General features: G+C 47.9%; 2 protein-coding genes and 1 pseudogene across 7 annotated transcripts; 1 reads left to right on the forward strand and 2 right to left on the reverse strand.

Moving 5' to 3' along the window:
* Nucleotides 1-3,366: 3,366 nt before the first annotated feature.
* Nucleotides 3,367-30,132, reverse strand: LOC101036137 (lysine-rich nucleolar protein 1-like; annotated as a pseudogene).
* Nucleotides 30,133-37,831: 7,699 nt separating this feature from the next.
* Nucleotides 37,832-42,301, forward strand: SMPD1 (sphingomyelin phosphodiesterase 1). 2 transcript variants are annotated; one of them, XM_003919763.4, is made up of 6 exons: nt 37,832-38,345; nt 38,826-39,598; nt 40,346-40,517; nt 40,749-40,825; nt 41,024-41,169; nt 41,326-42,301. In XM_003919763.4, the coding sequence occupies exons 1-6, from the start codon at nt 38,040-38,042 to the stop codon at nt 41,733-41,735; spliced, it is 1,884 nt and encodes a 627-aa protein (XP_003919812.1). In that variant the 5' UTR covers nt 37,832-38,039; the 3' UTR covers nt 41,736-42,301. The 2 variants fall into 2 exon arrangements, with proteins under 2 accessions (XP_003919812.1, XP_039326470.1); XM_039470536.2 differs by lacking the exon at nt 37,832-38,345 and having other exon boundaries at nt 39,375-39,638.
* A 435-nt stretch (nt 42,302-42,736) lies between these two features.
* APBB1 (amyloid beta precursor protein binding family B member 1) lies at nt 42,737-68,334 on the reverse strand. Of its 5 annotated transcripts, none has more exons than XM_039470540.2 (14): nt 68,204-68,334; nt 59,612-60,346; nt 52,012-52,187; nt 51,853-51,909; nt 51,684-51,769; nt 51,510-51,573; nt 50,940-51,089; nt 50,466-50,593; nt 49,962-50,076; nt 49,733-49,817; nt 49,346-49,429; nt 43,713-43,828; nt 43,400-43,576; nt 42,737-43,314 (listed from the first exon to the last, which is right to left on the reverse strand). In XM_039470540.2, exons 2-14 carry the CDS (start codon nt 60,330-60,332, stop codon nt 43,147-43,149), a joined length of 2,127 nt encoding a protein of 708 aa, XP_039326474.1. In that variant the 5' UTR covers nt 60,333-60,346; nt 68,204-68,334; the 3' UTR covers nt 42,737-43,146. The 5 variants fall into 5 exon arrangements, with proteins under 5 accessions (XP_039326474.1, XP_039326472.1, XP_074257128.1 ...); XM_039470538.2 differs by having other exon boundaries at nt 52,012-52,202; XM_074401027.1 differs by lacking the exons at nt 59,612-60,346; nt 68,204-68,334 and adding an exon at nt 53,766-54,095.
* Nucleotides 68,335-70,704: the final 2,370 nt, after the last annotated feature.

Here is a 70,704-nt window from a genome sequence, read left to right on the forward strand (position 1 = left end):
GCTGATCTCATTAAATTATGGTCCCATTAAGAGTTTGTCACTGTTAATTGGCAATTTGCGTATTTGGCAGTGGCGGTAGCGAAATATGACACGGCCAAAAAAATTCTGTTATGAGCCAAAACCTAGTTAACATCCCTAATCTCACTGCCAATTTATTCATGAATCCATTGGGCTGAAACTGGGACGTTTAGAAAAGAAGACTTGATTGATGTACCAGATGCAGCCTTTGGTCCCAGCCCACATCTTCTTGGCTTCTCTCTTTCTCCAGCCAGTTAATCAGGAAGCAGGATGGCAACTAGTTTCCTGTAGAGGGAATCTGTCAGCAGTTTCACTCAGCTTCACTTTTTGCCTAGGGTACACTCCTGCACACAGAAAATGTGAGGCTGCTAATACCGAAGAGGCAACCCTTGACTAAGGAAGGGTGGGGCCAGGAGACACACAAATGCAGGCCAGGCATGGTGGCTGTGCCTATAATCCTAGGACCTTGGGAGGCTGAGGTGGGAGGGTCACTTAAGCCTGATAATTCAGAATTACAGTGTGCTATGGTCACTGCTTTATTGCCTAGGCGACAGAGCAGGAGGACCTTTCTCTAAAAATAAAATAAAATAAAATAAATGCAAGGAACATCTTACACTTGCTCTCAGAAGATCCATCAGATAGAGCTCAGTTACTCGCAAAAGTAGTCAACTCAAATATATGCCTTGCATTAGCTCTTCCCAGTCTGACAAAGTCATCAGACACCAACCAGAAATCAGTGTAAACCTATCCCAAGGAAATGTGTTATTCCAGGCAGTATAAAAGTTGGGTTTCCCTTCCTCTGCCCATTTCTGTCTGGTGGCTGTATCCTATGCAGAGCTATCTGCACATCAGGATTGAGTCTTCTCTTCTGTCAACACGGCCTGGATGGAAATTGAGGGAGGGTAGCATGAGTTCTCATTCATTTTAATGGCTGCATAATAGTTCATATTAAGGAATATGTAATCACATTTTATGTAGCCAATTCATGGTATTTTTGTTGCCACAACAAAGCTGCAATGAATGCCCCTTAAGTAGTCCCTCCATCACCTCAAAATCTTAGATAATCCAGTGAAAGAAATTGATGTTAAGCCAGTAATTATGAAAATATGTAATTGTCATTGTGATGTATGCTACGAAAGAAAAGCACTAAATGCTGTGATAGTACATTATACATAGACCTAACCTCATGCACTTGAGGGTAAGTCATAAAAAACCACCCTGAGGAAACAACATTTAAGACTGGAAAGACAAGTAGAAGTGAATCAGGCCAGTGGGTGGGAGGGAGGTGCAGATGAGGCAGAAGGAGCCAGCATGTGTGAAGGTGTCAGGTGGAATGCGCATCAGCAGGGCAGCACATACACAAGCGCACACAGGCAAGGAAGATTAGCCCTTTGGGGCGTTGTCAGGGGTGCAGCACATATGTAAGTGCACACAGGCAGAAAGCTTAGCCGTTTCGGGAGGTGCCAGCAGTCCTGCCTGCCTGACTTTTAGAATGAGGTGGGGAAAGGTTGATGCAACTGTGAAGTAGAGGGCCATAGAGGGCCACTGGAGGATTTTAAGGAAGGATTTCCTAAATCTCACTCTGGGCAGTGACCTGGAGAGAGATAAGGCTTAACATAGGAAAACCAGGCAGGGGACAGAACTAGCTGTGTGGCCTTAGACAAATCACGTAGCCTCTCTGAGCTCCAGTTGCCTCATCTGAAATTAGGGATAATAATTCCTACCTTAGAAAGTGCTGCTATGATTATTGAGATGAAGTATTACTAATGTTCAATGTTTAGTAAACATTAACATTTACTATTTTTCTACATTCCTTGCTCTCCCGTACTTTTCACATCTACTTTGACACAAAATCCTACTCATCCCTCAGATCCGTTTTCTTTTCCCTAACGCCCTTCTTTATTTAACGCTCATAAATGCTAACTTGGTTGCCTAGATGGGTTTCTGCCTGCAGTCTGTCCCTCCTCTAATTACAACTTGGCTACCAAAGTAATTAAACTGAAACTGAAATATTTCCTATGCCTGTTTCTTCTGATTCTTCATCTGTTTAAGGACCATGACCAAAGCCCTAAATATAGGTACAAGATTCTTAATGATCTTCCTCCATATCTATACATCATTTGTCCTCCTTACCATCCTCCCAGTCACCCCTATACTCTTCCCTATTTCCTGGATGTTTTGGACCACACACCCCAGGCTCTCTCACATACCCCACATCCTTACTCACACCTTTGCTCCTGCACCAGATGCCTTCCCTCATTTGTGCCTCACAAATAAAATCCCTGTTCATGCTTTGAGACCCTGAGTCAATGTCAGCTCTTCCTCCTCATATGTTCACAACCTCCTCAAGTTATATACTTAGACCTTCCCTGGGCCCCCGAAGCATCGTGCATGTCTTTATTTTACAGTCCTTATCACATTTATTGTAATTTATTTATATTAATTTTCACCTCTCACACGAGGGGCTTTTAAAAATATCGACCTTGCTGAATCCGCCTTGTATCCTCAGTACCTAGCTCAAATTCTATCATCTATTGAATGTATATTTGCTGGAAAAAAAAAATGTATGAATGAATCCAACATAAAAAGTCAGTGTATTTGGAACTAGTTGGTCTGTGATAACAGGACTTGGCCTCTAGGTGGCCGGTGCGTAGGGGATCTAAGCCATCAGGTCTGGTTCTCCCTTGACTCCAAGGAATCTGGTCAGAGAGGCAACTAATTTCCTCTCTCTCACTTCTCACCTGCTTGCACCTGGGCCCCATCTTGGGCCCTAAGCCAGCTGCCCCCTCCACATGTGAGGTTGCAGTGCCATCTACTGGTATGTATAAGACCTGCAGATCAGGCCGAGGAAGAGAGAGGAAGAATTAAGGACCACTGTGGTTTAATCCTGCATGGAATCTCAGCCAACAGAGCCTACACTGGGCAGTTTGTCCCACCTATGTGAGCCCACACTCACTAGGAGAAGCCCATCATTCATACTTCCCGTTGACTGAACACCCTCAGTCACGTCTCAGTGTCCAGAGCCCTTTCTTCAACCCTCTCAGAGCCAGGGCCCCCACCCTCAGTTTCATCAGGAGCTGGTGACCCTAATTCATTGACACAAGTGTCCTCCATGGCTCGCTCAGCAATAGAGCCTCTCACTCAGAAACCACTGATCACCCATAAGAATTAGTGACATGGCCAAGCATGGTGGCTCACGCTTGTAATCCAAGCACTTTGGAGGCCAAGGCGGGCTAATCACCTGAGGTCTGTAGTTCAAGACCAGCCTGACCAACATGCTGAAACCCTGTCTTAAAAAAAAAAAAAAAAAAAAAAAAAAAAAAAGAATTTGTGACAGGACCCTCTCCTTCAGGCTTTGGTGACCAATGCCTCCACCCAGGCCCTTAGTAAGTAGGGCCCAGACTCAGACCCCTCAGTGATCAGGAACTTTTCTGTGGGTCCCCAATGACCAGAGCATCTTGTTTAGGCTCTTCGTGGACCAGAGCCCACCCTCACCCTAGTCAGTAAGTGGGAACTCTCACTGAGACAGCTCAGCAACGGTGCCCCAGCTCAGGCCCTCAGTGAGCAGGGGTCTCCTTCACAGGCCTCCCAGGGACCCTTGCTCAGCCCCCTCAGTAACCAGGGTCCTCACTGAGCCCATCAATGATCAGGGTCCTTCCTCACTCTGCTTCTCCATGAGCTGGGGACTCTCATTCAGATTTCTCTAGTTTTCATTCAAGTTTCATTAACAGGGACGCTCCCTCAGACCCCTCATCAGAGAGGGATTCTTCAATAGGCTGATAAGAAAGAGTTATGGCATTTACGAAGGCAGAAACAACAAAACAGGAAAAAAAAATTTTTAACAATTCAATATTTGCACAAAAGCATCAATGTAACCATCATGGGATACATTTTATCAACTCTCTTTGTACTTATTTTATGGCTTATACTATTTTATTTTGAATAACATGTAGAAACCAACCATAATCTTTAATGTGTTCAGACCTTTAACAGTCTTGATCAGCCCCATTCCTCAGGGACCCTGACCACCACTCAGAGCTCCATGACCAAAAGTCTTTAATTAGGGTCTAGTGAGCGTAACAAGAACTGGGCAGGTCCCTTCAGGCCACCCAACTGCCTTCTGCTTCCCTCTGCTCCCCCGAGAAGCTGTTGGAGGCTCTTATTTCCAGGGTTCTGCCTTCCGCTTCATCCCTGAGCCCTTTGTCCAGAGAGGAGCCACAGCTGCACCCAGGTCTCAAGAAGAGGTGTGGGCCCTGCTGGACTAATTGGTGCAATCCCAGAGTTGTCCCCCAAAAGGCAGGCTTTGGCCACCTCAGCCCCAGCCCCTGTACATCAGGGGTGATTAGCAATAACCCTCCAAAATGTTTCTGCCACACACTAATCCACATGAAGCGTGTAACGTAAACAAACCAGCTTCCACTTTTACCCCAAATCCTCTGGGAACGCAGTACAGGATCTGAAGTAAATACAAATTACAGGAAAACTTGGTCGGCCAGATATAGGAAATTGTGATTCACCATTCCTCTTCCTGTCTCCCCCTCCCCTACTCCTGGTCATTTTTTCTTCTTTGTTTTAACTCATGCTGGGCTCCCTGCCCTTGACTGAGCTGCCCATGGAGTTCCTTTAAACATTAACCACTGTTCTTGTTTGCCAACTGCCCCTAAGGCCTGGTTTTTTTCTCTACAAACATAACCTTTAGCATTAGGGCCTTTTTTCAGAAAAAACAAAATCATTCCGTTTATCAAAAGCATAACAAGTCAGCCATTCAGTCAATGCCTTCATTCATTCATTCATTCTTACCACACATCTTTATTGAGCCTGCTGCGTATTGAGCCTTGAAAGCTGTTGGGGAAACAACAGCATATAAAATAGAATTCATGTCCTTGTAGAACTCGCCCCCAATTAGGAGACACAGTTGTTAGACAAACTATATGATTATTTATTTAATAGAAAATGTGATACATGTGGCCGGGCGCAGTGGCTCATGCCTATAATCCCAGCACTTTGGGAGACCAAGGCAGGTGGATTATAATTTGAAACCAGCCTGGCCAACATGATGAAACCCCGTCTCTACTAAAAATACAACAATTAGTCTGATGTGGTGATGTGCACCTGTAGTCCCAGCTACTCAGGAGGCTGAGGCAAGAGAATCACTTCAACCTGGGAGGCAGAGGTTGCAGTGAGCTCAGATCGTGTCACTGCACTCCAGCCTGAGTGACAAAGTAAAAAGAAAGAAAGAAAGAAGGAAGGAAAGAGAGAAGGAAGGAAGGAAGGAAAAAGAAAGAGAAAGAAAGAAAGAGAGAGAAAGAGAAAGAGAGAAAATGTGATACATGTTACAAAGGAGATGGACTTCATATTCATCTAGGGCTGTGACTGCATGCTCTGGGTACTATAAAGTAAGTGGAAAAGGCATAAATCTACTGTAAAAGATTCAAAATCAACATGGAGAGCCAACCCAGAGCTCCTGCTAGGGAGGGGAGAGCTAGAAAAACCTCTCACTCTCCAGTTCTTGAGAACATCTCAAGGACTCTTGAGGACTGGAAAAGACAAAAGTGTTGGGTAAAGACATCCAGAAAACAGGGCCAACGTGCCAGGGCTGACATACTGGACTGGCACAAACAGGTCAAACAAGAAGGCAAACTGTGTTTAGAAAATGTTGCAGAGTGCTGCTAATGGGCTGGCCACAGATTGGAAGACAGGAAAGGCAGAATTTCTTCGAGTCAGAGCAAAGAGCATACAAGCTTCACAGCAAAATGGGTTTGTTAACTCATTTATTCAATCATTACCTCTTGATTAATGTCAGGCACCATGCTGGATGGACACTAAAGATACCGTAACTAACAGAAAAGTTTATTTGTGAAAACAGACATGTGAACAGATTCACAATAAGCCCCAATAACTGCTATCAAAATATATGCATGAGGCTTAACAGTGACACACTACTAGGTTACTCCTATAATAATGCCCCCTCACTAACGGGGGAGGAGGGAGTGGCATCACAGCCAGCCCTCGGGAATGGCTTCTCCAAAACCTGTGCTACACGCACCAGCAGCGGTGGGAAGATTGCTGACACACCAATTGTCATGTCATTTTCAAGTCATCGCATTGCTTTGAAATGTAATAGTTATTTTTGCCATTGACTTTGATTTCCTGCCAAAATTCTTCCAGGGTTTAGATAAAATTGGGTTTGACCTTTGAGAGTGTGTATGAATATGGATGTCATCCATTGCGTGTGGGTGGTGGAGAAAAGATTGAGAATGGCCGCCGTGCACGGCTGAGGATGAGTCACAATCTTTAGACCAGAAAGGGAGCTGAGTGGGAGGCCTGGCAGGAGATATGAATTGGGACTTTTGGCCCTGAGGCAATAATGATGTCAGGACATCTCTCCAATGTGGCCTTCCAGTGAGATGCCCTGATCAAGCCAGGCCTGGAAGCTAGTGGAGTGGTCCCAGAAAGCCCAGTGGCAGGGTCTCTTTATCGTGTGATCCAAATGCTGTGCTTTGGAAATTTGACGTAGGTGAGCTATTTATATTTTATATTTTCTTCCTCTCTGTTCTTCAGAAAAACTTTCATAACATGCCATTTATATCTGTACTTTCTTCAATGAATATGTATTGCTTATTTAATTTTTTAAAGATATGGATTCAAAGCGATACAGTATAAAGACAAGATCCTAAAATGAAAATATCAGTTCAAGCTGTGTTCAGAGGAATCAAAGTTTTGTTCATATTTTGAGGAAAGCTGTAAAAAAGAAACAGACCAACTCCAATTAGGAGTTGGAGGCAACGGTGAGCAAGCAGTTGGCTTTGAAGTCAGAAAACTCTCAGCCTGCTGGGGAAAGGGGTAGAGATAGGAATGGGAAGTTCAAGGCCCTTGCCCTGCTCCCCCTGCCACAGGATCCTCCTTCCAGAACTCCGCTCTGCCAGACTTCCCTAAGTTCCACAGAGCTATGCTTCCATGAGTAAAGTTGTTTCCATTACTAACAGATTATGGTGGCCCAAGAGACATTTAGAACCCAGCTCTAGGCCTCAGAAGCTCTGCAAAGTCAGAGGGGATGCAGGAGAGGCCAGTGGGCAGGGAATGCCAAACAAATGTGAGCATCTCTTCCCTCCATCTCTTTAAAGTCTATCTTCAAGAACAAGCCCACACTCTACCTCCCCTGCAAAATCCTGCCTCTTTGACTACCTCTGACCTCTCCTTCCTGAAGTTCTTTAATTATGAAGATTAAGCACCATTTTTTGTCTTTCTTCTTTTGGAAGCCATCTGATCACGCATTTTGCCTGCCTATCCGTTCCTCAGTGTATTCTTTTAAAATCAGTTTACAGGAGTTCTTGATGCAACTGACTGCAAATATTTCCCTAGTTTGTTTGCCTTTTTAATTTTGCTTAACTTTTTTTTTTACATGTTAAAGTTTAAAATACATCTAGAGCCAAGTCAGTTAATCTTTTCCTTTGTGCTCACTTCTACTGCTTCTAAGATGGAAACATTACTTCTTTCCAGAGATTTGATAAATATTTTAGCATTCTTGGAAATTTTTTTTAAAAGCTCTTTAGTTCATCTGGAAAGTACTTGGTATACAATGTGAGAAGAGGATCTAGACCGATCTGATGCTAACCAGTTTTTCTAGAACTTTGTGTTGAATACATTTCTTGGCCGGGGGCAGTGGCTCAGGCTTGGCGGCCCAACAGTTTGGGAGGCCGAGGTGGGTGGATCACCAGGAATTTGAGAACAGCCTGGCCAACATAGTGAAAACCCATCTCTACTAAAAAACAAAAATTAAAAAAAAATTAGCTGGGCATGTTGGCAGACACCTGTAATCCCAGCTACTCCAGAAGCTGAGGCAAGAGAATCACTTGAACCCAGGAGGCAGAGGTTGCAGGGAGCTAAGGTCATGCCATGACACTCCAGCCTGGGCAACAAGAGCAAAATTCCATCTCAAAAGAAAAATGTATTCCTTTCCCAATGACTTTTTTTTTTTTTTTGACAGGGTCTTGCTTTGTCACCCAGGGTAGAGAGCAGTGGTGAGGCTGGGCGCACTGGCTCACGCTCGTAATCTCAGCACTTTGGGAGGCTGAGGTGGGCAGATCACAAGGGCAGGAGTTCAAGACCAGCCTGGCCAACACAGTGAAATCCTGTCTCTACTAAAAATATATACATTAGCTGGGCATGGTGGCAAGCACCTATAATCTCAGCTACTCAGGAAGCTGAGGGACTGAGGTGGAAGAATCACTTGAACCCAGGATTTGGAGGTTGCAGTGAGCCAAGATCCCACCACTGTGCTCCAGCCTGGGCAACAGAGCCTCAAAAATAAAATAAACAGCCGGGCGCGGTGGCTCATGCCTGTAATCTCAGCACTTTGGGAGGCCAAGGCGGGTGGATCACAAGGTCAAGAGATCGAGACCATCCTGGTCAACATGGTGAAACCCCATCTCTACTAAAAATACAAAAAATCAGCTGGGCATGTTGGCACGTGCCTGTAATCCCAGTTATTCAGGAGGCTGAGGCAGGAGAATTGCCTGAACCCAGGAGGCGGAGGTTTCGGTGAGCCGAGATCGCGCCATTGCACTTCAGCCTGGGTAACAAGAGCAAAACTCTGTCTAAAAAATAATAATAAAATAAAATAAATAAATGAATAAATATTTTATTTTTACAAACTGGGTTCATATTTTGTGTCTTTTAAATTTTTGGTTTTCTATCACACCAGTTAGAATGGCGATCATTAAAAAATCTGGAGACAACAGATGCTGGAGAGGATGTGGAGAAATAGGAACACTCTTACACAGTTGGTGGGAGTGTAAATTAGTTCAACCATTGTGAAAGACAGTGTGGTGATTCTTCAAGAATCTAGAAATAGAAATTCCATTTGACCCAGCAATCCACTATTGGGTATATACCCAAAGAACTATAAATCGTTCTACTATGTAGACACATGCACGCCTATGTTCATTGCAGCCCTGGGTACAATAGCAAAGATCTGGAACCAACCCAAATGCACATCAATGGTAGACTAGACAAAGAAAATGTGGCACATATACACCATGGAATACTACACAGCCATAAAAAATGATGAGTTAGTGTCCTTTGTAGGAACTTGGATGAATCTGGAAACCATCATTCTCAGCAAACTGACCCAAGAACAGAAAGCCAAGCACCATACGTTCTCACTCATAGGTGGGTGTTGAACAACAAGAACACGTGGACTCAGGGAGAGGAGCATCACACTCAGTTGTGGGGTGTAGGGGAGAGATAACGTGGGATGGGGAGGGAGGGGAGGGTGGGGAGGGATAACATGGGGAGAAATGTCAGATATAGTACGCACCAAAAGTAAAATAAATTTTTTAAAAAATTTTTGGTTTTCTAGTAATTTAGTTGCATTTTCCAAGTGTCAGTCTGCAATGGATACGAAAAAATAAAATTGGTCTTGTCACCACAGATAGTTTGAAAAGCACTTGCTTTGTACACTCTGTATCCCCCATGGAAATTGTGTCACCATAATTGCTATGAATTCTGATTATGAATCCTCGTTGATGATGGCCAGACCCACAGGTGTGAGTTTTGGAACTAGTTGCTGCATATTGTGGATAAAGTCACAGCCCAGGGGCCCTGTCTCACCTCCAATACAGGGACATTTCAGGACTCTGTTGTGTACTCAATACCGTCATATCCCAGGGCCCTGTCACATCCCAGCTGTTGCACACCAGATACTGTCACAGCCCAGGGCCAAGCAAGGGCTACGACAAGCCCCTAGGAAGTGCCTGTATATGAAGACTGACAGGACAGGCCCTGGGTTGTTCTGTACATGGAGGTTCCTGGGACGTGCCATTATTTGAAGGATGCCAGAGCCCTGCTCTGTGACTATATCTGGGGTATGACAAGGCCCTGGACCGTGACATGGTTCTGAAATATGGACTGGCTGGCCCTATGAAAGAGGTATTGAATTATGGGCTGTGACAAGTTCTGGCTTTGCCAGGGTACAGACTCTTAATTCCTTCTGGAATAGAGAGTGCTGGGAAATGAAAGCGTAATGTTCAGGGTACATCCTAGTTTGTCTTGGATCTGTGGTGGGACAGGGACAGCTGCATCAGTCTGGGGGTGAAAGTGTATCTGTGTATGTTGGGCCACATTTCCAGTAAAGTTTGCTCTGAGCTCCAGAGCTATTGACCAAGCCCGTCCTGCCTTCTGAGGTATGGAAGACACTAGGCCTCCTGACTCACAGCACAGCATTCTCTGCTTCCTGGGGGTCTGCCATGGGCCATCACCCCAGAGAGTTCGATCAAGGTCTGTCTTGATCAAACACAAGATCTGTCTTGATCAAAAACAAGGTCTGTCTTGATCAAACACATCCCCTCCCAAATTTTTGCAACTCCCAAAGCTGCTGGAGGCGGCACCTGAGCCTGTCTGTACCAGGCTTCTTCACCCCAAGGACTGCCTGCCGGCCGCCCACTTTTCATGATGCGTGGCCACAGTGCCATCTGCTGGCTATTCTGAACAATGCTGGTCAGGTCGGGAGGGCACAGGAGCATGCTGGGCTGACAGGCAGGTCAGGAATAACAGAGGTGGCCTTTCCCTTAAGCCCCCAATGCCAGAGCCCCTCATTCAGACTTCAGTCACCAGAGCTGTCTGCTCAAGTCCTGTAGTGACTTCGGCCTCCAGGTCAGTCTCCTCAGGAATCAGGGCCCCTCATGCAGCCCCCAGTCCCACTCCCAGTGACCAGAGCCTCAGTGATCAGGGCCCCTAGGTCATGACCCCAGAGACCAGGAACTCTTTCTAAGGCTCTTTAGTGACCAGAACCCCTCATTCAAGCTCCACGGTGGTGAGGACACCTCACTTAGGTTTGGCTTCACGATCAGTTCATTCAATGACCAGGACTTATAGCTCTTGACCCCCAAAGACCAGGGCCTCTGAGTCAGGCCCCCACAAAAAGGGCCCTTCGGTGACCTAGAGCCCCCTCCTTTAGGACCCTCTGTGCCTAGGTAACTAAAGACCATTATTCAGTGGACATAAGGAGTGGTGTTTGGGGGGGCCTTTGATCCCCAAGAGCTGGGCAGGTCCCATCTGTTTCCTCCGTTTGTCTTCCCCCTCCCACTGGTCCCCAGAGAGGCCTCTGGTCACTGGGGCGTTTCATTTCGTTTTGCCTGTGCTCCTGGGTCCTTGCTTCAGACATGGCCACAGCTGTGCCCAGGTCTCATAACAAAGGTGATCTCTGTTGGGTTAATTAATCCCATCTCAGGAACTCTGGCTCAAGAAGACTAGATTCTATAGCATGGCAGCCCACCTGGACCTCGCATCTGCTGACCCGATAACACCAGATCACACACCCCTGTGCCGTCTCACTACCTCCCATAGGCAGGGCTCCCATCACACCTATCTCAGGCCATATTACCCAAAGGCCAAATGCTTCCAGTTCCAGCATCCCACCGGTCCCCAGCACCTGTCCCAGATACCAAGTGCGGCTCTTCTCATTTTCCTTTTCTTCCAGATCCCAGCCCAATCCAGGTCCTACCCTTCTCGGCCCCCATCCCACTTGGGTTCGTTTACTTATTCAAACACACATCAAATGAGTATCTACATATTAGAATTCTAGTAGGGGTATGGGGTCAGTGTACAGGGACAGCAGCATAGAAAAGGCATTTTGGCTGAGATTCAAAGGATGAATAGGAGTTTGCCAAAGGGTCAAAGTACTGGAAGTTATTTGAGGAAGAAGAAACTGCATATACCAATGTATAGAGGTCCCTGGTCACCCATGTGGTTGGAGCACTAAGTGAAAAGTAGGGAGGGAGGGAGGGAGAGAGGGAGGGAGAAAAGAGACTTGAACAGGGAAGCAGAGAACAGACGGAAAATCTTGTAGCTAAGCTAAGAAGTATGAACGTTTTCCTCCTGGATGGAAAAACGCAGAACTTGAAGTAGTAAGTTATAATTTTAAAAAATAAAAAAATAAAAATAAACCTTTTTCTAATTAGAAAGATTAGGTTAGTCCTATAATTCCAGCACTTTGGGCAGAGAGGCAGCCCCCTCTACCCCACCAACCCCAGCTCCTCCGGCTCCTCCCTTTGTACACAGAATGCATGCTTACTGCTGTTCCTAGAAAGCACTCAAACATTTCCCCTTTATGGCCTTCACACTGGCTCTTCCCTCTCGCTGGGATCCTCTTCCCCCCAGATCTTTATCCCATGGCTTACCCCTTCACATCATGTATATCTCTGCTCAATGGATCGTCTCTGACCACAGATTTGAAAATAGCCCCCTACCTTCCTTCTGTATTGATTAGGGCCTACTAGGAAAACAGGAGCCACACTGTGCATTGTGATAAGATAAAGTTTAACACAAAGAACTGGCTAATGAATGATTGAAAAGGCAGAGACTCCAACCAGGAGAGTGAGGTGACCCAGAGATTAGCAACAGCAGGAAGTTGCTACCACTCCTAGGTTGGAAGGACAAAGAGAAGAGATTTTCCCCAGGAACAAGGCCAATGTGTAGAAGGTAGATCCCTGGCAGGCCTATTCAACAATGGAGGCTTAAATGAGATGCAGTCACAGCAGAGGCAGAGGAAAAGGTGGTGAAAAATCCTGGCAGTCTGCTTGATTCCGACTGCCAATCTCCTGCCAGTTAAAGTCCACCAGCTAGCAGAAGCCTGAGAAATGCATCCTGCAGAGATCAGCTCCCCAGTAATTCAGAGCCAAGCAGAAGGAGGTCTGGAAGAAAACCTGAACAGTGGGTCCTCACCCCATCCTTACCCAGCTTCATTTTTCTTTAGATCACTTATCCCTACTTTTATTCAATTCTATTTTGTTCTCTAATATGCTCTGTTTAGTTCTTTTCTGTTCTCTTGTTTCTATTCTACTCTCTTCTATTCTATTTTACTGTTTCTATTCATTTGTTCTCTTCTCTTCTATTCTTTACTTGTTTACTATCTCTTCCACTAGGAATGAACTGCACAGAAGTAGAGAGACTGTTCACCACTGTAACCCAAGTACTTAGAACAGTGGTTGGCATATTATGGGTGCCAAATAAATATTTGTTGAGTGAATGAATGAATAAATCTGCTTACTGTTAAGACTGAAGGGGGCAGGAAACATATCTACTGTATTCATTATTATATGCTCAGTGTCTACCACAATACCTGGTCGGAATATGTGTTAGCTTCCTAGAGTTGCTGTAACAAATTACCACAAACTTGGTGGCATAAGGCAACTGAAATTTATTCTCATAGTTCCAGAGGCCAGAGGTTTGAAGTCAAGATGTTGGCAGGGCCACACTCCCTTTGAAGGCTTGAAGGGAAAATGCTTTGTTGCTTTTTTGGTTCCATGGCATTCCTTGGCTTGTGGCTGCATACCTGCAATCTCTGCCTCTGTCTTCAGTGGTCTTCTCTTGCATGTGTTTCTTTTTTTTTTTTTTCCAAGACGGGGTTACACCATGTTGGTCAGGCTGGTCTTGAACTCCCGAACTCAGGTGATCTGCCCACCTTGGCCTCCAAAGTGCTTGGATTACAGGCATGAGCCACCACGCCCAGCCAGCCTGTGTTTCTTATAAGGACACTTGCCATTGGATTTAGGGCCCATCAGATAATCAGGGATCCTGAGATTACACCTTTTAAGTTCTCTGATCAGTCTCAGCAGTGGCCTTCAAAGCCCTCATAACTCAGTCTCTCGTTGCCTCTCTGACTTCGGCTCCCCCACTCCACTCTCGCCACTGTCGTTTTCTTGCTCTTCCTCAGCACTGCCCAGATGTGCTCACACCACAGGACCTCGCACATGCTGTTCCTTCTGGCTAGAATATTTTCTCCCAGATATCCGCAAAGCTTACTTTCTCATCTCCTTCAAGTCTTTGCTCAAATATAGTCTTTCTTTTTTTTTAGCTAGAGTCTTGCTCTGTCCCCCAGGCTGGAGTGCAGTGGTGCAATCTCTGCTCACTGCAACCTCTGCCTCCCAGGAGGCTGAGGCAGGAGAATCGCTTGAACCCAGGAGGCACAGGTTGCAGTGAGCCTAGATCGAGCCACTGTACTCCAGCCTGGGCAACAAGAGTGAAATTTATTCTCAAAAAAAAAAAAAAAAAAAAAAAAAAAAAGCGAATCCCTGCATTCCAGTATGGCCCTTAGACCTTTCAAACAGGGCTTCTGCCCAGCGCCACCTCTGAGCGGATCCCTCCTCCTCTGCAGTGACTTCTGCAAAATTCTCTAAGTCTTTAGTGCTTGGAACCACCTGGGGCCAGCAGGGCTTCCCAGTAGGACACCTCAATTCTGAATGAAGATACATGTGAGCCGCAATTTCCACTTCTTTGCTTCAGAAGAAGAAAGCACAGTCAGCCGAACACTGTGGCTCATGCCTGTAATCCTAGTGCTTTGGGAGGTTGAGGTGGGTGAATTGACTGAGCTCAGGAGTTCAAGACCAGCCTGGGCAGCATGACAAAACCCCATCTCTACTAAAAATTCAAAAATTAGTAGGATGTGGTAGTGCAGGCTCGTAGTCCCAGCTACTTGGAAGGCTGAGGCGAGAGAACGACTTGGACCTGGAAGGTGGAGGTTCCTGTGAGCTGAGATCACGCCACTGCACTCCAGCCTCGGCAACGGAGCAAGACCCTGTCTCCGAAAAACAGAAGAAAGCACAGGATTTTTCTCTTGGCGCATAGAAGGTCTTTCTAGGTATGACACAGCACATAACCCATAAAAGGAAAGGTCAAGATTTTGACAATATAAAATAAAAATTCCACATTACAAAAATTCCACCTTTCAAAGCAAAATGCAAAAGGCAGATAATCCAATGGTAAAAAAATTAAAACTCTTATTAGTGACGAAGGCTAATTTATCTCGTTCAAAGAAAAACTTCAGCCAAATTAGATTTAACTGAGTTTAAATGAGCAATGAACAATTCACAAATCAGGCAGCCCCCAGAATCCCAGAAGATTCAGAGACTCCAGGAGTTCCTCATGGTCAGAAAAAATTTATAGACAAAAAATAATTAAAGTCACACACAAAAATCGGAAGTGAGATACAGAAACAACCAGATTGCCTTAAACTGAACACAGTTTAAACACTCAGCCGTCCATGAGTGACTGAAGTATGGCTGCTGGGATTGGCCCAGACTCAGCTATTGTAGCAGGTGCATAGTCTTAAATTGAGGTTTTCAATCTTGTCTGTCTATTAAGCTAGGTTATGATTTGTCTACCAGGACTCAAATATACAAGTACGGAGTTCTTCTCTCAGGCCATATTTAGTTTGCTTTAACAATCTAAAAGCTAAGACTGAGGTGTCGGAGAAGCCAAGAGGAGGGTTTTAAAGACGATGAGAACAATTAAATGCATCCCATTCTGCTGACAGATCAAGAAGAGAGATGCTGAGAGGGGCCCCTTAGATATGTTTATGTGGATGCCACAAGGTGCCTTAGCCATTTTAGTAGATCGGTGGTGGTCAGAATGCAAGGAAATGGGAATCACATGTGCAGGACGTTCTTTTGAGATACTCCCTTTTAAACAGAGCAGAGAAGCAGCCACAGTGAAGGATACTGAATTAGGTCTAGAAAGAAACTTTGTTTTATGTTGATTTGCCTCATTTTGACTTTTTTTTTTTTTTTTTTTTTTTTTTTTTTTTTTAAGACAGAGTTTCACTCTTGTTACCCAGGCTGGAGTGCAATGGCGCGATCTCGGCTCACCGCAACCTCCGCCTCCTGGGTTCAGGCAATTCTCCTGCCTCAGCCTCCTGAGTAGCTGGGATTACAGGCACGCACCACCATGCCCAGCTAATGTTTTGCATTTTTAGTAGAGACGGGGTTTCACCATGTTGACCAGGATGGTCTCGATCTCTTGACCTTGTGATCCACCCGCCTCGGCCTCCCAAAGTGTTGGGATTACAGGCTTGAGCCACCGCACCCGGCCATTTTGACTTTTAAAGATAGAATCTTGATTGGATTTTCAAATGGAGCAAGAGAGGTTGAAAATGACAGGAAGAAAGAGTGTGGCTAAGACTGTCTTTTTCCTCTAACAGCCATTTTCCCATCTTCTATGGTCTGTGAATTTCAGCAGAATAAATGATCTCCTAGAACAAAAATGACATTTCTCCAACTCCCTTGCAGTTCCATAGAATAATGTGTCCAAGGTCTAGCCACGGAAATAAAGGCAAAAATGTCATATGCAACTTCTAGGAAGTGTCCTTAAAGGGAAGAGCTCTGTTCTTCTTCCTGCTGGCAAGAGTGTAGACGTGATGGCTGGAGTATGAGCCACAAGGTGAACGCCACATTTTGAGGACGATGGGCAAGATCAAAGCAGCCTGGTTTCCGGTGATCATATTGTTGTCATACACGTCCTGGATGGGCTGTGTCTATGTGAGGGAGGAATAAATGTTGACCTTGTTTAAAGCTGCTGTTATTTTCAGTTTTTTGTCACTGATAACATAACTTAGTATTAACTAGGAGAAGGCCAGGCAAAGTGGCTCAGGCCTGTAATCCCAGCACTTTGTGAGACCAAGACAGGTGGACACATGAGGTCAGGAGTTCGAGACCAGCCTGGCCAACATGGTGAAACCCTATCTCGTCTCTACTAAAAATACAAAAATTAGCCAGGTGTGGCAGTGTGCACCTATAGTCCCAGCTACTTGGGAGGCTGAGGGAGAATTGCTTGAGCCCGGGAGGCAGAGGTTTCAGTGAACCAAGATTGCACCACTGTACTCCAGCCTGGGTGGCAGAGCAAGACTCCATCTCAAAAAAATTGACTAGGAGAAGGGGAATAACTAATATAATCAGATCCCTGATGGATCGAGCAATGTAAAAGTATCAGCCCTTTTTAAAAGGGATACTTGGTCTACTGGGAACCGGGCTCAATTACTTGCTAGCTGTGTGATCTTAGGCAAGCTATATAACTTCTCTGCACCTGTGTTTCCTCATCTGTAAAATAGGGGAAGGATGGATGCACACAGTATGGAGCTATGGTATTTAATACAGCTGTTAGGATATAACAGAAGGGCAAAGGGAGAGGATGGCTACAGATGCAAGCGGGTTTTTAATTTGTTGTAACAAAGACAAGGGAATGTTTGGGTGACTTCTAAATTATCTATAAAAGAGACGGCAAAATCAATAAGTGAGAGTGGGTGGTATGGGGCAGAGGATGCAGAGATACGAAAAGTTCTGCAAAGTTATGAAAAAGTTTTTGTAGAAAAAGAGCAAGCTGACTAGAGAAACATGGGAAATTGTCAGGCAGCACTGAGGAACCATGTGAGTCTGGGGATCATGAGCTTATCATTATATCACTTTTTCTAGCTATAGAATTTGCTGTAACAATTTCAGCTACTCTGGTTCAGAAGAAAAAAAAATAGAAGTGATTGGAATCATTTGAGACTGGAGCTCAGCCAGATGAAAATGACAGAGGAGAGGGGAATACAGGAGCATATCTGCAAAGGAATACTATAATGTTAGATTATAAAGTATTATTTTAAATGGACAGGAATCCAGGAGCGGGTGAATAAACAGAGAGAAAAGGGAAGATGGATTGGATGCATTGATGAAGTCAGAGAGCTACTGCACAGGGGGCAGTGCCCATCCACCACACCATCCACCACACCATCCACCACACCACCCATGCGCTCATGAGCACGCAAATGTGCATACACAACCACACATATTGGTTTCCCAGTTTAATTTCTGTTTGGAAGCTGAAAAATATCCCCCCAAGGATTAGCTTCTTCAGAGAATAGAGATGGTTAAAAAAAAAAAAAATCATGAAACTCTAGGTCTCAGGACCAGATTTCATCCTTGTTCAGCCTACCCAAGTAGGGGGCTGAAACACCTCCTTCCACATTACACTTCCCTTCCTGTTTTTCTAAGATCTGACTGGTTCAGTGGAACTTACAAGGATCCTGAGTTATTTTAAGTCAATGTCCACATGGGACAGTGTGGTTGGAGTGTGAATGCCTCAGGACACAGAGAGGTGACCTTCATCCTGTATAAGACGTAGGCAGCTGTGGATGGAGAGCCTCCTCCCAGGAACAACTAGATCATCTGTCCACACTGGTGACATGGGGTGCTCATGTGACTGTCAACAGGAGATCTGCAGGGGACAGCTTCTGTGTGGCTTCTTCATGCTGGATGATGGGGTGAGGCAGGCTGCTCAGACATCTAGAAGCCGGCCCTGCCACCACAGTCACTCCCAGTCTAATCCTCTCGCTCCAGACCTCCAACCCGCCTCATCGCCAGCAGCTCCTTGCTATCAGAAGGCTCCAGATCCTAGTTTCTCCAGGACAAGGGTGGGGATTTAAATTACCTGTCTATCCTCGTTCTGTGCCCAGCTATTGAAATGACATAAACACTACGCTTTGATCCTCTTACCTTTTTAATCCCAAAATCTTGTTTGGAAATAAACATACACCCAGATACACACATGCGTATATACGCAGCACACACCCACAAACATTAGCCCTTTCCGTCTACTACATCCCTACTACTAGAACCAAATTTCCCTTGAGATAATGTGAGTATTTTCCCCTGTCTGGAGCAGGGATTGGCAAACTTTCCTGCAAAGAGCCAGATCACAGACAATTTAGGCTTTGAGGATCACACTATCACAGTTCCAATTACTCTACTCTGCCACTGTGGTGTAAAAGCAGCCATGGACAATACATAAATGTGAGTGTGGCTATATTCCCATAAAACTTTTATTTTTGGACACCAAAATTTGAATTTCATATAATTTTCTTTTTTCTTCCTACTATTCTTTCTTACAACTGTAGGTGGTATTTAATATCAGTTGTAGCATACATTTAATTTGGAAATATAAGAATGTCTTAAAATTTAGGAAATACATTATAAACAATCCAAATTGGATGCTGATGTTATTTAAAATGTTGGCTATTATTTTTTAATAGTTGCAATTATTACTTTTTTTTTTTTTCTTTTTGAGAGGGAGTCTTGCTCTGTCTCCCAGGCTGGAGGACAGTGGCACAATCTTGGATTCAAGCAATTCTCAGCCTCCTGAGTAGCTGGGATTACAGGCACCCACCATCATGCCCAGCTGATTTTTGTATTTTTGTAGAGATGGGGTTTCACCAGTTGGCCAGGCTGGTCTTGAACTCCTGACCTCAGGTGATCCGCCCGCCTTGGCCTCCTAAAGTGTTGGGATTATAGGCGTGAGTCACTGTGCCCCACTTCATCCAGCCTAATTTGTTATTTTTTTAAAAAAATAGGTAACAGAGTCTCATAATGTTACCCAAGCTGGTCTAGAATTCCTGAGCTCCAGTGATCCTCCCACCTCAGTCTCCCAAGTAGCTGGGACCACAGGTGTGCACCACCACACCCAGCTAATTTTTAAATTTTTTTTTTAGTTTATTTTTTATTTAAAAAAAATTTTTTTTTATTTCAGTAGGCTTTGGGAGAATATGTGGTATTGGTTACATGAATAAGTTCTTTAGTGGTGATTTCTGAGATTTTGGCGCACCCATCACCCGAACAGTGTACACTGTACACAGCGTAGTCTTTTACCCCTTGCCCTCCCCCGACCTTTCCTCCTAGTCCCCAAAGTCCAATGTATCATTCTTATGCCTTTGCGTCCTCAGAGCATATGTTGTTTGGTTTTCCATTCCTGAAGTCTCACTTAGAATAATAGTCTCCAATTTCACGCAGGTTGCTGCGAATGTCGTTATTTAATTCCTTTTTATGGCTGAGTAGTATTCCATGGTGTCTGTATGTGTGTGTGTGTGTATACGTGTGTGTGTGTGTGTGTGTGTGTGTGTGTGTGTGTGTGTGTACAGAGCACATTTTCTTCATTTTCTTTCTTTTTTTTTTTGAGACGGAGTTTCACTCTTGTTACCCAGGCTGGAGTGCAATGGCGCGATCTCGGCTCACCGCAACCTCCGCCTCCTGGGTTCAGGCAATTCTCCTGCCTCAGCCTCCCGAGTAGCTGGGATTACAGGCACGCACCACCATGCCCAGCTAATTTTTTGTATTTTTAGTAGAGACGGGGTTTCACCATGTTGACCAGGATGGTCTCGATCTCTCGACCTCGTGATCCACCCGCCTCGGCCTCCCAAAGGGCTAGGATTACAGGCTTGAGCCACCGTGCCCGGCGTACAGAGCACATTTTCTTTATCCACTTGTTGATTGATAGCCATTTTGGGCTGGTTTCATATTTTTGCAATTGCAAATTGTGCTGCTATAAACATGGGTGTGCAAGTATCTTTTTCATATAATGACTTATTTTCCTCTGGGTAGATACCTAGGAGTGGGGTTGCTGGATCAAACAACAGATCTATTTTTAGTTCTTTATGAAATCTCCACACTGTTTTCCATGGTGGTTGTACTAGTTTACATTCCCACCAGTAGTATAAAAGGTGAGAATTTTTATATTCCCACTTTTCACCACATCCACGCCAACATTTATTATTTTTTAATTTTTTTATTATGGCCATTCTTACAGGAGTGAGGTACCACATTGTGGTTTTTATTTGCATTTTCCTGATAATTAGCAACACTGAGCATTTTTCCATATGCTTGTTGGCCATTTGTATATGTTCTTTTGAGAATTGTCTATTCATGTCCTTAGTCCACTTTTTGGTAACACTGTTAGTCTATTTCTTGCTGATTTGAGTTATATATATATATATATATATATATATATAATTTATTATTATTTTTTTAATAAATATGGGGTTTCACCATGTTGGTCAGGCTGGGTTTTTTTTTTTTTTTTTTTTTTTTTTTGAGACGGAGTTTCACTTTTGTTACCCATGCTGGAGTGCAATGGTGCGATCTCGGCTCACCACAACCTCTGCCTCCTGGGTTCAGGCAATTCTCCTGGCTCAACCTCCTGAGTAGCTGGGATTACAGGCATGCACCACCATGCCCAGCTAATGTTTTGTATTTTTAGTAGAGACGGGGCTTCACCATGTTGACCAGGATGGTCTCAATCTCTTGACCCAGGCTGGTCTTGAACTCCCGACCTCAGGTGATCTGCCCACCTTGGCCTCCAAAGTGCTTGGATTACAGGCGTGAGCCACCATGCCTGGCCTGTCTGAGTTCTTTGTAGATTCTGAATATTAGTCCTTTGTCCAATATATAGATTGTGAAGATGTTCTCTTTACTTTGGATATGTAGTCCATGAGTACTGCATAGTTTGGAGTGAAATAAACCGTATGAGCTGCCACTATCTTGCCCATCTCTATGCTTTTGGAAACTTCATGGAAGTGGAATCATGCAATATTTGTCTTGTGACTGAATTATTTCACTTAGCATGATATGCTTCAGTTTCATCTACATTGCACATATCACAGAATTTCCTTCTTTTTTAAAGCTCAGTAACACTCCATTGTATGTATATACCATATTTTAAAAATTTTTGACTTTTGTGGGTACATAATAGGTGTATATATTTATGGGGTACATGAGCTATTTGCATACAGGCATATAATGCATAATAATCACATCAGGGCAAGTTGGGTATCTATCATCTTAAGCATTTATCCTTTGTGTCACAAGCAATCCAATTATACTCTTATTTTAAGAGTATAATTTAAGAGTATTCATTCTTTCTAACTGTTTTTTGTACCCATTATCCATCCCGCTTTCCCGCTTTACCCCTCTCCCCCTCTGCACCCTTCCCCTACTGCCCTTCCCGGCCTCTGGTAACCATCCTACTATTCTCCATCTCCATTAGTTCAATTGTTTTAATTTTTAGCTCCCACAAATAAGTGAGAACATGTGAAGTTTGTCTTTCTATGCCTTATTTCAACCTAACATAATGACCTTCAGATCCACCTATGTTGTTGCAAATGAAAGAGTCTCACTCATTTTATGGCCAAGTAGTACTCCATTTTGTATATGCACCTCATTTTTCACCCGCTCATCTGTTGTTGAACATTTATGTTGTTTCCACATCTTGGCTATTGTGAATAATGTTTCAATGAACATGGATGTGCTAATACCTTCTTGAGACCCTGTTTTAATACTTTTGGATAAATATTCAGAAATGGGATTGCTGGATCACATGGTAGTATTATTTTATTTATTTATTTATTTTTGAGACAGAGTCTCACTCCATCGCCCAGGCTGGAGTGCAATGGGGTGATCTCAGCTCACTGCAACCTCCACCTCCTGGGTTCAAGCGATTGTCCTGCCTCAGCCTGGGATTACAGGTGCCCGCCACCACGTCCAGTTAATTTTTATTTATTTATTTATTTATTTATTTTTGTATTTTTGTATTTTTAGTACAGATAGAGTTTCACCATGTTGGTCACCTGGTGTCAAACTCCTGACCTCAGGTGATCCATCCGCCTCAGCCTTCCTAAGTGCTGGGATTACAGGCGTGAGCCACCATATCGGCCTATTTTTAAGTTTTTGAGGAACTTGTATACTGTTTTCCATAACAGCTGCATGATTTTGCCTTCCCACCAACAGTGTTCAAGGGTTGCAATTCCTCCACATCCTCACCAACACATGTTGTCACTTGCTTTTTGATAATAGCCATACTGACAGGAGCAAGGTAATAATATCTCATTCTGGTTTTGATTTGCATTTCCTTGATGATTAATGCCATTGAACATCGTTTTGTATACCCATTGGTCATTTGTATGTCTTTGGAGAAATATCAATTCAAGTACTTAAGCCATTTTTTGTTTATTTGTTTTTTTTTTTGTTTTGTTTATTGGGGGTTGGTTTTCTGTTCTGGTTTTTTTGTTTGTTTGGTTGGTTTTTTTTTTTGGAAATCTTGAGACAAGATCTCACTTTGTCATCCAGGCTAAAATGCAGTGGCATGATTATAGCTTACTGTAACCTCGAACTCTTGGGCTTAAGAGATCCTCCTGCCTCAGCCTCCTGAGTAGCTAAGACTACAGGTGCCCACCACCATACCCAGCTAATTTTTTAAAATTTTTGTTGTACAGAAAGATCTTGCTATATATGGCATATATATAAGGGACAGAACTAATAAGCTAAATGTATATATGCAAGGGGCTTTATTAAGGAGTATTGACTCACAGAATCACAAGGTGAAGTCCCGCAATAGGCCATCTGCAAGCTGAGAAGCAAGGAAGCCAGTTTGAGTTCCAAAACCTCAGAAGTAGAGAAGTCAACAGTGCAGTTTTCAGTCTGTGGCCGAAAGCCCAAGAGGCCCTGGCAAACCACTGGTCTAAGTCCAAGAGTCCAAAAGCTGAAGAGCTTGGAGTCCAGTATTTGAAGGCAGGAAGCATCCAGCGTGGGAGAAAGTACATATATACTTTATATATATTCCCACAAGTTCTATACCACATTTTTAGTGATATTTGAGGTTGTGTATGCACTTTGTTGTAGCATTTTATGGTTTGGAGAGCTTTGTTAGTGTGGTGATTAACTTTGTGCACATTTTTGTATGGAAAGAGAGAACCAAGGGATGATTTTAGGGTGTTGTGGGCCTCATTGAAGCTTGGTCTCCAGGGGCCTATTTGAGGAGAGCAACATGTAAAGTATATATGTACTTTTCATATAGATATATATGAGATCAGCGTACTCCCGGCCTTAAGTGATCCTCCCTCCTCAGCCTCCTAGAGTGCTGGGATTATAGACATGAGCCACTATGCCCTGCCTAGCCCATTTTTAAATTGGGTTATTGCCTGTTTTATTATCGCATAACAATAACAAAAAGGTTAAATAAACCCCTTGGTTTATTTCCAAAAAATATAAGGAACTCTTACAACCCAATAGCAAATATTTTGATTTGCAAATATATGATTTTCAGGTCTTAATTCTTTAATCAATTTTGAGTGGATATTCAATTTTCCCAACACCGTTTGTTGAGGAGACTACCGCTTCCCCTTTTGTGCGTTCTTGGCACCATTAAAGACCAGTTAACCATATATGTATCGATTTATTCTGGGTTCTCTATTCTGTTCCATTAATCTAAATGTCTGTCTTTATGCCAGTACCATGCTATCTTAATTACTGCAGGTGTTTGTTTTTTTTTGAGATAGTATCTCTCTCTGTCGCCCAGACTGGAGTACAGTGGTGAGATCTTGGCTCATTGCACCCTCTGCCTCCAGGATTCAAGTGATTCTCCTGCTTTGGCCACCCACGTAGCTGAGATTACAGGCATGCACCAAAACCGCTGGCTAATTTTTGTATTTTTAGTAGAGACAGGCTTCCACCACATTGGCCATGCTGGTCTTGAACTCCTGACCTCAAGTGATCTGCCCGCTTCGGCCTCCTGAATTACTAGGATTACAGGCATGAGCCACCACACCCAGCCTATTGTAGCTTTTTAATGTATTTTGAAATCAGAAAGTGTGATGCCTCCAGCCTTGTTCTTTCTCAAGATTCGTTGGGTTATTCAGTATCCCTTGTGTTGCGATGGATCTCTTCTTACAAGGTCTTTCCCCTCACCTGGTCTATGTGTGCCTCGTCCATGTTGCCCTTCTTTTCCAACACCACCTCTAAGTCTGTGTCTGTTTCCCCCTTCTAAGGGTCTCCTGCTACCCCACTCTTTCCTCTTCTTCTTTTTCTTCCTTTTCAGAGCCAGCTCCTCGATGACTGGCTGCTCTACCTTCTTCTTTGACTTCATATTTTCCTTCATGGGGGCCTTCAGGCCATCTCCTATGAAAATGTATTATGGAGGCTCAACTTTGACTGGTTTCTTTCTACATCCTTTCCCAGGGCTGTTCTCCATGGACCAGGAGGGTTTGGAGTGGCCTGGGAGGACATCTCCCTCCTTGTGGATTTTTTCCTTCTTCTTCTTCTTCACCTTTCCACTGTGTTCCCTGGGCTCTTCTGCTTCTGTTTCTGCCCTGAGTCTACCTGTTCCTCACCCTCCTTCCCCACTGAGCAAGTGTCCACAGCATCCTGGGCCTCACAGAACCAAGGGTCCTGGACTGAGAAGGCTGTGGGGTCCTGGGCCCCCTTTTGTTCCTTCTTGTATTTTTGAGCTTCTTGCCAACTCTGGTTTCCTCCTCATCCTGTCTTGGGTCTGGGGAAGTTTTCACCCCAGAGGCATGGGACATGGCGGGAAGTGACTTCTTCATTTTCTTCTCTTTTATGGGAGGTTTTTTATTACTGATTCAATTTCCTTACTGGTTATAGATGTATCTAGATCTCATATTTCTTCATAGTTTCATCTTGGCAAGTTGTATGTTTCTAGGAATTCATCCATTTCTTCTAGGTTATCCAATTGGTTGGGGTATAATTGTTCATAGTAGCCTCTTATGATTCTTTGGACCAACTCTGTTCCTCCCCAGAAGGAAGCTGGAAGTTGGAATTTTTTCAAACAACTCATTCTGGTTTTTGCCAATGGAAGGTGCTATGGCAACCACCAGCCCAAATCATTATCTTTGTTCTTCCCAAGCAGCTAAAGATGGAGAGACAGATCCCATCATCATGACAAGACAGAAGCCAGTCCTCTGGGAATATCCCAGAAAATCTGAGGCACTAAGAACATGGTCCAATTTATTCTCCAGATAAAAGCTTGGTGCTGGGACACTTGAAATTCTGGTGAGAGACTAGTCTTGAGTTTCCCTCCTGGGTTCAACATGTCTGGTTTTATGATCAGCTCAGGTGCAGAAGCCTCTCAGCTAGTTCGTGGATTTCTCACGAAGAGAATTTGTCCATGCAATGTTGTTGAATTTGCCTGTTCATAAGAGGAAGGAGATGCAGGGCTTCCTATTCCACCATTTTGCTGAATATCTCAGAACAAAATTAAAATGAAAACAAAAAGAGGGAAAATAGAATTTTAGAGGAAGTAAGGAAAGATAGAGAGAGGCTTAGGAGAGGGAAGCACATTTTACGAGAGGAGTTTTTAATGCTATGCAATGTAATCCTCCTCGTCCCTCTCCCCTGGAAACCTCCAGTAAATCTACATTACTCAGCAAGGATTTGGGGGTTTGGATTTGTTTGGAGAATCTGAGTCTGGCCTCAGATTGAGCACAGAACAAAAATAGAGGCTGCCCTGAAGTGACCAGCCACACATGTATGTTATTCCTGCCCCCATCCTCTCCTGAGCCAGGGTCTCCTGTAGGGCAGTGCCTTCCCTACTAACAGGTGTAACCCCAGCTTCTTGGTCTGGGCCTGACAGAACAGTGGATGATTGCCTGACAATAGATGGAGCTAAGTTATTGTTGTTAAGTAAATACTCCGCACATTTACGGAGCCGGGTGGCTGGGCGGAGGGTGAGGGGCAGTTTTTGACATTTAACTTTTCCTTTGGCCTCTACCTCACTGTAACCATTGATTTCCTCTCTCCTGACAATGGTAACTGTGGATAAGGCATGGAAGGCTGCAGAGAGTTATAAGCTAGACCTCATTAAGTCAATGATAGTCAGCCGGGCATGGTGGCTTACACCTGTAATCCCAGCACTTCGGGAGGCTGAGGCGGATGGATCACCTGAGGTCAGGAATTCAACACCAGCCTGGCCAACATGCTGGAACACTGTCTCTACTAAAAATACAAAAATCAGCCAGGCATGAGTGGTGGCAGGTGCCTGTAATCCCAGCTACTCAGGAGGCTGAAGCAGGAGAATCGCTTGAACCCGAGAGGCAGAGGTTGCAGTGAGATGAGATTGTGCCATTGCACTCCAACCTAGGCAATAGAACGAGACTCCATTTCAGTAATAATAAGAAGAAGAATGATAATCAATACAGACATAGCATCTACTATGCGTAAGGCTGTAGATACTGTATAATTGGTGATGAAATATAAGATGCAGCTTTAAAAGTTTGCATCAGATACTAAAAGTCTTCCTCTGCTCTATCTACTGCTCTAAGTGCTGTCTCATTGCATCTTCACAACCGTATATTATTTATTATCTCCATGTCACACAGAAAGAAATTGAAGCTCAGAAAGTGATGTGCTTTGTCCAGGTCACAAAACTAATAAGTGACAGAACAAAGATTCTAATCCAGATAGCTTGAATTTAAATTGCAGCCCTTACCACTTGAGGGTTCTACATACACTGCTATGGAATTGCCTGTCAAGAGAAAATTTCTTCTGGACTTGGGCTCTTAAATGTATAGATTACTAGCTTTCCAGTAATCCCTAAAATTTCCACAAGAGGGAGACCTTTCCCCATCAGTGCTAGGCTGCTGTCGAATTTTGAATTTAATTTGCAGTTTCACAGACAGATCAAGAATTGGCTGACCACTTGTCCAGAATTTGTACAGGTTTCCTGACACAACAAAATGTAGATACACTAAGTGAATGCCTGCTTAAATTACCCCAAATTAACTAGGAAGTTCGTCCCAACCAGGCAGCTCATTTTGTCCCTCTGCCAATCACTCTCCAAGCCAGGAACTCAATTCACCACAGAGGCAGGGGCTGTATAAGCTTTAGATCTTTAAACACCAGCGTCCCTTTCCCTTCCCCAAGTTCTAGTCATTGTTCAACAGCCTGGAAGCCTCCACAATAGGTTTCAGAAATTCCAAACCCCAGAGAAATTCAAGAATAAAGTTGTCTCTCCATTCCCACTACCAGCCTTGCAGAACTTTGTTCATAATGAATTTTTCTGCCCCCTGGACCTCAACCATCACTGCTATCAAGGCTTACAGTGTCAGAGCAACAGGTATGGAATCCTATCATGTCATACCAGGAATCACTTCTCAGCAAAAAATGTGTAAAGTGGGTGCATGACTATGGTATCCACTGGTCACATTACAGCAGACCACCCAGAAACTGCCAGCCTAATACAGTGGTAGAATCAGCTGGTAGGTGCACAGCTGAAACACAAATGTGGAAGTAATTCCTAGAGAGGAAAGGGTGCCATCTTCTAGCATGCAGTATACACTTTAAACCAACAACCTTATACAGTGTCCTGTTCCCAATAGGTAGAACATATGGGTTCAGAACCACAGAGAGAAAGCAGGCATGGCCCTGTTTGCCATCCCTCCCAGTAATCTACTTGGGAAATGTGTGCTTTCTGCTCCTACAACTCTTGGCTCTGCTGATTTAGAGGCTCTGATTCCCAATGGGGAAATGTGTCCTGCAGGGGAATGGATTATGGTTGTTACTCAGGAACTCTGGGTTCCTTGTGTGAAGGGGCCAGCAGGCAAGAAGAGGCATGATCCTGGTGACTGTAGAGTTGATCCTGACTGTCAGTGATGATCCTAATAAGACAACTATTACAAAATGGAGACATGGGGGACTATGCCTGACATCCAGCTGGCCCACTTGGGTGCCTCTCGGTAGTCTCTGCCCAATTTTGATGGTAAAAAGACAAGTGCAGCAGCATGGCTTGAGCAGTGCATGGATACTGGGGCTCAGACCCCTCAGGGGGAAAGTTTGCATCACACCATTAGGTAAGCCACTGAAATCAGCAGAGATGCTCTCTAAGGGTGAAGGAAAGCTAAAATGGATAAAAGGGGAAAATGATGAGTATCAGTTGCTGTCCTGAGATAGGCTTCAGAGAGCTATAATTCTTTCCACTATCTTTCTTTTAATGTCCACCATGAAGAAAGACTCAGTAGCATGGTAGAGGAGCTGCTTCCAGAACTTTCATGAAATGAATCCAAGTGGCACAAGCAGTAGTCTGTGGTGGACACTCTGATGTGCCACCTAGACCTCCTTCAGGAGCAAAAGACTTATTCCCCCATGTAAACCAAAAGTAAACTTCTAAGCCCCCTGACTGACCAATAGACTCCCCTCTCTGCCAAACACATTCCAAACTAAACCAGAAAATCTAGTTCAGGTCATGATCAAAAGTGGAGATTGGGCATGCCTCATCATACTCTCCTCTCTTCAGAACTGGGAACAAGTGACCAGCATTAACATTTAAAAAAAGATCTTAGCCCTGGCGTGGTAGCTCACATCTGTAATTACAGCACTTTGCGAGGCCAAGGTGGGTGGATCGCCTGAGGTCAGGAGTTTGAGACCAGCCTGACCAACATGGAGAAACCCTGTCTCTACTAAAAATACAAAATTAGCTGGGCATGGTGGCATGCGCCCGTAATCCCAGCTACTCAGAAAGGCTGAGGCAGGAGAATCACTTGAACTTGGGAGGCGGAGGTTGCAGTGAGCTGAGATTGCGCCATTGCACTTCAGCCTGGGAAACAAAAGCAAAACTCCATCTCAAAAAAAAAAAAAAGAGAGAGAGAGAAATCTTAATGGGGAAAACCTACCTTCTGTAGACAATCTTTTTTTCTCCAGGTCTCTCCTGTGATCCAGGAGAAAATTAACGAAGAGTCTGGCACCTGTTTAGGTCTGATAGAGCTCTGATACCTGCTACATGGAGGTTTCATCTGCATGATAAAATACTGGTCTCAGGCCAGGGTTAGGTGACTCACGGCTATAACACCTGAATTTTAGGAAGCCAAGGCTGGTGAATCACCTAAGGTCAGGAGTTCGAGGCCAGCCTGGTCAACATGGTGAAATCCTGTTTCTACTAAAAATACAAAAATTGGCCATGCTTGGTGGCGGGCGCCTGTAATCCCAGCTATTCTGGAGGTTGAGGCAGGAGAATCACTTGAACCCGGGAGGCAGAGATTGCAGTGAGCTGAGATTGTACCACTGCACTCCAGCCTGGGTGACAGGGCAAGACTCCATCTCAAAAAACAAAAACAAACAGAAACAAACAAACACACACAAATCTTGGTCTCCACAACCTCCTTAACTTAACCTAGATTTTTTTGAGATGGAGTTTCACTCTTATCGCCCAGGCTGGAGTGCAATGGCGCGATCTTGGCTCACTGCAACTTCCACATCCCAAGTTCAAGCAATTCTCCTGCCTCAGCCTCCCAAGTAGCTTACAGATGCCTGCCACCACACCTGGCTAAGTTTTAGCATTTTTAGTAGAGACGAGTTTCACCATGTTGGCCAGACCAGTCTCGATCCTTGACCTCAGGTTATTCACCAGTCTTGGCCTCCAAAAGTGCTGTGATTACAGGCTAACCCACCACTCCTGACCAACATTCCTTTCTACTGATTCTAGCTCTTTAGATAATAACTCTTTTCAACCAATTGCCAATCAGAAAATCTTTGAATCTGCCTGTGACCTGGAGGCTCTTCTCCCCCACCCTCCAGCCTCCTCTGCTTCCATTTGTCTCGCCTTTCTGGACCAAACCAGTGTACATTTTACATGCATTGATTGGTGTCTTATGTCTCCCTAAAAGACATAAAACCAAGCTGTAGCCTGATCACCTTGGGCACATGCTCTGCCTGTGCTCTGAGGGTCTCCCAGGGCTGTATCACAGGCCATTGGTCACTCGTTTTTGGCTCAGAATAAATTTCTTCAAATATTTTACAAAGTTTGACTTTTCTTCAACACTCAGCTGTGAAACCACCTTTTCAAAAATTATAACTGAGGAAATTATGACAGTGAAAGACATCAGAACTAACCGACCTCCATCTTGCTTCTAACATCCAAGCTGTCCTTGTTCATTCCTAGGCATAAACCGAACTAACGTTGGGAAGGAATTTAGTTTATAGCTTTTTTTTTTTTTTTTTTTTTTTTTTTGAGATGGAATTTTGCCCAGGCTGGAGCACAATGGCACGATTTAGTTCACTGCAACCTCCGCCTTCTGGGTTCTAGTGATTCTCCTGCCCGATCACCTGCTTCTCTTGATCTCAGGTGATCTGCCTGCTATGCCTCCCAAAGTGCTGGGATTACAGGCATGAGCCACCATGCCCAGTTTACCAGGCTCTTTCGTGCCTCATACTTTGTTCACGACATCCCTCCTCCCTCCTTTTCCTACTGCCAAAGTTCTAATCCTTGAAGATTATAGATCCAAGCCTACAGTTGTGCAGAAGTAGCTGTCAGAGAGAAAAAAACCTTTTCCTCTAACTCAGGCATCCCCAAACTACGGCCCAGGGGCCGCATGCGGCCCCCCGAGGTCATTTATCCGGCCCCCCACCGCACTTCAGGAAGGGGCACCTGTTTTTTTTTTTTTTTTTTTTTTTTTTTTTTTTTTGAGACGGAGTTTCTCTCTTGTTACCCAGGCTGGAGTGCAATGGCGCGATCTCGGCTCACCGCAACCTCCGCCTCCTGGGTTCAGGCAATTCTCCTGCCTCAGCCTCCTGAGTAGCTGGGATTACAGGCACGTGCCACCATGCCCAGCTAATTTTTTGTATTTTTAGTAGAGACGGGGTTTCACCTTGTTGACCAGGATGGTCTTGATCTCCTGACCTTGTGATCCACCCGCCTCGGCCTCCCAAAGTGCTAGGATTACAGGCTTGAGCCACCGCGCCCGGCCTTGGGGGCACCTCTTTCATTGGTGGTCAGTGAGAGGAGCACAGTATGTGGCGGCCCTCCAACAGTCTGAGGGACAGTGAACTGGCCCCCTGTGTAAAAAGTTTGGGGACGCCTGCTCTATCCTCTTAGGTTCAGTGCCTGAGGCCTATAAATTAAACTAACAAAAGACAAATTAACAAGAGAAAAGGGTTTATTCATATGCACAGGGGAACCACAAAAGAAGTAGTTGGCTCATCAAATGGTTGAAATTAAAGCCTTACACATGTAATTTAGTAGGAGAAAGGGAAAGGGGAGAAAAGTTCTGGGGGCAGGGGAAGAGGTTCCTTTTTTTTTTTTTTTTTTTTTTTTGACATGGAGTCTCGCTCAGTCACCCAAGCTAAAGTGCAGTGGCACGATCTTGGCTCACTATAACCTCCGCCTCCCAGGTTCAAATGATTCCCTGCCTCAGCCTGTGGAGTAGCTGGGATTATAGGCATGGGCCACCATGCCCAGCTAATTTTTTGTAATTTTAGTAGAGACAAGGTTTCACCCTGCTGGCCAGGCTGGTCTTGAAATTCTGAGCTCAGGTGATCCACCCGCCTTGGCCTCCCAAAGTCCTAAGATTACAGGTGTGAGCCACAGCACCAGCCTGAAAAAGAGCTTTCTTAAGGAAAGACAAAACAGTTTTTAAAAGAACAAACCTGAGGCCAGAAAGTGTGTGATGCTGTGGTCTATGCCAACATGAGTGGTCTTTCTGTCTTTAGAGCCATTAAATGCCCCTGAAAAGGCTATTTATTGCGTTTACTCTTGGTCTCCCTCCTCTGACTGGAAGCCTCCCTGAAGAGGACATGTATGGCAGTCTTCATTTCTGATAAAAGAAAAATAGCTCAGAGCACTCTGAACTATGTAAGGCATGCAAAATTTATCAGACCCAGAGAAAAAATGAGTATGGGGCTTCAGTCACACACTCCACCCCTCACCCCTACCCTTGTTCCCACAAAACCAAGAAATACGGTGCAATTGTTTGTTCCTAGTCAGACATGCCTCACCCTTTATCTTTACATTTCTGAGATTTGTGATACAAAGAACAAGGAATAGCCAATCAATAGCTTATGTTATTCTTATGTAAATTCTTGGTGAACAACCTGGCTTCGATGAAAAGAGTCAAACTCTGTAAAGTATTTGAAAGGATTTATTGGCCGGGCGCGGTGGCTCAAGCCTGTAATCCCAGCACTTTGGGAGGCCGAGGCGGGTGGATCACGAGGTCAAGAGATCGAGACCATCCTGGTCAACATGGTGAAACCCCGTCTCTACTAAGAATACAAAAAAAAAATAGCTGGGCGTGGTGGCGCATGCCTGTAATCCCAGCTACTCAGGAGGCTGAGGCAGGAGAATTGCCTGAACCCGGGAGGCGGAGGTTGCGGTGAGCCGAGATCGTGCCATTGCACTCCAGCCTGGGTAACAAGAGCAAAACTCCGTCTCAAAAAAAAAAAAAAGAAGAAAGGATTTATTTTTAGGCAAATATGAGTGACCATGACCCGTGACAGAGCCCTCAGGAGGTCCTGAGAACTTGCGCCCAAGGTGGTCAGGGTGCAGCTCGGTTTTATACATTTTAGGGATGTATGAGACATCAATCATACATTTCAGAAATACATTGGTTTGGTCCAGAAAGGTGGGACAATTTGAAGCATGGGTGGGGGACTTCCAGGCTATAGGTAAATTTAAACATTTTCTGGTTGACAATTGGTTGAGTTTGTCTAAAGATCTAGGATCAATAGAAAGGAAATGTTCAGGTTAAGATAAAAGATTGTAGAGATCAAAGTTCTTTGAAGTCTCATAGTGGCTACCTTTAGAGACAACAGATTACAAATATTTCCTATTCAAACCTTTTGTTGGAGACAGAATGCTTGTTCCTAGGCACTGCAAGGAAAAATAAGCACTCAGAAGAAAAGTTTTCTCAATAAAGCAATTATTTTACTTTCTGCAGAAAGGGTGCTCCCATTAGCCATTTTGTCATGAGAGTACAATGAACAAAGGAAAGGCTGGCATATTTATTCCTTAAGCATTGAGTTCTTATTGCTGTGTCCGATCTCCGTTAGTTGGAGCCAGACCTCACAATCTAAACTAAAACCCAATTGGCTAACAACTTAAAACTTACAGGTAAAGGCAATGGGAACAAAGAAAAAGAGGAAGTCCAAATAAGGAAGGGGCACAGGCTGCAAGCTGGAGCATGCCTGTGAGCATGTCCAGCATAAATATCTTGGTTAAAGTACAAGGGCATAAAATGTACTATGTGTCTGTGGGCATGTCTAACAGCTGCATAGGATAGGGCTTAACAAAGAGTTATCAGTAAAAAGCAAAAAGGCTTTGAAGAAAGTTAGTCTTTAAAACAAACTATTATTTCTGGGCTGGGCACGGTGGCTCACGCCTGTAATCTGAGCATTTTAGGAGGCCGAGGCAGGTGGATCACGAGGTCAGGAGTTGGAGATCAGCCTGGCTAATAGGGTGAAACCCAGTCTCTACTAAAAATATAAAAAATTAGCTGGGTGTGGTGGTGTGTGCCTGTTGTCCCAGTTACTCAGGAGGCTGAGGCAGGAGAAACGCTGGAACCTGGGAGGCTGAGGTTGCAGTGAGTGGAGATTTGCCACTGTACTCCAGCCTGGGCAGATTGAGACTCTGTCTCAAAAAAAAAAAAAAAACTATTATTTCTAACATTTATTATTCTTATTCTTTAACAAGAAGGGAAACTTTGAAGAGGAACTTTTTGCTTTCTACACCTTTAAAAGGTGCTAGACTCTCAGTTAATCTCTTCAGGATTGGGAGGGCCTGGAAGAAAAAGCTCTGTGTTATTAGAGATTCTTTACAAATGTAAATTTTCCCCCACAAAGGACAGCTTTGCAGGGCCATTTCAAAATACAGCAAAGTGGCTGGGCATGGTGGCTCACTCCTATAATCCCAGCAGTTTGGGAGGCTGAGGTGGGCGGATCACCTGAGGTCAGGAAATCAAGACTAGCCTGGCCAATATGGCAAAACCCCATCCCTACTAAAAATACAAAAATTAGCCAGGCATGGTGGCAGGCACCTCCCAGCTACTCCAGAGGCTGAGACAGGAGAATCCCTTGAACCTGGGAGGTGGAGGTTGCAGTGAGCCAAGATCACATCATTGCATTCCAGCCTGGGTGACAAAAGGGAAACTCTGTCTCCAACCTCCCTCAAATATGGCAAATAAATATGTTTTGGGGTAAAACATTTTTTTCTTCTTTGTCACGTAATGTTATGCCAGAGTCAGACTGAAAAGTAAGTCACAATATATAGGGTTAAATAAAACCCATCTGATGAGAATTTATGGTTAATAGGGCATAACTACCCAGACCTCTTTGATAGGAATTTGGGCAAGACAAAAAAAAAATCAGAGCTTACTCCTCATTAGGAACTGCCTCTTCTTCTTTAAAAACCCACATGTGACTACTGCTAATTGGGAGCATACACTCAGGGCAACTTGAATCTGTTTCCAAGTGCAGTCTTCAAACGTGGCCCAAATAAACACTACTTATATTGTTTGCCTTCGATTTTTCCCTTTAGGTCGACATTTCTAAGAAGTTTTAACCAGATGAAGAAAGCTCCAAGAAGGTTTATTTCTGCATCTGTTTAATCTGAAATGTCTTCAGCTTAAAATAATCGTTATACCAACTCTCGTGTTCTGAATGGGTCCCCACACAGCAAAGAATAGAGCCAGAATGTTGCATTTGTGAAAGGAAAATAAAAACTCAGGACCACAGTTTACTATGCCAAAAGGAAAAAAATTAAGCTGACAACTGAGTCATACAAAAAGCTGTCTTTCCTTTTGTTCCTAAGCAAATAGCTAAAGATAAAAGTTTAAGTCCAGGTGCTGTGGCTCACACCTGTAATCCCAACACTTTGGGAAGCCGAGGCAGGTAGATCACAAGGTCAAGAGATCAAGGCCATCCTGGCCAACATGGTGAAACCCCATCTCTACTAAAAATACAAAAAATTAGCTGGGCCTGGTAATGCATCATGTCTGTAATCTCCACTACTCAGGAGGCTGAGGCAGGAGGATCGCTTGAACCCAGGAGGCAGAGGTTGCAGTGAGCCTAGATCGCGCCACTGCACCCAGGCTGACAACAGAGTAAGACTCTGTCAAAAAAAAAAAAAAAAAAAAAAACTGGCCGGGCGCAGTGGCTCAAACCTGTAATCCCAGCACTTTGGGAGGCCGAGGCAGATGGATCACAAGGTCAAGGTCAAGAGATCAAGACCATCCTGGTCAACATGGTGAAACCCCGTCTCTACTAAAAATACAAAACATTAGCTGGGCATGGTGGCACGTGCCTGTAATCCCAGCTACTCAGGAGGCTGAGGCAGGAGAATTGCCTGAACCCAGGAGGTGGAGATTGCAGTGAGCCGAGATCGCGCCATTGCACTCCAACATGGGTAACAAGAGCAAAAACTCCATCTCAAAAAAAAAAAAAAAAAAGGTAAAATATCTCCATAGGCATATTTGCTTTATCTTATGTATAGTGCTAGATGAATACAGAGCTGTCTCTTGTGACAATTGGATTACCATACCCTTCCTCTTTCCCTCCAGCTCACTTTTCCCCTTTAAATATTGAAGTCCTCAAAATCCCCTTTGGAGAAAAGCACAGACCAGACTGTTTCTGTGATTCGTATTTATTTCTTCCAGCCATGTCCTTAACCTTGGCAAAATAAACTTCTAAATTGATCGAGACCTGTCTCAGACATGTTTTTTGGTTGACACATTCAAATGCCAGTTCTAGCACTTACTAGCTAGCTATGGGATCTTGAGCCACCTGCTTAATCCTACTTTTCTTCTCTGTAAAATGGTGGTAATTATAATGCCAACTTCCTAAATTTGTTGTGAGGATTGAGTTAATGCAAAGTCCTCAGGAAAGTACCTATAGGGAGTTTACTCAGGCCAAGGGTCAAGGTCGAGGACTGTAACCCAGGACACACTTGCAAGCTGTCTTGCTGAGAGTGCTCTGGACAACAAAAGAGGCTCAAATTTTTAAAGAAAATAGATGAATTAGGAGAGGAAGTGATTACAAAAGTTGTTCATCAGGAATTCTCATTGTTTACAGAAATAACACTGGTTGTATATATATATATACATATATATATATATATATATTTTTTTTTTTTTTTTTTTTTTGAGACAGTCTTGCTCTGTTGCCAGGCACCAGGCTGGAGTGCAGTGGCACGATCTCGGCTCACTATAACCTCCGCCTCCTGGGTTCAAGCAATTCTCCTGCCTCAGCCTCTTGAGTAGCTGGAACTACAGGTGCACACCACCACACCCAGCTAATTTTTGTATATTTTAGTAGAGACGGGGTTTCACCATGTTGGCCAGGACAGTCTCGATCTCTTGACCTCATGATTTGCCCACCTCAGCCTCCCAAAGTGCTGGGATTACAGGCGTGAGCCACAGTGCCCAGCCTGGTTATACATTCTTTAGTGCTTGGCTATACATTGTTGAACTATAAGATGTATGGCATTTAATGGCTACTTGGCATAGCAAGTGATTTCAAGAGATAATTACTTTTTTTTTTTTTTTTTTTTGAGGCGGAGTTTCACTCTTGTTACCCAGGCTGGAGTGCAATGGCATGATCTCGGCTCACCGCAACCTCCGCCTCCTGGGTTCAGGCAATTCTCCCGCCTCAGTCTCCTGAGTAGCTGGGATTACAGGCACGCGCCACCATGCCCAGCTAATTTTTTGTATTTTTAGTAGAGACGGGGTTTCACCATGTTGAGCAGAATGGTCTCGATCTCTTGACCTCGTGATGCACCCGCTTTGGCCTCCCAAAGTGCTGGGATTACAGGGGTGAGCCACCGTGCCTGGCTATATTCTTGGTTTTATGGGGAGGGGAAGAAAAAAAAGCAACTGTTCCTTTTGATGGGTCTGGATGCTTGGTAGATAAAGGCTGTGAGAGAAAAAGAGCGGGCGTAGGAAAGTCAGAGAGACCTTGAGGCTTAGCTTAGTAAGTCAAACCACCATATTTTGGGTATAGATTTCTGAGCCCCAATATAATAGGTACTGCTTAGGGCTGTTGTGAGAATGGAAGATTAATAATTGTAAAGTGCCTGGACTGGTGCTTGGTACATCGTAAACCACTCCACAAATGTTCGCTTTCACTGTGGGGGACACGCGGAGCAGGGAGACCCAGCTGGGTTCCAGCCCGTGTTATTGGCCCCCATAGCTATTTGTCTTTACGGCTTCTTAGTCTCTTCACCGTCTCTACGGTTTAGTTTCCTCATCTGAATCAAAGGTGACTCAGTGATTCTCAGGGTGACTCAAGGGTGCTGGTGCCAGTGGCAGAGCATGGGCAATCGAGGGAAGACGCCGACCTGTCAGGGGCAACACACCCAGTGGGAGGATCCTGCCGGCCCTGCTCTCTCCTACCCTCTCTTCCTGAACTAAATGCCGGGGTCAGTCTGGCAGCTATTCTAGGAATCCGAACGCAGGTTCGGACAAAGGAGGCGCCTTCCACCCGCCACATCACATTGAGCCCCAGCGCCCGAGCGCGGCGGCTGGCGCAGCCTCCCGCGGCTGTGACCCCAAGGCGGAGCCCCAGATGACGGCCGGGAGCGTCCCCACCCTCAAGGCGGGCGCGCTCTCGGGCAGGGCGGGGCGGGGAGAGGGGGCGGGATCGGGGCGGTCCCGGGCGCGCCCGCCCGCTCAGCCTCCGCGGCGCTGACAGGTGCCGGCCGCCGGGGGATCAGCCGCTGCGAGTCGTAGGAAGAGGAAGGGGCGGAGCTGCTGTGCAGCCGGCCGCGGAGCAGTCAGCCGACCACAGGGAAGGGCGATCGCGCGTCCCCAGCGCAGCCCCGGGCCCTGAGGGCCAGCCAGGGCCCAGGCCGGTGGGGACGGGACAGAGAACCAGCCCCGTGTAGGAAGCCCGACAATGCCCCGCTGCGAAGCGTCACCCCGCCAGAACTGCCTCAGGTCCGGCCGGGAGCAGGGACAAGACAGGAGCTCCGGAGCCCCCGGACTCCTTTGGATGGGCCTGGTGTTGGTGCTGGCGCTCGCGCTGGCTCTGCCTGACTCTCTGCTTCTCTGGGCTCCGGCAGAGGCTCACCCTCTTCCTGCCCAAGGCCATCCTGCCAGGTTACATCGCGTAGTGCCCCAGCTCCGAGATGTCTTTGGGTGGGGGAACCTCACCTGCCCAGTCTGCAAAGGTCTATTCACCGTCATCAACCTTGGGCTGAAGGTGAGCACTGAAGGGGCTGCAGTAGAGGAGGCCGAAGGGAGTGCTGGGGCTGGGGGCTGGGGCTAATGCTGGCGCCCTGGGGTCAGAATGCATCCCTGATGGAGAGGGTGGCATCTACCATCCGTCACTGGGTTTGCTCCCCTTTGGGGACACCCATGGCTACATGCCACCACCACCCCATTGTGACCTTTGTGAAGTAAGAAAAGAATGCAGACAGAGCCTGAGAAAGTCAGCTTGTCAAGCGAAGACCTTAAATGCCACAGGCCGCTTAGCTAAAGAGGGAGCAATGGCCTGGTGCTGCCTGAGTTACAGGGCAATGTCTGGAAGGCAAAGGTGTGTACTGAGCTTTCTTCACCATGGTGGCACTGAGTCCTGCCCAGCCCCAGTTTGGAAATAGAGGCCTAAGGGGTGGTGGCCAGGGGTTGGCCTGGTCCCTCTGCTCTGCCTCTGACTTCTCACCATGCATTCCTCCCACCACAGAAGGAACCCAATGTGGCTCGTGTGGGCTCCGTGGCCATCAAGCTATGCAATCTGCTGAAGATAGCACCTCCTGCTGTGTGCCAATCCATTGTCCATCTCTTTGAGGATGACATGGTGGAGGCTTGGAGACGCTCAGTGCTGAGCCCATCTGAGGCCTGTGGCCTGCTGCTGGGCTCCACCTGTGGGCACTGGGACATTTTCTCATCTTGGAACATTTCTTTGCCCACTGTGCCGAAGCCGCCCCCCAAGCCCCCCGGCCCCCCAGCCCCAGGTGCCCCTGTCAGCCGTGTCCTCTTCCTCACTGATCTGCACTGGGATCATGACTACCTGGAGGGCATGGACCCTGACTGTGCTGACCCACTGTGTTGCCGCCGGGGTTCTGGACGGCCGCCTGCCTCCCGGCCGGGTGCTGGATACTGGGGTGAATACAGCAAGTGTGACCTGCCCCTGAGGACCCTGGAGAGCCTGTTGAGTGGGCTGGGCCCAGTTGGCCCTTTTGATATGGTATACTGGACAGGAGACATCCCCGCCCATGATGTCTGGCACCAGACTCGTCAGGACCAACTGCGGGCCCTAACCACCATCACAGCCCTCGTGAGGAAGTTTCTGGGGCCTGTGCCAGTGTACCCTGCTGTGGGCAACCATGAGAGCACACCAGTCAATAGCTTCCCTCCCCCTTTCATTGAGGGCAATCACTCCTCCAGCTGGCTCTATGAAGCAATGGCCAAGGCTTGGGAGAACTGGCTGCCTGCTGAAGCCCTGCGCACCCTCAGGTACCTACCATCCATGGAAACCCAGGAAGGGCAAAGAAAAGTGAATGAAAGCGAAGGGAGAAGGGAACCTGGGGCATTGTCTCTGATTGCTCTAGCATGAGTCCTTAGTGCTCTTCACTTGGCTCCCCTAATCTGACTCCACCTTTCCTTTCTACCCTTTTGCCACATCAGGCTATTATTTTATTTTATTTTATTTTATTTTATTTTTTGTAGAGACCAGATCTTGCTATGCTGTTCAGGCTGGTCTCAAACTCCTAACCTCAAGTGATCCTCCCCCCTCAACCTCCCAAAGTGCTGGGACCACAGGCATGAGTTCCTGCTCCCAGCCATCCCTTATCTCCAGCCACCCTCCTTCAAAGGTCTGGCAGTATAACCTCTCCATGCCCCAGCTGTCTGGGGCTCATGTTGGCCCTCTGGAAATGATTTCCCCTTTTTTTAAACTGCTCCAATTTTTCCCACCTTACCCATCCCATGTCATCTTCCCTCTGTGTGGCCCTCGCTTCCCATTCTAGCTCACTGTTATCCCTCCCCCATACTCCTGGAGCCCTCAGCCCTCTGAGCTTTTCTTTTATGTCACACAGACCTAATAATAAGAACTGTTGAGTCTCTGGCTAGACTGTGAGCTCCTTGTAAGTGCAGAAGATGTCATGTCTGCTTTTACCCTCCACCCAAATGCCCAGCACAGGACTGAGCATGCAGGATCAGGATTGGAACAAGTGGTGACCTCTCATGTTTACTTTGTTTCAGAATCGGGGGCTTCTATGCTCTTTCCCCATACCCCGGCCTCCGCCTCATCTCTCTCAATATGAATTTTTGTTCCCGTGAGAATTTCTGGCTCTTGATCAACTCCACGGATCCCGCAGGACAGCTCCAGTGGCTGGTTGGGGAGCTTCAGGCTGCTGAGGATCGAGGAGACAAAGTGAGAGAGAGTGGTGGGAACACGGTGGTGCTGGGGAACAAGTAGGCTTTTGTTGAGCTGAAGCCCCTCTGGGCAGAGAAGTTTGATTTTCCTGACATTCCCAACAACAGTGTTCCCTGGGAGTTCGGTTCATGGTCATGGTTGAAAGCCTTCATTCAATCCCCCTCTCTCTAGCCAGGGTTGTCTGGACCCCTGGGTGCCCTGATTACCATCCTTAACTCTCCCTACTAGGTGCATATAATTGGCCACATTCCCCCAGGGCATTGTCTGAAGAGCTGGAGCTGGAATTATTACCGAATTATAGCCAGGTAGGAGGGAGATGAGGGTGGGACTGGGGACAGGGTGTCTGAAGGCTGAAAATTCCCTTGGGCGTCTCACCATCTCTGCTGTCCCATGGCGTGGGGAGCCTCTTCAATTGAGCAGGTTGGAGAAAAAGGGCATGCTGTCTCCCCAGATCTCTTCCTACCCCATCCTAGAATCTTCTGAATGTAGTGTCTTCTGGCCAGGTATGAGAACACCCTGGCTGGTCAGTTCTTTGGCCACACTCATGTGGATGAATTTGAGGTCTTCTATGATGAAGAGACTCTGAGCCGGCCTCTGGCTGTAGCCTTCTTGGCACCCAGTGCCACTACCTACATCGGCCTTAATCCTGGTGAGTGAGGCAGAAGGGAGCCTCCCTTATCCTGGAGTTGGTGGGACAGAGGAAGGAGGCTGGAGCTAGAGGCTGCAAAGTGTGGGCAGGATGTGTGGCCCCTTCCTGGAGCTGCCCTTGCTCCTTTCCCCTCCAGTCAAACCCGCTTCCTTGCAGGTTACCGTGTGTACCAAATAGATGGAAACTACTCCGGCAGCTCTCATGTGGTCCTGGACCATGAGACCTACATCCTCAACCTGACCGAGGCGAACATACCAGGAGCTATGCCGCACTGGCAGCTTCTCTACAGGGCTCGAGAAACCTATGGGCTGCTCAACGCACTGCCTGAGGCCTGGCACAACCTGGTATATCGCATGCGGGGTGACATGCAACTCTTCCAGACCTTCTGGTTTCTCTACCATAAGGGCCACCCGCCCTCGGAGCCCTGTGGCACGCCCTGCCGTCTGGCTACTCTTTGTGCCCAGCTCTCTGGCCGTGCTGACAGCCCTGCTCTGTGCCGCCACCTGGTGCCAGGTGGGAGCTTCCCAGAGGCCCAGGGCCTGTGGCCAAGGCCACTGTTTTGCTAGGGCCCCAGTTGGGAAAGTTCTTGATGCAGGAAAGGATGAAAAAGCCCAATTGCTGCTGTGGTTCAACCAGGCAAGATCATCCAGTGGAAGAACCAGTCCCTGGGCCCCAAGGATGCTGGGGAAACAGGACCTTCTCCTTTCCTGGAGCTGGTTTAGCTGGATATAGGTGGGGGTTTGGCTGCCTGTGCCCATGATCTAGACTGCCTTGAGGCTGCTGTGCGGTGGAGTAGAGGCCTAAATTGACAGGGCCCTGGGCAGATAAGACAGCTAAGCTGTCGCCCCAGGCCTGTGCTGCTCAGCCAGGAACCCTGTACTGCTGGTGCGACCTGACCTGAACCCGCCAGTCTGTTAAAGAGTAGCTGGGTGTGGTGGTGGACACCTGTAATCCTAGCTACTTGGGAGGCTGAGGCAGAGAGCTGCTTGAACCTGGGAGGCTGAGGTTGCAGTAAGCTGGGATCCCACCACTGTACTCCAGCCTGGGCAACAAAGAGACTCCATCTCAAAAAAAAAAAAAAAAAGTAAATAAAACAAAAAAATAAATAAAGATAAGAGACTTGGACTCCAAACCCCTATGTGACTGTCCTACTTTCTTCTTTCCAAGCAAGCAGGGCAAGGAGACCTTTGGAGCAAGATCATAACTGAGGCACAGCCGGGCGCAGTTGCTCACGCCTGTAATCCCAGTATTTTGGGAGGCCGAGGTGGGCGGATCACCCGAGGTCAGGAGTTCAAGACCAGCCTGGCCAACATGACAAAACCCCATCTCTAGTAAAAAATACAAAATTAGCCGGGCATGGTAGCGGATGCTTGTAATCCTAGCTACTCAGGAGGCTGAGACAGGAGAATCGCTTGAACCCAGGAGGTGGAGGCTGCAGTGAGCTGAGATTGTGCCATTGCACTCCAGCCTGAGCAAGAAGAGCGAAACTCCTGTCTCAAAAAAAATAAATAAATGAGGCACAGGGTAATGGGGTTGATGGTGTGGTATAGGTATAAGAAGCCACACAGCAGTGCAGACAGACTTTATTAGTGATATCAATACAGCAGAGGTGCCCATGGAGCAGGGGGAAGGGACCCATGCCTGGACCAGTCCCTTCCTCCTCCTGCCCCTGCTGGGTCCTAGGAGGATAAGGCCTGGCCTGGACCAGTTCCTCCTGTTCCACCTGAAACACATGGGGATGGAGAGCCAGGGCTGGCCTTGTTTCCTGCTCCTCTTGTTATCACTCCAGTGTTATCGCCTCCTTGAAGGGATTAGATCTCTCCCTCCCTAGCTCCTAGGCAGGGAACCCTAGCTATTGGGAAGGGGCATATTTGGGAGGTCTGAGGCCTAGGAATAGCCTCTAGACCCCTCCCTAACCCACACCCTTTAGTTCCCTGGGGCCCAACACAAGCAGGTGGAGGGAAGGTGGGGGCTTCTTCATGGGGTATGAGCCCCCAGCCGTTTGGGCTTCAGGGAGCCCCACAGCGACTGAACACCTCTGCGGACAGTCCACCCTACACGCCGTGCCACAGACTCAGCAGGGGGTGCTGGGAGGCAGGAGGTGGAGGCCTGGGAACGGGCATCCAGACACTTCTGGTAGCGAAGCTGCAGAGGCAAGCGGGGCAGTCACTCTCCATCCAGCCTGTCTCACATGGGGCCACGCCACCACCCCACCACCCTACCCACTTACCATGCACGCAGCCTGCACAGCCTCTGAGAGGCTGGCAGCATTGGGCTCGCACCAGAACATGTGGCAGCAGAAGGAGGCTGGGCCAGCAGCCATGATGAATGCGAACGTGTGGACATCTCTGCCCACGGCCAGGAAGGAAAGGAAACGCACCCGACACTCTCCCAGCACTGCCTCTGTCTGCAGAGAGGGAACTCAGTTAAAAAGGAACACCACCCGCACTGTTCCACATCCATCTTAGCAGCAGCTCTTCCCCTCACCCCCAGTCTTCCCTCCATGGCAAGGCACAGCCATGACTTCTACCTCAGCTCTTTACCTGCTGGTGCAAGATGGTGAGGGTAGCAGGGGCCACACTGACATGACTTGGGGTCCACTGTTCACGGCTGCTGGAGGACAGGACTGACTCGAGGGCCCCATTAATCACATCTACCCCTAGAACATACGGACACAAGACACCACTGAGGGTAGAGAGAGGATACCCCAGCTCTACCCTAGACCTCTTGCTCCACCCAGTCAAACCCAGGGCCTTTGCCCCATCCCCACTTTACCAGTATCCAAGTATCCCTTCCCTGGGGCTCTCCTCACCAGGCTTCAGTGACTGGGCATTTTCCTACTTTTTAAGATCTTGAATCCTAGGCTCGTTATTTTCACTGGCTCTGCCTATTTCTCCACCCTTCTAAACTGACTGACCTCCCAAAGTTCTGACTTCCCCAAATCTTGCTCTCTCAGTGCTCATCCCACTCAGATACCACATTGCTTCCCACCACAATAACTCCCAAATCAGTCCCTACAGGCCAGTCCTCTCCCAAGAGCCAATATTTTTTTTTAAGATATCCATTTCGAGAAGTGATTACTTGGTATCACAGTGTGTTAAGTCATTACAGTATATTACCTCATTTGTGCCCACACAACACAACTTCACAATAATAACTTTTTTTTTTTCTGAGACAGGGTCTTGCCCTGTTGCCCATAGGCTGGAGTGCAATGGTGCTGTCTCGGCTCACTGCAACCTCTGCCTCCCAGGTTCAAACAATTCTCCTGCCTCAGCCTCTTGAGTAGCTGAGATTACAGGTGCCCACCACCACGCCCACCTAATTTTTGTAATTTTAGTAGAGACGGGGTTTCACCATGCTGGCCAGGCTGGTCTCAAACTCCTGACCTTGTGATCCCCCCACCTTTGCCTCCCAAAGTGTTAAAATTAAAGTGTGAGCCACTGCACCTGGCCCTACTTTATTTCCATTTTACACATAAGAAAACTGAAGAGATAGGCTGGGCACGGTGGCTCATGCCTGTAATCCTAGCACTTTGGGAGATCAAGGTGGGTGGATCACCTGAGGTCAGGAGTTCAAGACCAGCCTGGCCATCATGGAGAAACACCATTTAAAAAAAAAAAAGAAAGAAAAAGAAAGAAAGAAAACTGAAGAGATAGGTAATATGCCTTAGGTCCCATCGAGGAATGGGGACCTGAGTTCAGGAAATCTGATTCCACAGCTTGGGTTCTTAGCCATGCCTTTCTCCTACCTCTTCTCTGTATTACTAGTTTTCAGAACTAGAAGGGCTTTCAAGATCTTAGTTCTACTCGAGAACGTCTACAACATACTCAAAGGCCAAGGAACCCAAGGTTCCTGACTTTTAGTTCAATCAACTTTCTCTCATCAACACATGGTCTCTCCACCTCAAACCATAAACATTTCCCCTCATGGATTCCACTTTTGCTTGCACTCAGCAGAGCACCAAGGCAGGAGCACATGGTGTGGCCAAGGCATCAGTTTTAGTCCCCACACTCATAAGCTGGCTGTGTGAGCTACTGTCTCTGTGCAATGCCGGTGCAAAAGGCACATGCCTCTGTGGTCCACTCCCAGACCCTCTGCCCCTTTTAGTGCCTCTCAGCTCCCACTGGGAGTAGACCATATGGACTCTTTGTGGGCAGAGAACAAATGTCTTCTTTGAATGTCTTCTCCCACCTTGGCCTTGATCATCTTTCTTCTGGCTGGATCATGGCCAAACTGCTCCTGAAAGGATGCAAGTCTTCCAAAAACTGGCCTCACCGGAGCTGTCAAGCCTCATATTTTACTGCTCCCTGAGCTTCAAATGATTTGTGTAGCATTATTATTAACAATTAATCCTGGCAAATGGCCTGTAAGGCAGATGGGGAATGCAAAGCAAGAGAAGAGAATGCCCTTGAGGGATGCAGACTGCAACTGAAGGAAAAGCCTCTGTCTCCAGTGCCCTTTCCCTGCCGGACTGAGAAACTCCAGATTGTCATCCTTCAGGTCTCCACCTAGGTGCTGCCTAGGAAGCCATCCCTGCTGCAGGGCAGGGAGAGGACAACTTTGAGATAACTCTCACCACAACATCTTGTAACTCCTGGAAAACTTTTTTCCACACTGGGCTGTGGCCATCTTAAGAACAGAAATGGTAATTTAATTCATCCCTCTGTCCCCAGTTCTAACACAGGGCTTATCTGCTGAAGAAATTCCAGATGCATGAGCAAGTCACTCTCAAAGCAGCATGGGCAAATGCACCCAAACTGGTAAAACCAAGTGTCACAGAAGTGGATAGACCAGGCCAGATTGCAGAGTGCTTCAAAAGCCAGGCAGAGGGGTGTGATGTTTACAACATTTAGGCCAGGGCAACTGTAAATCTCAAAGTTCAGGTGTGTGACAGGGACATTAACATCAAACTGCTGAATAGATGGGGCTGTGGGAGGCGGAGTCTGGCCTCAGAGTTTTGGGAGGTCTGGCAGGGAAGTGGCAAAAACAGTGAAAGCAGTGGAGCAAAGTCTGGAAAAAGGCTGTCAGATTTGATAACAACTCAGGGCTGAAACCTACACCTTGACCTCCAGCCCCAAATGCAATCCTCCTTATCCTGCTGTGCTTTTCTTTTCCCTATTTTTTTTTTTTTTTTTTTTTTTGAGATGGAATCTTGCTCTGTCACCCAGGCTGGAGTGCAATGGTGTGATCTCAACTCACTGCAACCTCCAACTCCGGGTTCAAGCGATTCTCCTGTCTCAGCCTCCTGAGTAGCTGGGAATACAGGTGCCCGCCACCATGCTTGGCTAATTTTTGTATTTTTTAGTAGAGTCAGGGTTTCACCATGTTGGTCAGGCTGGTCTCGAACTCCTGATCTCAGGTGATCCACCCACCTCAGCCTCCCAAAGTGCTGGGATTACAGGCGTAAGCCACTGCACCCAGGCTCAGTTGTTGCCTTCTAACATACTCCACAGCGTACTCATTTTATTGTCTGTCTCTCCTTGTTAGAATGTAAGCTACATAAAGGCGGGATCTTTGTCAGTCTTGTTCATTAATGCATGCCAAGAAGCTAGAATAGTACCTGACATGTATCAGGCACTCAATCCCACTTGTTGAATGAATGAATGATTAATGAATGAATACTGCAGCTTCTGGAGGGGCTAATATTAAAAAGGGAGATTACAAAAGGAGCATAAAATGAAGCAGGAAGTAAGTTTAGAGACCACTTGTCCAAAAGTGTGGAGTCGATGGGGCAGTCAAGGGTCACAGGTAGCTGATCTGGCATAGTGAGGATATGAGTAAAGTGGTAGATGGAAAGGAACACATATGGGAATCGGGGTAACAACTGGAAGAGCCTAGAAGGGTTTAGAAATTGAGGATGAAAAGAAGGAACGCAAAGGCACAGGGGTCAGCATGCTTTTCTCACCTCCAGTTCCAAGTCTTTGGCAATGCCATTGAATCCAAATGAAATACCCACTCCTCTCTGCAAATTCAAGCCTTCTTTCAAAACCTCAGTTCAATCCCCACCTTTTCTAGCAAGGGTCCCCTCTTTCAATGTAAGATTTTGGACATGAAAGTCAGCACGATATGAGGGAAAGTGCAGAGAATTAAAGATGACCGGGGTTTGACTCCTAGGTCTACCTTTCCTGGCCACGTAATCAGAAGCAAGTCTCATTTATTCATTAATTCACTTTTAAATTCATTCATCGAACATTCGTTGAGTTCTTCCTATGTGCCTTTTGACATGATGCCCGACCACTTCTTCAGGTAGCCTCTTTTCTTCGTCCTGCCTCTCTGCTGTTGTCACTATCCTTGGCAGTTTCTTTCTCCACCCATCCATTGAATGTTGGAGGGCATCAAGGTTATGGCTAGCCTTATTTCCCTCTCGCTCCAGGATGCCCACTTTCCAGGGTCAAGCTACTCTACATCCATGGCTTTGATTACCTCTACAACCCAATAATGCCAAAACTTCTATCTCCAGCTCAGACCTCTCCTCTCAGCTCCAGATCTGTGAATCCAGCTGCCAACCTGACTTTGCCTCTCAGTTTCCCCAGAGGCACCTCAAATTCAGCATGTTCAAAAGTGAGCCCACAAGCTCCACACTCAAATTGGCCTCTTCTAGCATCTGCCACCTTGAAAGAAAGAATCCACTATCCAGAAGGTCCAAAAGCCAGGAACCCAGGAGTCACCCTTAATGCCTCTGTCCCTCACCCACACTGAACCAACTGCCAAGGCCCGTTGACTAGACCTGTCTAAACAGCTCTTGAACCCACGCACTCCTCTTCAGCTCCACTGTTGTCCAAGATACTCTCATTACTGGCCAGGACTACTGGAAGAGCCTCCTAACCAAGCTGCTCACATCCACCTCCACCCGATTAACATTCCCCTCCATGAAATAGCCAAAGTGAGCTTTCAAAATTCAAATCTGATTAAGTCAAGTGCACTCTTGGAGACTTCAATAGCTCCCAACTGGTCTTAGGATGAAGGAAAAAATCATTAACACAGCCCCTGAGGTCCCTGACCTGGCAGCCTGACCGCTGCCCAGCTCTCAGCCTCATCTTGCACTGGCCTTCTCTCAGTACTTTAGAAGTTCCAAAGCACCTCCCACTGTTGACACTCATCTTTTCCCATCCCACCCCCACCTCCATTCCACTTGACCACATTCACTTCTATTCATTTTGTGGATTTCAGTTCAAATGGCACTTCCACAGGGAAGTCTTTTACGACCCCAGACTAGCCAAAATTCCTCTATTACATCTTGCTACATTCTCTCAGTGAATAACTCACACATTTATTTGTGTGATTATTTGATTAATTACTGTTTTTTTTTTTTTCTACCATAACCTTCTATAACCTCTATGAAAATGGGACTGTGGCCGCTGTTCTCTCAGTGCCTAGTCCAGGGCCTGCCACATGGTAAGCTTCAAAGAAACTTGTTAACTGAATGAACAAATAAAAAACAGACACCATGAAAGCACTGAGTTAAGAGTTAAGCAGATCAGGCCGGGAGCAGTGGCTCACGCCTGTAATCCCAGCACTCTCGGAGGCTGAGGTGGGTGGATCACTTGAGATCAGGAGCTCAAGACCAGCCTGGCCTACACAGTGAAACTCCATCTCCACTAAACACAAAAATTAGCCAGGTGTGGTGGCGGGAGCCCGTAATCCCAGATACTCAGGAGGCTGAGGCAGGAGAATTGCTTGAACCCGGGAGGCAGAGGCTGCAGTGAGCTGAGACTGTGCCACAGCACTCCAGCCTGCGGGACACAGTGAGACCCTGTTTTCTTGTTTTTAAAGTACTTTGAAACAATAAAGTACGTGACAATTATGCTCACTGCTCCCTTCTCCAGATGCTCCCAGCCTACAGCTGGTGCTGTAATACTAAACCCAGCTACAGGCTGCTGCCTGGTGTCTCCAGTCATCTAACATCTACCTCCCAATCCAACCAAAGCTTTTCCATGGGATGTAGGAGTGGGGTCTCCCTCTGTGCCTGGTTCGGCACAGCTCAGGTGACTGATGCTCAGCAAAGGCGTGCTGACTGCTACCACAGGCAGGACAGGGAGGTGGGATGCATTTTAAAGGGTAGGAAGACACCAAGCATGAGGAAGGTTCTGGTAGAGGAAGTGCTAGAAGGCACAGGGTAGGGGCAGAGCTTTGGGATGAAGGTAGCAGCCCCTAGATATAGAATGGACACACATACCAACAGGTTTAGCAACAGGTACATTCCCCAGGTAATAGACTTGGAACTTCTGGACCAACTCATTCTTAGGCGCTGGGAATTCCACTATGGGAAAGAAGAGGAGGTTGATCATGGTGGCAGACCTTGCTCACCCCCAGTTCCCACCGGCAGGGCATAAGCTGGGCACTTGCCCAGCCAAGGCCCTACTTTCATCTTGTCCCCTCCCTCCAGTTAAAGGGAAGTAGGGGACAAGATGAAAGTAGCAGCAGTGTGGCTCCACTTATTGGAGTATTCAGTCTTCATGTGTTCATTTTTCTATCAGGGCTGTCCAGGAGCTCATGCCTTTCCTTGGGTCTCTCACCTTTGCCAACAAAGCAGAGCTGGGCCTGGAGGGGTTTTGACACTAACCTTGGAAAGGGACATCCACAAGTTTAGAGTGGTCCAGGGAGAGTCCATTTACCAAGCAGCGGGCATTACGCCGTTCGGCCATGATCTGAGGAAGGAAGGGAAATGAGGAGCCAGGGAGAATTTGTTAGAGCCTCATTGCCCTGGTGCCCCCCCACCCCACTCAGTGACCCCACCCACACCCTTGTAGAGCGAAGGCGGCAGCTAGTCCGGGGAGTGGAGGGAGCCGTGCCTTAGAGCAGATCTCATGCAGGCTTGTGGCGATGTTCTTGGCGGGTGCTTCACAGCGAAACACGTGGCACTTGAGCATCTGGGTCAGCTTATCACGAGCTACGTAGGCAAAGTCCCTGTTGGGGGAGGGGCACCTCAGTGTCTCCCAGTGCCAGCCAGTGCTGAGCCTGGTCCCCTCCCTACCCACGTCCTCCCTGCCCATCACAGCTCCTCCAGGCCTTCTGCCCGCAGCTGGTCCCCCGTAGGTGCTGCCTTCTGGAGGGAGGGTAGACAGGCAAGCATGCTGAGGTGGAGGGTAATGGTGGAGCATAGCAGGTAGGAAGGGGCAGGGCACAGGAGGGGAGCTTGGGCACTTCCAGGCATCTGGTCCAGGTGTAGGAGGGGGAAAACAAGCATAGTACCTCTCTCTGGGTCCAGCAGCACAAGAGAGGCAAAGAACAGAGTTAGAGAGAGGACTCTGATGCCGGACGAACTCCCACCCTGGAATCCCAGGGCCTGTTCCCACCTTCCACTGTCCCGCCCGACGCCCCACACGCGGATGCTGATGATGGGCTGGGCGTGCAGCAGTGCCTGGCTCTGTGGCTCCACTAGCTTTAGCGTCTCGTCCTCCAGCTGTAGTAGCAGATCCTTTCCCTGCAGGCCCAGAAGCAGGCACTCAGTGGGACTCCAGCTGGAATGGTGGCTGATCTCTGCCCCCTGCAGCTCAGGGGATGTTAGCTACAGCTCTGGGGCCCCTGCTTTGGTGTCAGACCACCCGGCCTGCTGGCGTCACTCTAGTGGAGGTCACCTGTCATCTCTCACATGGACTCTACAGTTGTTAGGCTACCATCTCCCAAGGTCCCAACCACAGGGCTACCACTCAGGGTGGGCCAATATCCCCCTTCCTTTCCCACCCCACTGCGGGCAGGTCAGATCTCCCATCTCTCACAATTTCCTTCACACGCCCACAGCACCGCCCACCACTGGCTCGGGTCCTTACTTCCCCCCAGCCCCCAGACATGGGGTCATGCAGGTTGTTTTTGTGGTAAGAGAGCTGACGGATGCAATTGTTGACTGCCACACTGCTGCGTCCAGGGGCCAGCTCCTCCTCGGTCATCTCCACCCAGCCTAAGGAGCGCACGGCGAAACACTGCCAGGCACAGAAGAGGGGCAGGAGGCAGAGGATCTGAGTCAAACTGGAGAGCTCCCAGCACAGGACAGAGCAGAGTTCCTGACTCGGAGCGTGGCAGGAGGCAGGGTGTTCTGAACTAAGACGGAGAAGCTCCGCAAACAGGATGTGGTCAGGGAGAGGGAGATGTCAGATGAGACCCCGGCTAGTACAAAGCAGCACCTGAACCAAGACTATGAGGGCCCCCAACTGGGCTGTTGGGCTGGTTGATTTAAAAATTGAAGTGCCTCCAGCTCAGACACAGGGCTCTATGCTGAGACTGGAAGAACTCCTAACTCAGGACCTGGGGAGCTGTGCTGAGACCCCTCAGAGCACAACATGAGGGGCTGTCCCACACACAGAAGGGCCCGGCCTTAGAATGGGTGTCAGTCTTGAACAAACCTTGATCCCTGGGTTGGTATTCCGTGGGGGAAGCTTCTCCTCCTCTTGGGGCAACGGCTCTGGGCTGAAGGCAGATGGTAACGCTTAGCACAGGGCCCCCATAAATGGAGCTGTCCCAAGGCCCCTTCCAGACAGAACCATCCCACTGCCAGCCCACCACATCTGGCGGCTCACCTGAGGCTCTGAGCTGGGAAGGTCAATGTCCCCTCCTCAGGTTCCTTCAGTCCCAGCTCCCTTGGGGCCTCATCACTGGGTTCATCCTTGGGAAGGGGATTGAGGAATCAGGATCAAAATGATGCCCCTTTTCCACCTGTCCCCTGGTAAAACAGGTCCCCTTACCCACCTTCCAAAACTCTCCATCCTCAAAGCCTTCTCCATGAGTAAAACCCGTCCAGGTGAGCTAGGAGGAGAGATGGGAGCAGTAAGCGGGTGTCTTATCCTACTCTAGCAGCACACACTCCCTCCACCCCCGGCCCAAAACAAACAGGCCCGTGAGCCTCACCTGGGACTCCTCTTGGGGGCTGCTCCCCTGTGAGGGGGAGGCCCGGCCAGGGGGTTCCCACTGGGTGGTCCCTGTCGGGATGTGCCAGTAATAGGTCCCTGAGGTATCCTGGACCCTCATCCATCCAGCCGGCAGGTCGGAATCCGTCTCGAAGGCGTTGGGGTTCCAGAAGGAATCTGCCAGGTGGGAGGCTTGGTGAGGGTCAGCCTACCCAACAAGCAGACAGCCGGTGCTTATGCCCAGTCCTCTCTGGGACCCCATGGTTGAGAATGGGTGGAGGAAGAGCTATACCACAACACAGTTCCTGCTTCCTCCTAAAGCCTACAGCCTGGAGTCACCACATGTGGGGCCACCAGTAGGAAACAAAGCTCAGGTCTCCTCCTGGGCCCTGCTAGTAGCTAATGTGGCCACACTGTGGAAAGGAGGAAGGCAGGGAAGAAAGAAGGAAGGGAGCAAGGGAGGTTGGGTGACCCCAATCAACCTCCTTTCACACATATCTATATCTCTGTACATGAAGGTGAACACTTTCCAACTCCTGCACACATACATGTACACACAGACACACAACACATGCAAGCCCTACTACATACCTGTGCAGCCACAAACACTAGTATATGCAACACAGAAAATGCCAGCACAGAAGGCAGGTATCACACACAGGTGCACATGTATGTGCAGGGGCAAACACACACACCAACATTAGCCATACACTTAAGCAGACACCACAGAGGTGAGTGCACATGCAGCTAAACATACCAGCCCCTGCCACACAGGTGTGCAGATACCACACCACAATGGCCTCTAACACACGTGTGGGTATCACACATACAGGCAGACCCACACTCAGACACATGGCATACGTCAACCCCTACCAAATATGTGCAGACACCACAGACACCCACTCCCTGACCCTTGCCGCACAATTGCAGGCAAACATGTCATGCACATACACACATACACACATACCTCACATCTGTGTCATACACCCTTTCTGCCGGCAGAGCCACACCACTCCATTCCTCCCTGTAACCCGCTCATGCGTCCTCTAACTCTTCTCTCTCTTCCAGCCCCACCCCACATGATGCTCAGCCTCGTGCTGCCCCTCACCTGGGCTGCTGTCCTGCAGGATGATGGCCAGGAAAAAGTCCTGGGAGAACATGGCGCTCATTCCCGGGCCCTCCTGCCTCCACCCTCCCTCCTCACAGCCCCTCCAGCCCAGCCAGCTGGGCTCACAGCCTGGTGCTGGGCTGCAGAGAAAAGCTCATCCCGCCCCCTTCTCACCAGGGCAGAGCGTCTGCCAGGCAAGATCCTCCCCCGCCTGGAGCTTGCTAGGGAGGGGCCAGGACCACCATGCTAGGGCATCTCCTTTGGGAGTGGGGAAGGGAGGAGAAAGGGAGGTTCATGAGACCCCAACCCCTCCTGCTCACACCTCTTCTTCCTCACCCTGGCTCCCCTCCCCAATCTTGAATCTCCATCCCACCCTTCAGTGGTCACCTCAGTGCCCAAGCCAAGCCCAGTGTTAGGGACACCAGGGGACTCAGCCCCTCAGGAATACCCAGCTGCCTGGGGCCTTGTAGAGCCTATAGCTCTCAGCATAAATAGGGTGTGGTTTCAAGGCCTTCAGGGATCCAGCCCCTGTCCAGGACATGCACAGCCGCTTGAACGCAAGGGTGAGCTTTAAAGTCCTGGGCCCCAGCAGGCATGAGGCTGGGCTTGGGGCTTCCCAGCACCACCCCCCCCCCACCCCGCCTCACCTGCCAGGGCCCAGCTAGGCTGCAGCGTCTCCTCGGCAACCGCAGCACCAGGACCGGCTGGGAGCGCCCAGACTGCTGACGTGCTTCCCGTTACCAGGGAAACCAGGAATCCTGACTGGTCCAAGAGGCAGCACTAAGGGACAGACAGTCCCAAGACCCCGGCTGCTGGGCAACCAGACACAGCGGGGCTGGGAGTGGGCGTGGTTACACCAAGGTGGCTGCACACCTGATGAGTTACTCAGGCAGGGTGCTTCACCATCCTCAGCTTCCAAATGAAGTGGGCCACGGACATCCAACGAGGAGGGGCTCTTGCCCATCCACCTTCTAGGCAGCCATCACCGCCTCTCCCCCACCCCAACTTCCCCCCACCTCACACCCTACAGAATAAGGTTTGCAGCTAACCTGAAACTCAGCTGAGGCTCAGGGAATACCTGCTCTTCCCCAGAGACCCTCCATTGCCTCAGGACTCTCCTGCTAGAACCTTCCAGGAACACCACACCTAGGGCCTCCATGCCCTCCAAAGCCACAGCCTGCTTCATGAGGGCTGGACACTTCTGGAATCTGGGGACCAGTTTGCCATCTCCTGATTGAGTCACACACACCAATCCATCTGCCATCCCTGCCAGCCTGTGCCTTCCTGTTTCGAAGAGCTGCATCCTTCCGATCTGTCCTGGAAGGGCAGCTTCTCCCCGCTTGGCCATCTGGGAGGCCCTTCTGGAGCTTGGCACATCTCCCTCCAAGCACAGCCCACCCCGGCTTTTGCTTTCACACACATGCATTTATTCCAGAATACACACCTTCACTCCTGCATCAATTCATGCAAGCACTTACACATTAAATGTTCATGTATCATTCATTCATTCATTCATTCATTCACAAATGCCTTAGTGGGGAAACCAGGTGTACTCACTTGCTCAGGAATCAGTGATTGACTTAATGCTCTCCCCTTCTCTCCACCCCACATCATTAACGTAGCCCAGGCTACTTGCATTTTTTTACCTGGATCATTGCAACAACATCGTAACTGGTCTTTCTCTTCCTGTCTAGTCTCCTCCAAACTCAGCTGCACACTACAGCCCAAATGATTCTGCTGAGATACTCATCAAGTAATTTTCCAAATTAGTCCTCTTAATTGTTTTGTCACTGCCCTCAGGATGAAGTCCAAATTCCTCCCCAGGTTTTAGGTGCTGTCATGAACCTGTCTGCCTCTCAGCCTTATCTCTGGCCACTCCCCATCCCCCTTCTCTCTCTTTGCTTGGGACATGCCCCTTGTCCTTTCCCAGCCCACCTCTATTTCTCTCAATCTTCACCTGGCTATCAGCTACTTCTCCTTCAGACATCAGTGTACAGGTACCTTCTCAAAACTAACCCATTGCCCTTTCTGCCACCACTCACACAGGCAGGGTCAGGGGCCCCTCCTGTACTTTCCCAGCCCCAAAGAGCTCATCACACTGATCATAACCACCTGTTTCTTTCTTTGACTCCTTACCAGGCTGTGAAGGCCATGAGGGTAAGAACATCTTTGCCCCAAAGTATACATTTCCAGCATTTAGGACAAGGCCTGGAGCAGAGTATGAATCCAACACAGGTAGTAAAGTTTACTCATTCATCATTCATTTAATTCATGAATTCATGCATTTATGCATTCAATCATAACTCTATGAATATCCTACAATAGGAAGGAGAAAATAATTTTTGCTCAATTCTAGCCTCATTCCTGCAGGAGCACAAACCTCTGCAGCCCTCATGGTCGCAGCAACACAGTCACAAAAGAGCAATCGGTGACTTAGCCCCTTTCCTGGGCTGGCCCCCACCTCTATCCTCAACTCACAAAGTCTCCCCCAGTGCACGATCCTTGACAATCCCCTCGCCATTCCAACATCCTTGCTGAGGTCACTGCCCAGCATGCCCGTCCCAGCTCTTCAGCAGTTCTGGCCTCCTACTCCTAGAAGCTTCATAGGTGGTTCATAGTTGCAGCCACCACAGTGACCATCCCCGGGGCGATTGAGCAACTAGGCCTCTATTTGGCCATTGACTCACATCCCCTAGGGTTGCAAACTTGCAACCTACAACCTGCAAACTGATGCAAGCCTCAGATAGACTGTGTGTGGCCTGCACAGTGTTTTTTTAAAAACAGAATTAATTGGCTAGGCACAGTGGCTCACACCTGTAATCCTAGCACTCTGGGAGGCTGAGGCAGGCAAATCATGAGGCCAGAAGTTTGAGACCGGCCTGACCAGCATGGCGAAACCCCCGTCTCTACTAAAAATACAAAACTTAGCCAGGCATGGAGGCGTGCACCTGTAATCCCAGTTACTCAGGAGCCTGAGGTAGGAAAATTGCTTGAACCTGGGAGGTGGAGGTTGCAATGAGCCGAGATTACACCTGTGGGACAGAGTGAGACTCCGTCTCAAAAAACAAAAAACGAAACCAGAATTTCTTGATAACATTTAGAAATTGGGCTATTTTACACCAATATCTAGTTTTCAGTTTCCCTTTACCTGGCTGCTTTGAAACTATGTTTTTCCTCACCCCAATCCCAAAAGTAATCAGCTGGAGTGGAGGAGGGGCTGTTCCTTTTCAAAGGAGCTGAGGCAATGACTACTAAAGGCCACTAACAAAAAGAGAGGCAATCAGACTTTGCCTTTGGTAAAAGTACTTAATACCACCTGTGAAATATTCTTGCAAAAGCAAAACACAAAAACACTCACATCTGAGTCTGATCAAGGCTCTAGAACTAACTACCAATTTACCGGAAACCCAGGGGAAGAGGAGCACAGTAAACACAACCACAGGAGAGAGTCTGAAAAATCCAGATCATAGAAAACCCAGGACAAACAAATGATTCTTCAGTTAAAAAACAAAAGCAAAACTGCAAGCAAATAAAATAGAGGGGTAACTTGATTAGGCCAAACACACTGGCTCATGCCTGTAAACCTAGTGCTTTGGGAAGCCAAGGTAGGAGGATTGTTTGAGAACAGGAGTTCAAGACCAGCCTGGGCAACATAGTGAGACACTGTCTACTTTAAAAAGAGGGAAAGAGGGAGAGAGAAACAGATCAACTATGTACCTACTACTTGGATACTGATTCACACAATACAGACTATTTATTTATTTAGAGACAGAGTCTTGCTCTGTCACCCAGGCTAGAGTGCAGTGGTGCCATCCCAGCTCACTGCAACCTCCAACTCCCAGGATGAAGCGATTTTCCTGCCTCAGCCTCCCCAGTAGCTGGGACTACAGGTGTACGCCACCACACCTGGCTAATACCTTTCTCTCTTTTCTTTCTTTTTCTTTCTTTCTTTTTCTTTCTTTCTTTCCTTCCTTCTTTCCCTTCCCTTCCCTTCCTTCCTTTCCTTCTTTTCCCTTCCCTTCCTCTTTCTTCCTTCCTTCCTTTCTTCCTTCTTTCTCTCTCTCTTTCCTTCTTTTGAGATGGAGACTGGCTCTGTTGCCCAGGCTGGAGTGCAGTAGCACAATCTCGGCTCAGTCCAACTCCCACCTCCTGATTTGAAGCAATTCCCCTGCCTCAGCCTCCAGAGTAGCTGGGATTACAGACACAAACCACCGTGCCTGGAGAATTTTTGTATTTTTAGTGGAGACAGTGCTTTGCCATGTTGGCCAGGCTGATCTCAGACTTTTGACTTCAAGTGATCCGCCCACCTCAGCCACCCAAAATGCTGGGATTATAGGCATGAGCCACCACGCCCAGACAATTTTTGTTTTTGTAGAAAATGGGCTTTCACCATGTTGGCCAGGCTGGTCTTGAACTTGTGGACTCAAGCAATCCACCCACCTTAGCCTTCCAAAATGCTGGAATTATAGGTGTGAGCCACTGTGCCCGGCCTTAATCCAGCCTTTTAAAAAACAAAAATACCAACTGCATATTCAATGACATTAAGAAATCATTGTTAAATTTTTGTAGGTACAATAATGATATTGTGGTAGAGTTTTTTAAAAAGGAGTTTTATCTTTTAGAAATGCAAAAGGAAACATTTATTTTTTCATTTATTTTTGAGACAGGGTCCCTCTCTGCCACCCAGGCTGGAGTGCACTGGCACAATCATGGCTCACTGTAGCCTCATCCTCCTCAGGATCAAGTGACCCTCTCAGGTCAGTCACCTGAGTAGCTGAGACCACAGCAGCTGACATCACCACTCCCGGCTAATTTTTTTTTGTATTTTTTTTACAGAGACAGGGTTTTGCCATATTGCCCAGGCTGGTCTTGAACTCCTGGGCTCAAGCAATCTGCCCATCTTAGCCTTCCAAACTAATGGGATTACAGGCGTGAGTCACTAAACATTTATAGATAAAAGCGTTTGCTTCAGAATCACCTAGGCTGGGGCCTAGAAATGGGAGAACAGCATGCACATAGCAAGATTAGTTATGTATTGATAATTGTTAAAACTGGGTCATGGGTAAATCAGGTTCATTATTCACTACTCTATACCTTTGCATATGTTTGAAATTTCCAGAATTAGGTTTTCTTTTTCTTTTCTTTTTTTTTTTCTTTTTTTGAGACAGAGTCTCGCTCTGTCACCCAGGCTGGAGTGCAATGGCAGAATCTTGGCTCACTGTAACCTCCATTTCCCTGGCTCAAGCAATTCTCCTACCTCAGCCTCCTGAGTAGCTGGTATTACAGGCACGCGCCACCGCGCCCAGCAATTTTTGAAGTTTTAGCAGAAACAGGGTTTCACCATGTTGCCCAGGCTGGTCTTGAACTACTGACCTCAGGTGATCCACCCACCTCGGCTTCCCAGAGTGCTGCAGGCATGAGCCAGCCCAGAATGAATTTTTCGAAGGGTATGGTGTGCAGCCCTAGGCTCACCTGAACTGCATGTTCTCTACAAAGATTGCACAGTTGGGGGATGGGTATGGTGTCTGCCGCCTGGTGAGGATGGGGGTCTTTCCTAATCTTTCTTAGCCTTCCACCTGCAGAACTCCAGGGCTGTGACTACAGCCCATTCTCTCCACCCGTTGTTCTCTGCTTTTCCTATATTCTCTACATAACATTAGAAAATGTGGAGACTCAGCTTATTTAAATGGGACATATTTAATGAGTAATCCTAATATCTATTCTCCTTCTCCTACCCACAGGGTTTTGTTTTCTAACCTTTTTCAATATCCTATGCCTGAAAAAACTGTATCCTTGCAATGGTGCTCTGTATAGGACATACGGATTATAAGCACACAACATCCCCAGTCTTTCCAAACAGACTTCTGTGGGGTTTCACTGTGTAGGCCAGGCTGATCTCAAACTCCTGACCTATTGGGAGCTGGCTGCTCCCAACAGGTGTGGCCTGTTAAAATGGGGCAGATGCTTCCAAGGGCACCTAAGTGCACTGTGCTCTGTGCATTGGTGGCAGTGTAACACAGGGCCAAAAGCTCAGGCCTGGACTCGGACCTGGTTTAGCTCTCAGTTCTACTGTAATCTCAGCCTGTCTGTGATCTGAAGAAAGCTACTAAACCTCTCTGGGTCCCTTTTTTTTGTTATCTGTAATATGGGAATAATGATAGTATTTACCTCACAGCTTTATTGTGAAGATAAAGCCTAAAAATGCTGAGCAGAGGACCAGTTACCTAGTAAGTGTCCAGTAAATAAACTAGACCACTTATCAACCATGGTGGCATGCATAACGGATAAATCCATCCATCAGGGCATGCATGATGGTCTGCTCTACCAGAATATCCAAGCACTCTCTGAATGAGAAAGCCTGGTGGACATGGCCCGCTGTAGCCTGAGGACATGGGCTCTCAGCTCACCTCAGGCTGGCACTGGCCTCCGTATGAGAGGCCTAACCTCTGCCCTCACACCCTCCCACATGCCCATGTCAAGCTCCACAAGGTACCTGTGTCCTCTGGGGAGCCATAGGAGGGACTGCCCTGGGATAAGGTAGCCCAGCTTGAGTCCTCGTCACTGGCCGCACTGTTCCGCATGCCAAACAGGAGGATGGCACTCTTGGTGTGTTCCCGGGGGCCATCTGTAAGGGCCTGGGGCCCAGGAGGGGCCTCCACACTCTCCAGGGGCTCAGGCAGCCCTGGGGGAGAAGACAAGTCCTCCTCCTCGTCCTCCTCCTCATCATCATCATCTTCCTCCTCGGCCTCCCCTGCTGCCTTCTCCTCTCCCTCGTCTGGCCCCTGCTCTTGGGTGCTGATGATCAGGCCAGGTCCTCGTAGGCCTCGGTTGGCCGTGTTGTGGGCTGAGAGCTCCAACTCAGAGTACAGGTGTATCAGGCCTTTGGGGACCAAGGGTGCCATCTCAGGCTCCTGGCTGGCCTCCTCCGCCAAGGTCAAGGTCACATTGCGATTCTGGTCACGGTGGGCCGTGGCGGCCCGACGCAGCTGGTTCTGGCCCTCTTTTAGCCACTTGGCATTGGCGGGGCCTGGCTCAGGCCCACCACCCTCCCCCATGGCGCTTCGCAGGTCCTTGGGTCCCACAGCTGTGGCCTGCAGCTTGGCGTTGAGCAGCTGGTTGTGGGCAGCGTGCAGGGGCAGGGGTAGGCTCAGTGCAGGGCCTCCGTGGCTGTTGGCATTAATGGCCGACTGGCTCAGTGACGACGGAACAGACATGGCCTTGGCAGCTCCTGCGGGGTGGGGAGGGGAGACGCTGTTGAGCCTCTGGTCCAGGACAGCAACATCCCTGCTTCTGCCCCAGGCTATGCCCTGTGCCTCATCATCTCCCTGTACTAAGCAGGCTAGCACCCATGGCTCTCTATCCCATGAGAATGACTGGGCTCAACCTCTGTCCCAGCACCATCACCCCCATCACAGGCCAGGCCCAGGTCTGAGGACCACCGCATCCCTATATCCCCTGCTCTGAGCTTGCTGGGATGGCACAGCTGGCGCCTGCTCTGCCCTTGGTCCCACCAGCAGGGCCTTCACACAATGGCTCTCTGTGTCTCCCCACCCCACAGCTCATCCACCCGGGGCTTACTGTGCCAGGAACACCACTAGCATGGGACTGGCTCATGTGTTCTGGACACTGATGACTGACTCTCCCTCTCCTCCTGCCACACTTCCATCCCAAGCCCCACCACTGTAAGCTCCCCAGGCTGTGTTCCCACTGTCATAAATCACTCAGCTCAACCAGTCCCCATATCCACCCCATATCAAGGACTGTGAGGACAGGGGTAAATAAGCTGCAAAACCAGCCCTGCAGGGCATAGCACTGGAAGGCAGGTCACATAGGGCAGGCCCTTGGCCACAATTCATGGTTCCTCTGGCCACCTGAAGCTACATCTTGGTGACTATTTCCATATTTCCATAAGTAGCTCCCATTGGGCATTGGTCCCTCTGCCAGTCCTTAGAATGCCCTGTCCTGAGTCACTATAGGAGCCTTTCCCCTGGGTCCTCCAGCCTTTCAGATCTTTGTTTTGTTTTGATTTGAGACTTCTTGTCAGTCAGGCCGCAGTGCAATGGCACGATCTCAGCTCACTGCAATCTCCACCTACTGGGTTCAAGTGATTTTCCTGTCTCAGACTACTGAGTAGCTGGGATTACAGGTGACCACCACCATGCCCAGCTAATTTTTGTAGTTTTAGTAGAGACCAGGTTTCGAGATGTTGGCCAGGCTGGTCTCGAACTCCTGACCTCCTGATCCACCCACCTCGGCCTCCCAAAGTGTTGGGATTACAGGCATGAGCCACCATGTCCGTCCCAGCCTTTCAGATCTTTGACCAAATGTCACAGCTTCAGTGAAGCCTTCCTTGAACACCCATTTTAAAACCATAGGCTACCTCGGCCCCTCCTCAGCAACCCCTAAACACTTCCCTAGTGCCTGTCGCCATGTGACAAGCCAATTTATTGTTTACTTTGTCTAATGATTGTCTCCTTATGACTATAATTTATAATTCCCATGTTGATGAGGATTTTGCCTTTTCTGGTTAAACACAGTATGCCTAGTGCCTAGCATAGACCTGGCACAGAGCAGGAACTCCATTCATATTTGTTGAATGAATGTATGAATCAGTTCCCATGTCCTCCAGGCCTCGCTTTGGCATCTCCTCTGCCAGTGTCAGAAAACACTTTGGTTACGTTACTGTGCCTCATGGTGCCCCAAACAAACTCCACCTGCCTTTCAGGTAAGAGGACAGCTCCCCCTCCCGACCCCTCCTTCCGACTGCCTCCTCATAGGCCTCCGTGGGTCAGCTTCTCCGAAATGCAACCGTTTGAGTCCCAACTGTCCTTCCAACCCGGGGACCCACCCTCGGGCCCCATTCCATGCTCCCCACTCTCCCTGACCTTCCTACCGCTCTGCTACTCTCCTTCCTGGAACACCACAATAAAGTACACTCTCCCTGGACCCTCAGCACCCCCCTATTTCAGTTATTTCTCCCTGACCAACCACTGCCCACTTCTCTCTCATCCTGAGCCCTCCATGCAAGCCCTCCTTCAGACAGCCCCTACCGCATTACTCCCTCCTCCCTCGATGGCCTCACTGATTCTCTCTTCCTACCTGACCCTTCCCCCAACACACAATTCTCCCTCACTGACCGTTCCAACAAAGACTGCACTGCATTCTTTCTTTTTTTTTTTTTTTTTTTTTTGAGACAGAGTTTTGCTCTTGTTACCCAGGCTGGAGTGCAATGGCGCGATCTCGGCTCACCGCAACCTCCGCCTCCTGGGTTCAGGCAATTCTCATGCCTCAACCTCCTGAGTAGCTGGGATTACAGGCACGAGCCACCATGCCCAGCTAATTTTTTGTATTTTTAGTAGAGACGGGGTTTCACCATGTTGACCAGGATGATCTCGATCTCTTGACCTCGTGATCCACCCGCCTCGGCCTCCCAAAGTGCTGGGATTACAGGCTTGAGCCACCGCGCCCGGCCATGCACTGCATTCTTTCTAATTCCTACTGTACAGTCCTTTCTCACTGATGTCTTATCTGAGAGTTCCTCATCTCCCTGTTCCTCTGCCATGAGTTCTTTTTCCCCCCGACTCCCCACTATCCCACTTCCCTCTGTGTCCTCAGCGCTAAGCACAGGTGCTGCAGCTGCCTAAGCAAGGCTCACCCATCTCTCCAGGTGCTGTGCGCCCAGGCTGGAGTGCAATGGCGTGATCTCAGCTCACTGCAACGTCCGCCTCCCAGGTTCAAGCGATTCTCCTGCCTCAGCCTCCTGAGTAGCTGGGATTACAGGCTCTGGCCACCACGCCCATCTAATTTTTGTTTTTTTGTTTTTTTGTTTTTTTTAAGTAGAGGGGGTTTCACCATGTTGGCCAGGCTGGTCTCGAACTCCTGACCTCAGGTGATCCACCTGCCTTGGCCTCCCAAAATGCTGGGATTATAGGTGTGAGCCATAGCTCCCAGCCTCATAGCTTACCTTGCTGTGTCTCTAGTTCCTCAGACCCTAGTGTGATGCTACCCATATATCTGTAAAATGAAAAAGGTTTCAGTGCATGTGTCTGCCTCACGTGTAGCTGTTGATCTGCTCAGTGTGGCTCCGCCTGGCCAATAAGAAAACTCATGGCCAGTGGAATAAAAGAAGAAAAAAATAGACAGCTCTGCCTCCTCCCAGAACCACAGTAATTTTCCAAAAATGGAAACCAGATTGTGTCACTCCTTGGTTCAGAAAATTAGAGGGCTCACCACTGCCTTTAGGATAATGTCTGCACTCATCAGCAGAACAAACAAGAGCCCCCTTGAGCCAGCTCCTATAACCTGTCAGACCTCCCCCCACTTCCCACCTCCTTTATACCTTATACTCCAGCCACGTGAAGTGTGTGGCAGATTCTGGAACATGTCGCACACTCTTAAAGCCCTGGGTCTTTGTTTATACTGCTCCCTCAGCCTAGAATTCTGTCTTCCCTTGTGAGAAGCTCTGCTTGTATTTCAAAACTAATCTCAGCAGCCACAGCTCTGAGCAGTCTTTCCTGTTCTCTCCCCACCCTCAAGTGACTATTCTCTCCTCCCTGTTTCACAACGACCGGGACCACATTCTATCAGAATATCTGAGATGGTGTCTTATTTAATTTCACATTCCCATTACTTGAGAGAGTGTGCCGTGTGCCGCCACAGACTGGGCTGTCGCGCAGAAGGAAAGGAAGGATGAGCAGGAGAGACACAGCGGGTGGGAGAAACTAAGAAACTCAGAACTGGCTGGGAATAGGTACCAAGAAAGGCTGTGTGGCCCAATGGGCTGGGGAGGAGCAAAGAGTGTGTTTGGGAGGGTGTCAGAGAATGCCAAAGGGTCCCTGAGAGGGAAGTAAGATGGGACAGGAGTCCTGGAGAGGTGAGGACTGAGATCTAGGAAAAGGGAGGGAGAAAGGTAGCTTAGAACAACATCTTGGCTCAGACACTGTTCAAGAGTGGCATCTCCATGGGTTTCAGGAAGTAGAAGACTCCATGACTCTGCCATGCTCAGAGGACCTTAAGGATGGCAAGCCCTTTTCTGAAGCAGTGGTGTACGGAGCCAGGTTTCTCAAAGGTCAGGCTGAGACCAGCATCCTTGGCACTAGGAGATATGATCTGAGAAGGGTGCAGGAACTGTGAGGCTGAAACAGTGAAGAGCCAAGTTGACTGCAGGGCAGCCCTGCTAATCTGGTCACCAGGGCAGGAAGTATTAGAGGAGGATTGGGGAGACTGTTTAAGTGCTGAAACCTGAGCGTCTAGCTTGAGGTAGTATGGTCACCAATACCCCACTGCTCGAGGTAAAAAATATAACCTCAGTCCAATTTTTTAAAGAAGAAACACAACCTAACCTCTCCCCTCTCACTGGAGTTACCAAAGGATGCAAAGAGCCAAATAGGTTCTGGCTCAAGGCAGGGAGCTAGGCAGGGGCCCCAGGGCAGGAACTGAAAGAAGTAGCCACTAAACCTGAAGATCCTGGTATCAGACCAGAGGGGCAGGGGTTGAGTCTTGCCCAAAGTCAGGAGTCAGGTAATCTGACAGTTTACCATATGCCAGACACTGTGCTGGACACAGGGGAGAGTGATGAATAAAAAAGAAATGGATCCTCCTTTGGAGGAGTTCTCAGTTTAGGGGGAAACAGGCATTGAACAACTCGCTACGACGCAGTGTAACGCCAACATCTAGGACAGTGCCTGGCACCCACAGCATTCCCTATTTGTTAACTGAATATTATGCAGGACGAAGAGCACGACATTACAGGAACCTGGGGTTCACTACAGCCCAGACATCAGCAAAGGCCTGCCTGAGACTAGGACACAACTCTCTGTGGCCCACCCCTCTCAGAGGATGATCTCCCCTCCTAATTCACAGAGGAAGGGGAAGCCATCCGACTGGGGAACATCCTCAAACATAAAACCCAACCAAACTTCAGCACCTATCCCTTTCTCTCCTTCCGAAAACCAACTGCCTCACCTATAATTTGGATTCTTCCTAAGATGCCTGTCCAGGAATTGTATACCACTGTTTATCTATTTTCTCCTCTATAATCAACCTCTCCTTCTCAATAGGACCCCCTCTCTCCCAACCTCACCTGACACTCCTTCAGAGCCACTCATTGTTCTTTCCTCCCCCATGCAGGCAAACTTCTTGAGAGAGTTGTCTCACTCACTGTTGCCACTTCCTCACCTCCCACTCACTCCTCAACCCTTTCCAAGCCTGCTTCCACTCCCAGCACGACTCAGCGACAGCTCCCACCAAGGTCAACGTGACCCCTATGTCATTCAATCCAACAGACACAGTCCTCATCTTCGGTGCCCTCCCAACAGCATCTGACCCCATGGATCGCTCTCATCCAGCCTCTCTCAGTGGCCTCCACACTTTCATCTCCTGGCTTACTTTTACACTTCTCATTACTGTTTGCTGGGTTCCTAGACTCCTTTGCTGCCTCATATTCTCATGCCCTTTTCTCTTTTTCATCCTACAATTGATATAGGTATTCATTCACATCCACAGCTTCAGTTATACACTAATGATTTCCCAATTCACATCTCCATTTCGGACCCCTCACCTGAGCTCCAGACAAGTACATTCAACTTTCTATTCAACATCCCCACTTGGACGTCTCAAGCTAATACACCTACTCGTGTTTCCCACTCCCACACACTAACTGGTCCTCTTTCAGGATCCTGGCTCATGGAATGATACAACCCATCTTATTCTGTGAATCTGAAGTAGGAGTACGTCCTTGACGTCCTTCTGCTGCACTCCCTATGTTCAATCCATCCCTCTGATAATTTCCTCTCCGAGAAAAATTTCTAGACTTCATCGACTCTCCACATCCACTATCATCAAGGATAAAGACTTTAAGACAAAATACTTTTTTTTTTTTTCTTTTTTGAGATGGAGTGGCAAGACCTCGGCTCACTGCAACCTCTGCCCTCTGGGTTTAAGCGATTCTCCTGTCTCAGCCTCCTGAGTAGCTGGGATTACAGGCACACACCACCATGCCTGACTAATTTTTTCTACTTTCAGTAGAGATGGGTTTTTGTCATATTGGCCAGACTGGTCTTGAACTCATGACCTCAGGTGATCCGCCCACCTCAGACTCCCAAAGTGCAGGGATTACAGGCATGAGCCACCATGCCCAGCCCTTAAGACAAAATTCCTAACGTGGCCTAAATTTTCTGCTCAGTCTGGCACCTGCTTTCCTCCTCTCTGCTCCTGGCTTTGGTCACTCTGCTCTGTAGCCTCAGTGGCCTTCTTCTGATTCCTCAAAGACATTATGTGTTTTCTTTCTACAAGGTGTTTGCACATGATTCCCATGCTGCCTGGGACCTCTTCTCCTACTCTCTAAGTTGAATTAACTTCTACTCATCCGTTATATTTTAGTTCAAACGTCGCGCTCTCAGAGAAGCCATCCTGGACCCTTTCTCCCTATCCCCAAAACCAATTTAGCTGCTGCTCTTGGTGTTCTCAAGGCACCACACAGCTTTTCTTCATGGTATCTAGTACATTTGTAATGATATTTTTATTTGATTTTTCTTCTAGATTGTCAGCTCCAAGGACCCATCTCTTTTGCTCACAATTATATCTTCAGGACCTAACACAGTGCCTGGCATATAGTAGGTGCTCAAATCATATGTGTTGAATGAATAAGTGATTGGAAGCATTTTTTAAAGCATCACTCTGGGTGCTGTGTTGAGAATAGTTAAAGGGAGGTAGGCAAGAGGGTATGCTGTTAAAGTAGTCAAGGAAAAAAAAAAAAGGTGGTGGCTGAGATTAACCTGGGTGGCAGTGGGGAAAGAGTGAAATGAATGGATATGAGAAATACTTAGGCAGTGGATGTGACAGAACTTGGTGAAATGAGATGCAGAGGGTGAGAGGGGGGTTAATCTTGAGTCTTGCTCATGACTCCAGATTGGCAAATAGCCACTTCTGAGATTTGAAGGAAGAAGAGATTTGGAAGTAGGGTACAGAGAAAACCAGGGACAATAGCTCAGCTTGGAATCTATAGGTTTGGAATTCCTGATTGTCTTTCAAGGAGATGTCAAGAGGGCAGCTGGATATATGAGTATGGATTTCAGGAAAGAAGTCTGAGCTGGATATATATATTTGGGACTCATTAGCATATATATGAAATTTGAAGCTTTGGGAGTGAATAAAATATCTGGGGAGAAAGAACAGAGAATGAAAGAAGACAGCTCGGGTCAGAGCCAAGAGTCTCACCAGCATCTAAAGAGAGGAGAAGGAAGCAAATGAGATTGAGAAGAGCAGACAATGCTGCAGGACAGAAAGCAGGAAAAATGCTTCAAGGAGCGCGAACAGACCCCACGGAAGACTACTCAGAGGTAAAGAAGATAACAGCAAAGTGTCCACTGGAGTTCTCCACAAGGTCTCCAGTGACCTTGGCATGGACAGTTTCAGTGGGTGTCAGGGACACAGAGTGGAGTGATTTTAAGAATGAATGGGAAGTAAGGAAATGAAGACAGCAAGCGTAGACTCTGAAGGGTGGAGAGAGCTAGGACCATAGCGGGAGGGGCTCAGAATGCAAGAGATAACATAGGCAGATTCAAAACAGGTTAGGAACTGGCAGTGGGAAAACTGCTCCTAATGAGTGTTCCTGACAGTGCTGGGCCCTGGCTGAGCAGGGGACACAGCCGCCCCAAGGCACACCCCTCGGTCGCTGAGGGCAACAGAATGCGGCTTGACAGATTTCGGGCCTGGGATCCCTGCTGGAATCGGCGGCGCGGCCAGCCAGCCCACCCCACCCCAAGTCCCCTTCCCGGCCCTGGGCCTCCCCTCCCCCAACCCTCACCGACCCTCGCTTCGCGTCCTCCATACCCGCCCCTAGTCACCCCGAGGGGCAGGAGGTAAAGGACAGCGGAGGGGGCCGTGTGAGTACCCGAGTGGACCCCGCGATAGGGGGTATGAGAGGACGGTCTGCAGGCGCGCGGTGGGAGGGCGGCCCGGGGATGGGGGATGGGGCCCGGCCGGGGGACCCCGGCTACTGCGGAGAAGAGGCGTCAGGGTCCGCCGGCCGCTGGGGATCGGGACGCAGTCACCAGGGCTGGGCCGGGGCAGGGACAGCTCCTACCTGCGCGGCGAGGCCCCGGGCCCAGATGACGGAGGTGGCTCAGGCTGCGGGGTTCGGGCTCCGCCGCGGCTTCTCCATCACAACATCCCCCGCCCAGGAGCGCGCGGGCCGCGGGTCCGCGCCCCGAGCGGCGGAGGCGCGCGCAGGGGGAGGGGGAGGGGGAGGGGCGCCATCTTGGGGCGGGCGCGGGAGCGAGCTCCGCGGGCGCGGGACTTGCCGCAGCTTCCTGGGGGCCTCGCTCTGCAGGAGACCCTCTGCCCCAGGTGAGCCCCGCGGTCCAGCCCTCCCAGCAGAGATCCCTGCAGCCGCTTCCCTGGGACCCCGGCCTAGCGCGGCGCCGTCCTCCTCCACGGTGCCACAGACTCACCCTGCGCGCCCCCTAGGGCCCTGGCCCCGCACCCCCCACGGGCAGACGCGCGGACCAGGCTGGAGCCCTGGTGGCTGTGGCGGTGCGGGGACCGCGCCCGCGCCCGGAGGGATTCCGGGGAAGCAGCCCGCTCCGCTCCTGCTGCACCGCTCCCCGACGTCGTGGTGGGGAGGCTCTGAGGACACAGCGTTGCTGATGATAATAGCTCCTATTTATTGACCACTTACACCGGGCCGGGCTCTGTGTTAAACCGTTGATGCGCATTAATCTTCACATCGGCCCTGTAAAATCACCAGATTTTTATCCTCATTTTTCAGAGGCTGATGCTAAGATTAAGACAGGTAAAGCGACTTGCCCGCAGTCACAGTGACGAATTTAGACTGGAGCTTCAATGATTCTTGACACTGAACTACCCCTGCTGCTGAACATAAAACTGACATCAAGGCCTGGAAAATGTCAAGAATACATTTCTCCCCTGTGGAAATTCACAGGGAAGGGAAGATTGTGAACGAAAAGTGTAAAGATGTAAAGAAAGACGGTGGGGTGCAACATTTACTACAGACCCTCCCTAGGTAATGGAATACATCCCAGTGGTCAGATCAGTGAACCAGAGGCCATGAAGGATAATGAGAGGTTACATTACCATTCAGAAAGCCTCTAAATACTACCCCCTCTAAGGTGCCTAAAACTAAACATATCCAAATCTTCGTTCTTTCTTTCTTTCTTTCTTTTTCTTTCTTTCAGGGCAGGGTCTCTATCACCCAGGCTGAAGTACAGTGGCAGGATCACGGCTTTATGAAGCCCCGACCTCCAGGGCTCAGGTTATCCTCCCACCTCAGCCTCTGGAGTACCTGGACCACAGGCACGTGCCACCGCACCTGGCTTTTTGTTTTTTCAGTAGAGATAGGGTCTCACTGTGTTCTCCAGACTGGTCCAGAACTCGTGTGCTCAAGTGATCCTCCCACCTCAGCCTCGCAAAGTGCTGAGATTGCAGGCATCAGCCACCCCACCAAGCTTGAATTCATTATTACATCCCCCTTCATGAGTCATCTAAGGAGTTTCTCTGGGGTGAAAAAGAATGCTCTTCAACACACACACACACACACACACACACCACAACAACACACATCCTACACTGGACAAAGCTCCACTCCATCCATTCCAATGAATGACACCAACTACTGACTTCCCAATCCAGAAGTTTCAAGGTCATCTTTGAATATACTTTTATTTTACTTGAGGTAAATATAAATGTTTTAACTTTTTATTATGGAAAATTTCAAATATATACTAAAGTAGAAAGAACAATATAATGAACTCTCATATATCTGTCATTCAGTTTCAACAATTATCAACTCATGGCCAATCGTTTATAGTGATTTGACAAATGTCTCTGATATATGAACCATGTATCAGGTCCCAAGCCAGGCCCTAGGGATCCAAAGATGAATCAGATTTGACTGCATCTCACCTGGAGGAGATGACATCTGACCTGGGTTCTTGAAGGATGAATAAGAATTACACAAAAGAACAAAGGTATCCTCATTCACTCATTCATTCGTTTTCTTTCATCAAATAATTACTGTGTGTGAGTTACTGTCCTTGGTGCTAGCAACAGGTCAAGAAAGAAGATACAGTTCCGTCTCTCAAACAACTTGAAATTTAACAGGGGAAAGCGACATTAAATGTGTAATTAGGAATGTGATAAATATCTTGAAGGAGATGTGTGAGTGGGCTTACACACAGGGACCTATGTGAGTGGGCTTAATTTGGCCTGGGAGGTTTAGGAGGCTTTCATAGGAAGTGACAAGTCAGTGAGGGAAAGGGATGAAGGAGCTAGAGGTCAGCCAGGAGAAGAGAAAAGTATTCTAAGTAGCAGGAGAAGTACAGGAAGGTCACTATGGGTGTTGATATAGTTTGGATATTCATCCCTGATCAAATCTCATGTTGAATTGTAATCTCCAATGCTGGTGGTCGGGCCTGGTGGGAGGTGTTCGGGTCTTAGGGGTGGATCTCTCATGGCTTGATGCTGTCTCTCCATGATGAGTGAGTTGTTGTGAAATCTGGTTATTTAAAAGTGTGTGCCATGGCTGGGCACAGTGGCTCAGGCCTGTAATTCCAGCACTTTGGGAGA

The sequence above is a fragment of the Saimiri boliviensis genome, chromosome 6 (genome assembly GCF_048565385.1).
Source record: "Saimiri boliviensis isolate mSaiBol1 chromosome 6, mSaiBol1.pri, whole genome shotgun sequence".
In the NCBI taxonomy this organism is placed as follows: Eukaryota; Metazoa; Chordata; class Mammalia; order Primates; family Cebidae; genus Saimiri; species Saimiri boliviensis.

Bases quoted from the DNA above. Each gene is read 5' to 3' on its own strand.
- SMPD1 (XM_003919763.4), top strand. From the start codon at position 38,040: ATGCCCCGCTGCGAAGCGTCACCCCGCCAGAACTGCCTCAGGTCCGGC. The intron at 40,826-41,023 runs GTAGGAGGGAGA...TCTTCTGGCCAG, and splicing joins TATTACCGAATTATAGCCAG to GTATGAGAACACCCTGGCTG. The intron at 41,170-41,325 runs GTGAGTGAGGCA...GCTTCCTTGCAG, and splicing joins CTACATCGGCCTTAATCCTG to GTTACCGTGTGTACCAAATA.
- APBB1 (XM_039470538.2), bottom strand. From the start codon at position 60,332: ATGTCTGTTCCGTCGTCACTGAGCCAGTCGGCCATTAATGCCAACAGC. The intron at 50,077-50,465 runs GTGGGAACAGGC...CTCCCCCAACAG, and splicing joins GTCGGGCGGGACAGTGGAAG to GGACTTTGCCTACGTAGCTC. The intron at 43,577-43,712 runs GTAAAGAGCTGA...CCCTCTCTGCAG, and splicing joins TCACCATCTTGCACCAGCAG to ACAGAGGCAGTGCTGGGAGA.